At 35.3% G+C, this 72,089-nt stretch overlaps 1 protein-coding gene across 1 annotated transcript; it reads right to left on the bottom strand.

Moving 5' to 3' along the window:
- Positions 1-41,701: 41,701 nt before the first annotated feature.
- OTOL1 (otolin 1) lies at positions 41,702-53,168 on the bottom strand. The gene is made up of 4 exons (XM_051991031.1): positions 52,804-53,168; positions 50,336-50,425; positions 46,418-46,489; positions 41,702-43,148 (listed from the first exon to the last, which is right to left on the bottom strand). Exons 1-4 carry the CDS (start codon positions 53,162-53,164, stop codon positions 42,250-42,252), a joined length of 1,422 nt encoding a protein of 473 aa, XP_051846991.1. The 5' UTR covers positions 53,165-53,168; the 3' UTR covers positions 41,702-42,249.
- Positions 53,169-72,089: the final 18,921 nt, after the last annotated feature.

The raw sequence follows: 72,089 nt of genomic DNA, 5'->3' as shown, positions 1-72,089 counted from the left end.
CTGACTTAATGTAATTATACAATTATGGGCATTGAGAGATTTTTATTGCATTCGTATCCCTGTGTGACTGGGAAACTACATCATCTCTATGAGTTATTTAGAGACTCTTAACTAAGGAGCCATGTTATACTGACTAGAAACTCAGATCCAAAGATTGATACAAGGAATTTTCTCACAATTGTCAAACCACATGTCCTCTAAAAACCGGCAATCAATCATTGCTTCTAAAAGGTCCCTACTGGGTCTTTCTGACTACTCTCACAGCTGTCAAACGTGTGGGTGAGGATTCCTGGATCATTTGAATGAAGCCCCTGCTCCCTAGTTGATGGTAAAACCCTTCAGAGACCTCAAAGTTCACATAGTATGGACATCCAGTAGACATCCAGATGAGAGAGATTCCAGATTCCAGATCAGGGCTAAGTATAATGCCCTAGGTTTTGTTTTCTCTTCCTTTTTGTTGTGCCCAATTGCAAAATCCTTGATTCAAGTGTATATTGCCATTTTCTCCCTCTATATTTTTTGCTCGCCTCCCCCAATCTTTTCTGCTTGTAAGTAAATAATGTAATAAAATATTTGGGACATATCCCCTCAATAAGTCCTCTCAAGGAGCTTACTATGTGGATAACATCTCATCCTGGCCCAAATGGTCCCTTACGCCACCTTGGCTTCCACCTGCCTCTCCTGTATTGGCCAGAAATGTAGGGTTTCTTTCAAACCCTCTCCCTTTGGCCAAAAGGGGAAAATGTCAAGATTTTAGGAGACACCCTGCTCTTCAGAGTTAAGACACCACAAACAGGCTGGGCCCTGAGTTCGGCATAACAACAATCCTTTGCACTCACACTCTGGATGATCTCAGCCACAGAAAAATTCTAGAATTGCTTCTGGTCATGAAGCCTTGTTGTGAATCAAACTTATCACATTTTTGCTGTTACCTCTCACTGTCAATGCTGCATTTCACTGCATAGTCATAGGTGTAAGTATTGAGATGATGGAGGTCCCCATTAGGGACAGGGCTCCGGCACATGTGTCCTTCCTTGCAGACCATCTCCCTCACTTCAAAATTAAACTTCCATTTGCTTCCCGACTCTCCTGCCTCTATCCTGCTTTGTCCAGCTCTGGCCCCCACAGGTTAGAGACTGGTCCCACTCTAGTTGACAGATTTTATAAGGAAAAAACTGGCCGACTCAAGTCTAGAAGTCAAATTTCATGGGAAGGGACTAAAAAATTCTAATTTCTAGCATGTTAGAATTAGAAGAAGATACCCAAATTAGTCCCAAAGTCAGAAAGAAGTGGCCAGAATAGGATAACTCATCCATCAATGCAGTATTCAGTATTTCAAACATCAGGGATCTGCCTGTCCTCCTAGATAGAAGTGGGAGGAAGGCATGTATCTTCCTAGCAGAGAAGTACAGGACAGTGACAATGACAACCTGGAATTGTTTCTATTTAGGTAAGAACCCATCTGGTGAACTATGTAATATTTCTCTTCAAAATAAAGTTTAGTTCCAAATCTGACATTCTTCTGCAATCCCCCTTTTTGTGTCTCTCTTCGTTGAGTGTTCCATATACAGCTTGATCTAGCCCTCTGGAGTCAATCTTTATCTCTCAGCTGTTTAGCCTTTCATTTCCCTTAGGCAGATAATCAGATACCTGTCAATCCCCTGGGCTGGAAATCATTCAGGAGAAAAACTGGAAACAGAGGCATCCTGCTCTCTGGAGAGATTCCTCAGTACAAGGGTTAAATAATGCCGCCCCTCTCCCCACCAAGTGACTATAATTCTCTAGTCTCTGCTCTGGTACAAGTATTTTAGTGGTGAATGACATTTGTGAGAGATTAAATTATAGAGTAGGCATCCTCCCGTGACACCAGAAACCTAAAGCCTTTATTATAACAGGAGGGATTTGTTTTGGTTTGGATTTTTTAAAGCCCTCCCCTTTAGAAGGTAGGTGGAAAGCTGGAGAGATTGAGGTTTCTTCGGAATAACTTCTAGCAAATGAATTTGCTGAATATGTCCACCTATGTCTACAGATGAATATATAGTTATAGATAAAGGGGTGATGTAGATAAAGAAAGGATCTTTTTAAAAAAACAGATAGAGATGATCTAGATAGAATGTAATATAGTGAGAGGAGCTGCTTTGAATTCCAACTCTGGTAACTATCAACTAGTATGGTCTTCAGCAGCTCCCTCAGTTGCCTCATCTGTAAAATGAGGGGTTGAGGAGGCAGCTAGGTGGTACAGTGGATAGAGCACCAGCCTGAAATCAAGAGGACCTGAGTTCTAATCTGGTCTCAGACACTTAAGAAACACTTCCTAGCTGTGTGACCCTGGGCAAGCCACTTAAGCCCAATTGCCTCAGGAAAAAAAATAATAAAAATAAAATAAAATAAAATGAAGGGTTGGATGAAATAGCCTCTCCCAAAAGAACTCTTCCAGCTCTAGATAATTGTGATCTTGTAATTAGGTGAATGCTGGGGTCCTTTCCAACCCTGTATGATTCTGTATGGACATAGATGATATCTCTTCCAGATTAGACTGTCAGCTCCTTCAGGGCAGGGTCTGTTTCATTTTTGTCTATGTTTCCAGCACCTGGTACACAGAGCTTAATTAAATGCTTGTTGATGGTTTATTAGTGTATCTAGTAAGGTGTTATATATTTATATTTCATTTGCTTTGTCAGTTTAATTCCCTTTTAAATAACTGAGTTTGGAACAAATGGGTATAGAAAAAATAGAAGAAACATTTAATGAAACATTTAGATGGTAATACCTTTCCTTGGGTAAATGAAATATGTTGGGTAAATAAGTATTTTCAAGCTGCTGATCAAAGGTTCAGCAACCCTGGTTTTTCTCCCCTGTAGTTTTATTAAGGAATCAAAGTAGGTCAGGCAAATCAGGAGTCACGATGCTAAGCTACCCTTCGATGCATGTTACTATCACATACTTTGTGTTTTCCGTACCTTGAGGGGGTAGAGAGGGCTGCAGGAGGGAGGTATGAGTACTGAGAGAAAACCAATCAGCTCCACATTGTCTTTTATTAAATCTCCCAACCGAAGGGCTAAGTATTCCCCCTAAACGTAACCATTTATCAGAAGGAACACTGCAAAGGAAGCAGCTGTGAAATGTCTTCAGCTAAGTAGAGAATCTGAGTTGGAGAATTCTACTGGGAACTTGCTGTGAACACTGCCAGGAGCTCTCTTGTGCTTATTATTTGGATAAGAACTGGAAAAAAGATTGAAGAAAAGAGAACCTGGGTCTCAGTTGTGCCTTCTCGGCAACCTGTCCTCTGCACATGTCTTTTACAGTCGGTTTGGGAGTGGATACCCATCAATTTGGGAATGGCTGAATAAGTGATGGCATATGAATGCTATGGAATACTATTGTTCTATGAGAAACGATCAGCAGGATGATTTCAGAAAAGCCTGGGAAGATTTACATGAACTGATGCTAAATGAAGTGAGCAAAACCGAGAGAACATTGTACATGGCAACAACAAAATTATGTGATGATCAACTCTGATGGACTTGATTCTTTTCAACAATGAGGTGATTCAGACCAATTCTAATGGACTTGTGATGAAGAGAGCCACCTGCACCCAGAAATACAGCTGTGGGGACTAAGTGTGGATCACAACAGAGTATTTACATCTTTTTGTTATTTTTTGCATGTTTTTTTTTCTTTCTTGTTCATTTTTTTTCCCTTTTTGATCTTATTTTTTTGTGCAGCATGATAAATGTAGAAATATATATATAGAACTGCACATGTTCAATATATATTGGATTGCTTGCTATCTAGGGAGGGAAGTAGGGAGAAGAGAGGGAGAAACACTTGGAACACAAGGTTTTGCAAGGGTGAATGTTGAAAACTATCTTTGCATGTTTTTTGAAAATTAAAAACTATTATTAAAAATAAAAAATCAAGCCAATTTGAGAGCAATACTTCTCTCTGGGCATTAGGAGCTTGGTTTTTTGAAAGAACTGGATTCCAGATCTCTGAGAACAAGATACTCAAGGACCATCTTTTGGAACAATGTTCATTTACTGAACTTATTTTAAGAATGCAAGAATTTTAATGAGAATATAAGTTACAGAGTTCAGAAAGCCCCTATTTTAATAATTAAGATTATTTCTTACAGACTATAAAGTGATTTAGAATCCTTTTCACATTGGAAGGGACCTCAGTTGAGCCAACTACAATCTGAAATTTAAATCTCTATAATCTCTCCTGAGGGATAACATTGTAATAAATAAGGTATAGGACCTAGAGTAAAAATGAACTGAGTTCACATCCTGCCTCAGATACTTATTAGCTGTGTGATTCTGAGTACCTCTTCGTGTCTCTTTCCCTTCTGAAAAGAAGGGCTAGGACTTGATGGCCTCTGGGATCCCTTCCAAAGGAAATAGTCATTTCCCATAATCTATGGTTGTCTACATTTGTCCTTGCCAGAAGGCCTCTGGGGTGGGAAACTCAAGGCTCATGGGGTATCTATTCCTTTGGGAAGTAGTTCTCACCTTTAGAAAGCTTTTATAATAAACAAGAATCTATCTCGCATCAATTTCTAGTCATTGATCCTAGATTTCTCTCTAGGTTCTTTAAAACAGAACAAGATTATCATCAGCTGGCCAAAGTCGGCCATGAGGAAGCATGAGTTTTCACCTGAAAAGATCTTTAAGGTCAGCTAGCCCAATCTCATTATTTACAGATAAGAAAATCAGACCTCAAGATATTTGAGATTTGTTCAGAGTTACCCAGGGACTAGTAAATAATGGATCCACATACTAAGCCCAGCTTTTTAGCTTCAAATGCAGTGGATTTCTTCCACCACACTTGGTTGCTTCTCAATTGAATTGTAACCACTTCTCTTAGAATGGAAAAATAAAAAATAAAAAGACATCAGTGTACGGTTCAGAACCTGGCGCACATTAGCACTTAATAAGTATTTGTTGAATTGTATTAAATTAGATTGTATCTCTAAGCTTTGTCCATTATCTACTCTGGGACATATGCAAAATCACCATCTGATTTCCCAGATTATGTTATTTTGTCAGAGAAAAAATGAATTAACACTCCTCAGGAAATATGAGAGAGAGAAGATGGCTTAATAAAGCACAACCGTGGAGTCAAAGACAGTTGATTTCAATCTCGCTTCTGGTACATGTTATTTTAGTGACAAGGGCCTTAACACCTCAAACAGTTCTCTAAGGCTATCTATTACCTATGAGCTGTTCTTCCACATTAGTAGAGGGAGCTTTCACGCTGGGAGTCCTTCCACCAATGAAATCGTGTCTGGACCAAGAAAAGAAAAGAAATGCCCATTGTGCCTTAGCAGGAATCAAGCTGCAAAACTGGCGCAGTTGAGAATGTCTACCACCCACTCACTATCTGTGAAGAAGCCCAAAGCCCAAGGAGAAACACCCAGTCTACGGCATTTTATTTTCTCCTCGCTATTGAAATTCCAGCGGAAGAGCAAAGAACTTATTGCAAACCGCCAACAGCAGACAGATTACACACAATTCAGCCCTAAGAGTCTGTCTAATCAATGTGCAGGCCCGTATTTTTCACATTTTATGGGACAGCAGGGAAAAAGGCTGAGAAGAGCCAATTTGCAGCTGTGTTTTTAATTATGCCTTCTATGTGAAAGGAACCAGTTTGGGCTTTTTTGTTGGGTTATTTTTTTTTTCCACCAAGAGGCTGCAGCTGCATCTCTAAGCCAGGAAGGCCTAGTGTTTACAGCCCATAATTGGATGCCATAAAGGTCCCGGATCCCAAGGTGGGCCAAGCAGCCATCGCTCCGGAGGCCCCGGTCAAGCCATTTGACTTGGTGCCTCAGTCGACCCAGCTGTCAAAGCGCATTCAAGCAGCAGGCAATGACTGAAGAGCAGATGCTAGATGTGGGGAGAACTGTCCCGCTTAATTACAAACACCCCCCAAGTCATTGTCACAGGAAAAAAACGAGTGAAAGAGTTCAAAAGTTCCCCTTTGCCTGCAGTTTCTACCGCCTCGGCGCTGTGAAAAGCATCTCACGGACAGTTTCCTTTTAGCCATGTAGTAAAACAGAAATGGACTATAAAGCCTTCAGATAATAGGAACTAATAATAATAATAACAATCAGCATTTTTTGTAATAATTTGAGGTTGTAAATGCTCTACAAATGGCATTACCTCAGTTGATCCTGACACCAATCCTGGGATGTAGATTTACAGCTAGCTCCATTTGACAGATGAAGGAAAGGAGACTGAGAGATTAAGTGACGCTCAGGGCCACAAAACTAGTACATGTCCAAGATAGGATTTGAAATAAGATCTTCCTGTTTCTGGGTCCAGTCTACCCTTCAGTTCACCTCCTTGTTACTCATAAATCATTTTAAAGATGGCAATGGATAGACATTATCTCTCTAATTTCTTTCTATCAATAAAATTAGAGGGGCAGTATCCTATATAAATCATATATATAAATTTTCCCTATTCCACATAAATCATGCATGTATACATGTAAATGTCTATATATAACCTATATTTGTATACATGTATATATATATGAAATACACATTTTTATGAAAACCCAGGGTCTTTTCCCACCATGACATGATAAAGCATTGAAGCCAGACTTTAATTACATATGTCTCAAGATACCTTCACCTCTCACAAAAGTTCTGCCAATGGAACACAAGCCCAAGAAAATTCTACCTACCTGGAAACACTTCAGGAATTAACCCAGAAATCATCATCATTATCATCATCATCATCATCATCATCATCATCATCATCATCTTCATTCTCCTCCTCCAAGTAAGGAGGGTTGATAAGGGCAGTCCTTTGATGAGTTTGTAGAAACTTTTGTCTTTTGTTTGACAGTTTCTGAGCACCATGGAGAATGGTGCTTGTGGAAAGAAGCCATATAACTCTTACTGATTGGTTGACTGGGACTGAAGAGGACAGCGTCTTATGGGAGGGATGACCATCTGTGAAGTAGATTTCTCAGATTAGCTCATTCTCTTGAGTTTCCTTCTTGCCTCAGAAGACAAGGAGCAGCTTAATTCTGTGGAGGAAAAAAAAACCCATCTCTTCCACCCAAGCACTAAAATATCTGCCTTGGGTCAAAAGCACATGTACCTGTCTGTGTTTGCCTGTAACCTGAGAAAGGATAGTAGCAACCAGGTCACTGAGAGATTCTATGCACGTGGACCATTAAGAGCTATACGTATCCTCTCAGTCTGAAAGAGAAGCATTTCCATTATAAGTATTCAAGGTAGCTCATGTTACCTTGAATCAAGAAAAGGACAGACTTTATTTCATTCCTCAGAAAATTAAAAAAAACAAAGTATTTACAGGAGCCCATGACGAGATAAATAAACTCATGAAATGCTCAAATCAAAAATAAAAACAGCTTGGAGCTGCTGGTAAAATTCTATTCATTTTCTTATTCTATCATAATCTCCTACATAATCCCTCCCAGATGCAAATGTTGTCCCCCAGAAAGCAAAAAACACTTGGAAGCTGCTAAGAAACTTTTCTCTTTTCCTCTTGAACTAGGTTCAAATTGTGTCCATATTTCTCAAATGCCTCCAAATAAAGGACCACGTTCTGCAATCTCATCAGTCTGATAAAGGAACTTATCATACTGACCTAGGGGTCCCTATTTAATCCTCATTGTATCGATGCCACTAACATCAAGTCTGGAGAAGCACTGAGACTCAGAAGACTGGATCGAAGCCCTGTCTCTGACATATGTAATTAGTCTGACAAATCACTTAATCGCTCTGGGTCCCCAAGGAACTCTCTAAGACCACAATCCAAAGGGGACTTGCTGATCAGTATATGTGGAGACACTTCCAGTTATAATTCCTTACTCCAAGAAGTCACACTGTACAAAATAATACCAACAAAAATAATCATCATATGTTAAGTGAAATGAGCAGAACCAGGAGCTCATTGTGCACGGCAGCAGCAAGATTATATGTTGATCAATTCTGATGGACGTGGCTCTTCTTCAACAATGAGATGATTTGGACCAATTCTGATGATCTTGTGATAAAGAGAGCCATCTACATTCACAGAGAAGACTGTGGGTACTGAATATGGATCACAAAATAGCATTTCTCTTGTTGTTGGCTTGAATTTTATTTTCTTTCTCATTTTTTTTCCTTTTTGATCTGATTTTTCTTGTGCAGTGAGATAATTGTATAAATATGTATTTCTATGTTGGACTTAACATATATTTTACTATGTTTAACATATATTGGACTACTTTCCATCTAGGGGAGGAGATGGAAGAAAAGGGGAGAAATTGGAACACAAGGTTTTGCAAGGGTCAATGGTGAAAAATTATCCTCGCATATGTTTTGAAAATAAAAAGCTTCAATAAAAATATTCATAATTATAAGATATAATTAAGAAGCAATAAACTGAAATGGTAGAGATGTCCACTGAGTTAGGAAGATGTGGGTTGAAGTTCCACCTTGGACATAATCAGGCTGTGTGATTAACATCGATTAACATCTCAGTCTTCCCCAGAAGCTCTCCAATTCCATTAGGTAAAAAACAGGTGCCAATTTGCATGGGTAGAGGAATCACCTCTACCTCTATAATCCCAGTCCAGTCTAAAAATGAACCTATCCTGTGTACTTTAAGGTTGACAAAGTAGCTTCCTTTCCCACTTACCTTCTTTCACTTGAACCCCATAACAGCCCTTTGACATAATGTGTATTTAGAATCTGAGGACTGACCTAGTTTCATTTGAGAGGCTTCTCAGTAGAAGGTTGGTCCCCAAGCCAATTTTAGTTCAAACACATTTTTGTTCCATTTTTCGTTCAATCACAGCCAGTCATGAAGACCATGGAGAATGAGCAAAGATGAAAAGCTGTTTATCAGAATATCTCATACAACTTGGCTAGAGCTACCCGTAGTGAGCAATGGGGGCATGGACAAAATAAGCTGGAGCATGGGACCTGTGGAACAAAAAAGAAACACTGGCTTTGTTAACTCTAGGGGTGATAATCACATCCTGACTGAGAAGCTGGGAAGGTGCCTTATATTTGTAGCTTACACAGTAAAGTGGTTAAAATAAATTAGAGACAAGAAAATATAAAGTGGCTCCATGTATCATTTCAGTATCTGCATCTCTGTTATTTAAAATAGGATCAGAGCCCTGGGCACCCAGGTGGCACAATGGATAGAGTGCCCGTCCTGGAGTCAGAAGGAGCTGCGTTCAAATCCAGCCTCAGCCACTTAGCTGGGCAACTCACTTCGCCCTGTTTGCCTCAGTTTATTCATTTATAAGAAACAACCTCACTCCAGTGTCTTTATCCAAGGAAACTTCAAATTCAGTGCAAAAACACGACTGAACAACAGCATGCTCATTAAGATGTATTAGGAAGTCGACGCACTTAAACATGGCAACAACCACGAAAATGTAAAAGATTGCTAAGTGATCCAAGAAGTAGTAAGATCACCCTTTGAGAACCAGTCAAAAGCTTCCGAATAAGAAGGTGAGCATCAGGTACCCGACAAAGGACTGAAAAACTGCAAAACCAGGGCTCAGATCTTGCAACAGACATTTGTTAAGTGTGTAGCCCTGTTAACCTCTCTGAGACTCAGTTTCCTCATCTGTAAAATAAGGACCTCTGAAGCCCTTTCCTGATCTAAATCTATGATCATGCTCATCAAAATAGAAACCACCAAAGTCGATAGATTTAATTATCTTTTGGGAGTGGAAGACCTGGAGATGAGCCTTCCCCTTGCTGCGAGGGGAGCAACGCCCATGAACCTCCTCATTTCTCCACCTCTCTCAGCATCCCTAATCACTACACAAAGTGCCTCAAATTACTTTTCTTAACTGAATAGAAAAACCGCCTGCGAAAATGCTGACCTGCAGCCTTATTTTCTCCCCTGCTAGGAAAGAACTGAACAAGCCTTAGAACAAGCCCAAGAGCTGCGTCAAGGTATTTTGGTTGAAACAAAAAAAAGACAAAGGTAATTTAACAACAGCCGCAGAGAATTTGGCCCTGTACTTTCCTGGAGGATGGTCTAACTGCTCCTTAGAGCTCTGCTCTCCAAACAACTGTCGTGTATTCAAAGCATCCTTCTTTTGAACTGAACAAAATGACTGCTTGGTATTCCAAAACCCCATTAATTTCTGAAAGAAAGGGAGACACCTAATTGAGAAAAAAAAATACCAACCATTATAGCAGCTTCACTTTCAGGCCCAGATAAATATAAGAATAATTTATACAGAGAATAATGGGAAAAGTAGGGCCTCCTCTCTCCACCTAGATCTCCAAAGAAATGTTCAAAAATGCATTTGATAGCTACATAAAAATAATAACTGTCACTAATATAGCATTGTAAGGTTTGAAAAGTGTTCCCTTTATATTGTGTCACTTCATATATAATGTGTAAGCTCCTAAACCCATTTCTGCATGATTGAATGTAAGCTGAGCTGATTTCTCATCAGAGACAGGATAATAATAATAATAATTCCTAATAATAGCTAGCATTTATGCCATGCCTTAAAGTTTCCAAAGTGCTGAACATGTGTTATTTCATTTGCTTCTCACAAACCAGTGCTATTTTTATCCCCACTTTACAGATATGAAAACTGAGGCTTGGACTGTTTAAATTATTGCCCAGAGTCGCATAGCTGGCAAGTATCTGAGATGACATTCGGTTTCAAGGCTTCCTGATTCCAAGTTAGCTAATTGTCTGTCATTCCCTTTGCAGATATACTGGTCCCAGGAGGGACCACAGAGACCACCTGGTCCAAATCCTTTATTATACATGGTTTAGAGTATTTGTTGTTATTCAGTTATTTCAATCATATATGACTCTTGAGATTTTATTTGGAGTCTTCTTGGCAGACACTGGAATACTTTGCCATTTTGTTCTCCAGCTCATTTTACAGTCGAAGAAACTGAGGCAACAGGGTTAAGTGCTTGTCCACATGGCTAATAAGAGTGTGACACAGATTTGAATTCAGGTCCTCCTGCCTCCAACCCTTGTTTTCCATCTACTGAGCTACCTACCAGTCCTGGAAGAGTTAGAAGGCAGTGTACTAAATTTCAAATATGGGAGAGCTTAATTTAAATCCTGTCTCAGATGGTTGCAAGCTGTGTGACCCAGAACAAGCAGTTTAACCTCTCTTCACCTCAGTTTCCTTATCTATAAAATGTGAATAATAATAGCATCTGCCTCATAGATTGGTTAGAAGGAGAAAATGAAATAATACCTGTTGGAAAGCTTATTTTTGTGATATAAACGTCAACTGTCATTACAGAACATAAGGTAAAATTCAAGCCAAGGGAAATTAGGGCTTTGCCCAAAACCACTGAGACAGTATGTCTCAGTGGTAGGATTTGAACTCAGACCTCTTCCTCTCTAGATTCAATTTCAGCAATTCAATATTTCAGCAATATTCCTTCCCAGTAGGCTATTTCAAATCCCTGAAAACTACCTCCTACAAAAATGGAAACTGGAATTATTCCTCAAAACCAAGTCTTTGAGGAAAGAGACTGTTTTATTTTTGTATTTATACCTTTGCCCTACGACTGAACATGGTACTTGGGATAGAATAGCTCCTTAATCAGTATTTCTTGATTAATTGATTGACTAGTAACTATGTCCATAGCTAGAGAACCTAGTGATCTCTGCCATGCCAGAAAGACTCATTTACCCACTTTCCAGAAGGTAGGTTTGCTTATTTATTATACGTTCCTTCTGAGCAAGCATTGCTTCAATTCTTTGTGTTTGTCCCAGCACCAAGTACAATGTCTAGCACACAGAAGTTCCTTAATGTTTATTGACTGATGGAATCAATTTTTGAAGCTGAATAAATATCTAAAGATAATGCAAGTCTGTGACCTTCTTCCTAGAACTCTGTGACTTCCAAGGTATATGGGTCAGGAATTGGGAACACCATCCTAACAGTTTGAATTTTGAGTCTTCCCAGCATCAACATTTAGAATGGCCCTGAATTACAAACCTATTCATATGAAATGAATGGATCTCCTCCATCTACATCACCTGAATTACATTTTGAAAGAGGATGAAAATAATGAAGAAAGCATTTTCTTCCATTAATTCACAAAAGATCTCAGATGAAAGAGGATGTTATGACTGATTTTTGAGATAGAAAAGACCCATCAAGTTAATGAGCTTTTTGCCATTCTACGTCCAAGCACATAATCCCAGAAGAGTTTTCATTCAGTTCCTTCCTTTGAAACAAAATGGAGTTTATGATGCAGACAATATCTGAGCCCTAAGGATTCTGGGCAAGTCAAATTTGCTTTGTTTTCTTTTCACATAAGAACAGGGAATTTTGCATGTCTACAGAACTTCCTCCAGCTTTAGAAGGTTTTCATATATACTCTTTTTCTTGCTCCATAAAATTGTGGACTCATGGAAAGATCCCTGCCACAGAAATGAGAAAACTTTGATCCTCGTGCATTTCTTTGCCTGACTCATTTTGGAACCTTAAAAAATATTTTGAAATTTTCTGAGTCTTGAGTTCCACAGATATAAAGAGTTGATAATATCACAGAGAGTTGGTTTGCACATGATCATCATTGTAAAAGTGTCTAAAGTCAGGAAGATTGGCTTTAAGTTTGACACATATTAAATGTGTGACCAAAGGAAAATCATTTAATTTTTCAGATAGTGCAGCATATAGAGTACTAGACTTGAGTCAGTAAGACCTGAATTGTAATTTGGCCTCAAATGCTTACTATCTGTATTACCCTGGACAAGTCACTAAATCTCTCTGCCTGAGTTTCCTCATCTATGAAATGAAGATGATAATAGCTAATTATGTCCCATGATTAGAAGGACAAAATGAGATATTTATAAGGTGCTTTTTAACCTTTTTGTTGTTTTTAGTTTTCTTTCTCATCTTTTTTTCCTTTTTAATCTGATTTTTCTTGTGCAGCATGATAAATGTGGAAATATGTGTAGAATTACACATGTTTAGCATATGTTGGATTTTTTGCTGTCAAGGGGAAGGGTTGGGAGAGGGGAGAGAGAAAAATTTGGTATGCAAAGTTTTGCAAGGGTGAATTGAAAACTATCTGCATATATTTTGAAATAAAGCACTTATTTTTTTAAAAAGTATTATGTAAATATTAGCTATTATACAAATTAATTGTCAATCTATCCGTAGCTGTCTCATAAGATTCCAATACTGTGACAAAGTCAGTGATCTCAGCACTATGGGTATTCCTTACAACAACAGCACAACTTGGAATTCATTCATGCTTTCCCATCTTGCACATCTCTTGTCCAGACCCTCTCAAAAACTTTGCTTTATGGGATTCTGACTTTCCTACAGATTTCCTGAGTTCGTGTGTATAACATCAGTCATATCTATCCATCAGTCATACCTTGTTTTCTATGAAACCAGCTCATCTTTTTTTTTTTCAAGCCATTAATTTCTCTGATGGAATCCTTTATACCATTTCTTTTTTTTTTTTTATTTTCTATTTATTTAAAAAAAATAGAAAAGGGAAAGAAAAGGAAAACAAAACAAAGCAGAACAGAACATTGTCATGTGCCCAGCAGATCACCATGGAGAATTCAAAATATATAATAATAAATTTCCAGTTTAAGAAAAGATATATAATAGTAGAAGAAATATATTCACAAATGTCCATCTTTTGTTCTCTGTTGTTCTTTAAATTACTTTATTCTTCCCCCCCTTTTCATGTCCCCCATATCTCCCAAGCAGGCTATAGTTAAGCACAAATATATTATATATACACACACACCTGCCCTCCCCACACTTACACTATTTCTTGTGCAAAAACACTTGATCATAAAATGTGCTAGCATGCTCATAATTGGAGAAGAAAATCAGATCTTGAGCTTGGTGACTAGGGAGAAACGTATTATGGCAGCCCCAGTCATAACTAAAGTCAGAAGGCCCAGATTCAAATCCTATCTCTGATGTTTACCCCATGTATGAGTGGATAAATTAATCTCCTTGGGTCAATTTTCTCAAATGGAAAATGATTGGGTCAGACTAGATGACTAGAAGAAGTTTCTTCCAGCTCTTTAGATAGGAACTGTGTTTTCCCTCTTTTACCACAATGGAAACTGAGGGCAGATACCATTTTCCCTCTTGTTTTCATGTCCTCACAGTGGTTGGCATTTAGTGAATATTTAATACTTTTTCTCCTTCCTTCACTCATTCATAATCCCTTTCTTACAAGAGAGAAAATGGAGACAGAAATGGTAAATGATTTCCCTATGGTCACACGGATCTAGGGCATGTCTCCTGGTTGCTGGTTCAAAAATTTCCGCCATTTTGCTTTAGGAAATCCTGTCATCCATGTTTCTTTCATATCTCTTAAAAGCTCAGCTGGAGCATTGTATCAAGAGGTGTAGTCTTCATCTATGGCATTCACTCACCAATCACATTTCCTGTGGGAGCCATCAGAATTGAATTCTCTACCCACCAGAACATCATCCCCTCCCCACAGTCACAAGAAGTGGGAATAAAGATCAGAGAATTGAAAATGGCACCTCATGTCACTGTTCTATAATTCATGACCTCTAGGAGAAAGAAAGTGGATGAAGGAATAAATAAAAGCAGACAGGGAGATAATGTAATGCACATTGTGAATAAGTGGGCAAAAATTTATTTCTTACAGTATTAAATGAAAACCTAGGCTGGCATGTGATAAAGAGACCCAACTGCTTTCTCATTTATCCCTCCTGCTGCAAGGAATAAATATAACCTTAGGATCATACCAATCTTTCAGAACAGGCTCACAAAAAGAAAAGCAAAAGACCAAGGCTCAGAAGTGGAGCATGAGGGAAAACTAGGGAGGAAAAAAATCAAGAGAAGTGGACAATGTTGGGAATCTTGAATTTTTAAATGTATTGTTCTTTACATTGGAAGTTTCCACTAAAGGTTCTGGTTACTAATGGTTTCATTGGAAAGAGAGATCAAAGAGATGATAAAATTTCAAAAACTTGAACAATTTATTTTTAAAAAACCCAAAACTTTTCATTACTTGGTTCAGGTACCTAAGGTTTTCACTTCCAATTTCAAAGAGCTAGGAAACTCAAAGTGCTTTCAGTTGTCATTGGTATTTTTATGGACAAGAATAGAAATGGAAATGCTTTAAATAAACCCCACAGTACAGCAAGGAGTAACCAATAAAAGTTGTGGATTGTCAGGACCTACTCTTTTCACAGACAAAATTTGACCTATTTTCTTTGGCCTTGATTTTCCTCCTAGGTGATCTTCTAATACAGGGTCAAAAAGTATTGTTGAAAAAGTCCAGGCTTTGGAGTCAAAGGACCTGGGTCCAAATTCTAGCCTTTCCACGTGTTAGAGTTATGATGTTGAACTAGTCACTTAACTTGACTGGATTTCAGTTTTCTTATGTGTGAAAAGAGACGTTTCAACTAAGTTATCAGTCAAAAAGGGAAATTTGCCAAGGTATCCATCAATGCAAATTCATCAAGAGTTTCAAAAGAAAACACCATGCAAATGATTGTTTATAAAAAAAATGGTACTGTCAGATGAAATATTTCTCAAATACAGGGATTCTTAATCTCTTTTGGGCCATGGACTCCTTCTACAATCTGGCAAATCCTATGGACCCCTTCTCAAAACTAGTTTTTATATGCATAAAATGCAATTCATAACATTATAAAGGAAATTAATTATATTGTGTCAAAGACCAGTTCACCAAAGTTTTATATTGTGTCTGCTTGAAACACAGAAATTCTAAAAATAAAAAAAGAGGCACATAAAACAAGGGGAATGAGCCAAAGTTTTATTGGGTAATTTACATACAGAAGATTCCTATAATTAAAACCTTGTTACAGACAGCAAAAGGATATGGTATATCCATGATATAGGTTCATGAAGGAATTTTGTCCTTAAACTATTTATGTGTTCTAAACTAGTTAAGAAATGAGTAGAGTCAAAGTAAGCAAGATTTGTAAATATTCAACCAAGTTGCCTTATACAAAAGCTTTCTGTTTGTACAAAAACTTTTCAATTTAAACCATCCATTCTGCATTTTCTAATGTTCTCTAGTTTTTCTTTGTCCATAAATCCCTTCCTTCTCCACAGGTATGAGAGGTAGACTACCCTTTGTTCTCCTAATTTGTTTATAGTGTCCCTATTTATGTCTAAATCATGAACTCATTCCTACCTTATCTTGGTGTAGAGTGTTAGATGCTGGTCAATGCCTAGTTTCTGCCACACCATTTTTCAGTTTTCCCAGCAATTTTTTTTTTGTCAAATAATGAGTTCTTATTCCAAAATCTGGATTTCTTTGGTTTATCAAACACTAAGTTACTATAGTCATTGTCTATTGTGTCTTGTGAACCTAATCTATTCCACTGCTCAACTACTCTATTTCTTATAGAGTACCAAATGGTCTTCATGATCCCTGCCAAAATATTTTTTAAAAACAAATTCACAACTATCTGCATTTTTGTTTTTCTTCCTGGGTTATTTATACCTTCTGAATCCAATTCTCCCTATGCAACAAGAGAACTGTTCAGTTCTGCAAACATATATTGTATCTAGGATATACTGCAACATATCCAACATATAAAGGACTGCTTGCCATCTAGGGGAGGGGGCGGAGGGAGAGAGGGAGGGAAAAAAAATCGGAACAGAAACGAGTGTCAATATAAAGTAATTATTAAATAAAAATTAAATTTTAAAAAAAAAACAAATTCACAGGTTGAAAGTTAAGAAATCTTGATCTAAAAAATAAGTTTTTTCGAAGTAACATTCTTTTAAAATATTGAAAAGCAGATAAAGAGATGTTATCATTAAATGATAAGTATATAATTTGTTCTCATATATATCATAAAATAGGAGTCCAACTTTTCAAGATCATTTTAAGACCATTAGACTTAGAAGGAGTTTTAGGGATCATCTTGTCAATAGATACATCCACTTTCTCTACCTTATTGAGCTGAAATCATATAACAGATTAACATATGGTGGCATTTTTAATTAAGTAATAGCAATTACAAACATTCATGGAGAAAAATCTAAGAATTAATTGCTAGATGATGGCATGGTTGGATGAATTCAGAAATGGCGGGGCCAAAAAATCCATTGATAGTGATTCAATGCATATATTGTATTACTTGCCATCTAGGAAAGGAGGTGGAGAGAAGGGAGGGGAAAAATTGGAACACAAGGTTTTTCAATGGTGAATGCTGAAAATTATCTATGCATGTGTTTTGAAAATAAAAAGCTTTACTAAAAAAAAAAAAGATAATGGTTCAATGTTCACATATAAAAAAGTCTCTAGTGGATTTCTGTAGGGACCTATCTTAGACCTGCTACTCTTTAACATTCTTCTCAATGATTTAACTAAATACTTATATATAATGGTTATTATATTTGTAGATAAGACCAAGATAAGAAGAATAGCAAGCCCACTGATGACATCTCAAAATTTTAACAAGTTAGAATATTGAGGGATAGTGCTAAGTAATTGTCATATGACAAAAAAAAAAAAAAAAATCAACATGTCCCCTGCCCTGTAGGAATTTATATTATAATTATCTAATATGAAGTTCGTCACAGACTTGTAAAGTTATGGATGTTATATGACTATCTTGCAGATAAGGAAACGAATAAAGGAAGGTGATGGAACTTTCTCAAGACCACACAACTAGAAAGCACTAAAGTTCATATTCAAACCCAAGTCCTGTTGATGTAAGTCCAGCTCTCTACTCATTACGCCTTCTTCTTGTCTTTCATGGACAATTAGAGCGAGAAGGAACCTTAGAGTTAATCGAATCCACCCACATGTCCCCCACTTTGTCTCAAAGATGAACATCTGAGGCCGAGAGAGGTCACAGAGGTAATTAATAGAGTGGCAAAGTCAAGACTAGCTCTCAAATGCCCTGTCTTCCAGCCAATAATCTTCTCATCACATCAGCCTAGGTTTCTTTATAGTAAATGGAAAACTTTGGGCAAACAATTACTCAAAAAAGCCCAGCATACATTTGAACATAATGTTAAAATAAAGTTGAAAAAGATAATTAATCTTCAAAAATAATAATGATGATGAAATTGGCCTTCATTTTTAAAAAATTTTCCCATGATAACCTTTTCTTCAATGGAGCTAAGAGAACTGCACCATACTTAGCTTCAACATTACATTTTCAAATGTATGTCTGTGTTTATTGATTTACTTAAAAGCAGATTTATAACCATAAAATAAGGAGCATGTGTATTTCCCCACTGTCTCTGATATAGAAACTCCCTCTATCCATCCATCAGTGACTTAGTATCTGAAGTCCAAAGGAGTTGTCAAGGACCAGAGAACTCGAGGGAATTATCTGGGGTCACACCTAGTAGTTGGCAAGGGTGGGATTTGGTCAGACCTTCCTGAGTCTACACCCCATCCTCTACCCACAATGCTTCCATACTAAGAAGTGCTGGTAATCTTGGTTTGTTATTCCACTGTAAATGTAGAAATGCAGAGACCTGTTTAGAGGTTTCTGAACTGTAGCTAACCAGAGGAGATCAAGCCTAATGAAGAAACTAGCCATTTGATTTGTATAGATAATACGATTCTATTATTTTAACATTTTATAGTGAGACATTTAAATGAAATAAGCTTGGAGATTAAGCATGCCACAGACACTTCCACCAGCAGACATTTTTATTGACTAGGTCAGTGCCCTTTCAATAGCAAATTGATGGGCAATCATGGCAGACAATATTATTAGGCCAGTTTGCATATTTATGAAGACCCTGTAGCTTAATAAACTGTTACAGGGCAATGAAAGTTTATGGCGATCACTAGAAATGTCAAAATGGTGCTCCAAAGACACTATAAAATTCAGTGCTACTCATTTAAATCTCAACCCAGCTAAAATTTTAAAAAATGGTATTTGTTTTATTGGCCCTGTCCCACTCATAACAAAATCCAATTTTCTTATGTCCTATACTGTTTACCTAATACGTGGGTACCCAGATTGGCAGACAGTTATGGGTCAAGATGGGGACAATAAATATAAGGAACCTGGGTTTCATTTAATGAAAGTGGATCTGGGCTCTTTTAGGCTGCAAATATAGAGGTTTAATGGATAACAGAGAGTAAGGCAGAGTGGGGGGAAAAGGGAATGAAAGCTGAGAAAGTAAATAATGCATCACACCAATAAAACTCTTGGATTACATTACTCCTTAAACTAAAATACTCAACTACTAGTTGTAACTGAGACTTCTTTCATTCATTTCTCTTTCTTTCTGCCTTTCATTTTTTCTTTCTTCTTTTCTTTGTTTCTTTCTTTATCTTCCTTTACCTCTTTCTTTAGTTCTTTCCTTCCTTTCTCTTTGTCATTTTTCTTTCCTTCTTTTTTCTTTCTTTCCTTCTTTCTATAATAAAACTATTCATAGTTAATAATAGAACTTAAAAGACTATCAAAATCATCTTTTTTTTAATAAGAATCATGAGAGTTTATTAAGGAATGACATGATCAGACTTATACTCTTAAAAAATTATTTTGATAGCTCTTTGGAGATTGGATTGAAATGGGAAGAATTTTGAGCCAGGGAGACCTATTAGGAATCTATTATAATCATCTGCTCAATATTTATTTTCCAAGTTTTTTTTGTTTTTATTTGTTCATCATAAAGCTGATCTCTTTTGAGTAAACATAGAAAAGTTGCTCTAATGTTCTGGGTCTTAATATAATCAACATATTGGTAATTACACACAAGATCAATACAGAGCTTCTCTGATAATGGAGGAGTTTCTTCAATTTAGACTTCACCCAGGACAGCCTTCATGTAGGATATCCCTGACATTGGTGCACATTATTGATATTTGTTACAAAAGTCTTGCTAAGGCATGAGACTAATGACATCACTCCAATTCTCCAAAGCCTTCAGTTTCTCCCCATTGCATCTTGAATGAAATGTAAACTCCTCAGCCTGACATTTAAATGCCTTCACAAGCTGGTCCAACCAGTATTATTTCAATATTTTTCCAGCATTATTTCAGAATTTCAGAATATTTTTTCTTTCTGGGATCTATATTGCAGCAAAATATTGCTAGCTATTCCTGGAACTAAATATTTTCTCATCTGATTCCAAAATATCATATCCCATGCCCAGAATAGACTCTTCCTTCAATTCTTCTTCTCAAAATCCCTATTGTTTTTCAGGGTTCATTTCAGAACCTTATGAACCTTTATGAACCTTACCAACCTCACTTTCTTGCTAATGTTCTCTTTCTCCTCCAGTTATCTTTATTTACTTATTCATATCCATGCTATATGCCTGTCTCTTGTATTTAGTTACAGAAGTGTTTTTAGCAAAGGCATTTGTGGACCTCCTAATTACTTCATAAATGGAGAAATGACCCTTAGGAAAGTCCTGATAGACATCTAATGTCACTTTAACTATTTGTTCCCATTGGGTAAATTTTCATACTCAACTATTTCCCCCAAAAAAATGGCTTCTGTGTATAGACATTGCCAATGAATTCCATATTCACTAATGACACTTACAGCATAGCAAATCAATCACCATTTGGGGGATTGCAGTGGGATAAGTCATGCAGTTGGATAGCAAGAAAAAAAAAATAACCTCATTCAGAATCAAAGTATTCCATGAAGCTATCAGGTTAGCAGGGAGATGTTGTCATAGCTTCCATTTTATTGGCCAATAAAATAAAAGAAATGAGAAAAACTGTAGACACAGACACCAATATAAAACCAAGGGGAGGAACAAACTTACTCTTCTACTCTTAGATGTTCTTTCCAGACCATATTCCATCCCCAAATTAGCCTCCTACTAAGTTGGTGGCAAATGCCAATTTTATCCCAGTTAGATCCTAGCCATAACTACTTTATGTATTTTAATAAATAAATATCAGTTTCTCTTTTTCTCCCTAAAACAAATCATATGAAAAGGGTAATTTGATACATAAAATAAAATAAATTACATCAATGGAAGGAAGTGGAGAGTCAGGGAGATTATATTTTAAATATTAGTATTTTTCAATATTCCTCTATTCCTCTCTCTCTTTCTTTCTCTCTCTTTCTCTCTCTTTCTCTCTCTCTCTCTCTCTCTCTCTCTCTCTCTCTCTCTCTCTCTCTCTCTCTCTCTCTCTCTCTCTCTCTTTCTCTCTCTCTCCCCCTCTGTCTTTCAAATAATATATATATGCCTATATACACAAATAATATAAAGAACTTTCCTAAGCATCTAGTTTGTGAAGTGCTAGCACAGCACCATGCACTTGATGGGGGAGGAGGACACTTCCTAAATGTTGACTGATAATAATCATGATCTAGAATTATGGTTTCAATTATGTGGGGAACTGCTGGAGTGGAAACTCCCTCCATTGATGTAAACTAGCAACTTAGCTGTAACTTACAATTTTAGAAACTCGAGGGGAGACCAGGGAGATTATTTTAACAATAAGTGACTTTTATGTAAAGATTTTGTGTTCTCAAATATTTTGTATTCTTCCACTCATTTGAGACTTACAATAACCCTATGAGGGCTTTGGCAGAACAAGTTTTATTACTGCCATTTTACAATTGAGGAAATTGAGAAACAGAGGCACTGAGTGACTTATTTAAGAACAGAGAGCTGATAATTACAGCAGAGATCCAAAGCTGTAGGTTGCCATCTGTAGGCCTAAAAGTTAAGATCCATTTCTCTTTCTGTTCTCAAATCCAAATTTGAAGATTGTTTTGTTATTGATACTATCGCTATTAACCCACATTAACAACCTCTGTATGGCTTAGTACATGGTCCTCTCTGAGAATCACCCAAAAATTTCATCACCCTCTGGCCAGCCAAGATAATTAGTGATCCTTTTATAACAAGCATACAGTCCAACAGCCACCCTGAGCTCAAAAGCCCTCCAGCCTGTTAAAAGTCCTTCATATCTTACTTAGTCTTACCCTAGGGAACCTTCCTGAAGCTAGGACTGCTTGCATACACCAGCAGCATCAAAACAGTATTTTAATATGAGAAAACGAAAGAGAGATGCATGAAAAATCCCGTTTTGGAAAGTTTCTCCACCAATAGAGATGGCAACCTATCTCTAACAAGGTAGATAAGTCCTAAGGAGTTGTGAGAGAATGACAGAAACTGAATGTGGCTGGAAGCATATTATTTTTCACCTTGTTTTTTGTTTGTTTGCTTGCTTGCTTTTTCTTTCTCGTGTTTTTCCCTTTTATTCTGATTTTTCTTGCACAACATTACAAATATGGAAATAGGTTTAAAGTATTGTACATTATGAATTATACCAGATTGCTTGTTGTCTTGGGGAGGTGGGAGGTGAGAGAGAGAGAGGAAGAGAGAATACATTTGGAACACAAAATCTTATAAAAATAAATGTTTAAAACTATCTTTACATATATTTGGAAAAATAAAATACTGTTGAGGAAAAAAGAAAAACAATCTTATCAGTTACCAAAAAAAAAAAAAAAAAACTTTCCATTACAGCAAACATGATTTGGAAGCCACATCCTGAAGAGAAAAGCCTCTTGATTGGCTACCAATAGAAAGTATTCCTTACATCCAGCCCCCCACCTCAACTTCTTGTTAACTCCCATGCATTGCTCTTGATTCTAAAGTTAGATAGAATCATCCAATCCCTTCTCCAGAAGGCAGCCTTAAATAATTTGAATCCCATTGCCGTGCTTCCTTGAGCCTTCCTTGCTCCAAACTAACCATTCCCAGTATTTTGAATCAATCCTTATCAAGACCCACATACTTTCAAGATTCTGATTCTCTTTCTGTGTATTCTCTAAAGAATTAACCAAGTTCTTCCTGGGATAACATTTTTGCAAAGTATAAAATGTTATATAAATGCAAGTTATTAATATTATTATTATCTCTAAATATGATACCTAAAACTAGATTCAATATATGTATGGCTTAGCTTCTATTTTGCTTTTAGAAGGAAGCTTTTTATACACATAGTTATACAATGCATACATAATTTCTAATAACTTAGACTTCGGTGGGTGAGTTTCAAGCAACACATGCATTAGCTTTCTACATTGTGCATAGATGGAACCTTAGTTGTAGATAGAAATTCTGAGAATACAGAGAGGAAAACTCTGGCGAGAGTGCACTGATGGATGGCAAGTTCTCAGCTGCATTATACTGGCTTATCCAAGAACCAAGAAAATAAAAGTTATTCATGTAACTAAGGAAGCATCATGGTGGAGCAAAAAGAACACTACCTTTAAAATTAGAAGATGAGTTCAAATCCTGTCTGCCACTTATTATACTGTGACTTTGAGCTCTCTGTTTCTTTAGCTTCAAAATGAGTAGTGAATTAAATATCATTTTATGGTCCTATGTAGCTTTGAGGCTATGTTCCTGTTCATTTCATAAAGGGCTCACTTTTCTTTATTTAGAAGATGGGCAAAATCACACTGGAAGAAAATCTCTCCTAATTATAAATAATAACCTTAAATTGGAGCTGTCCCCAATTAAAACAATTTCATTTCATATTCTTAAAAACATGAATGTTAAAGCATGTGGTGAAAGCTTTAATTAAAAAGTCAAAAGTCTTATAACTGACTTGTTTTCACAGTGGGTAAAAGGAAATACAGGCGGTCGCTTTTAATCGGCTTGAAAGGATTGTTTATTCACCTTGCTTTGGCCTATCGCATTTTTTTAAACTTCTAGATCAAGGTCATTTTCATTCCTAGCTTCATCACCTACTGCTTCATCATCACTTAAAGGCAATTAAATTTTTGTTTAGAAGTGGAGTGTTAATGGTTTTAAGTGCTGGATTTCTCCAAATGATAGGAAAAAATGAGTTTTCAGAATGACTGGCAAAGCAGAAAAGTAGAGAGTTATAATCATTTATTTAAAACTCTAAAAAGCATAGAAGATATTTGTGGAAGAGTAACTAGATAGTCATAAAAGAGTGAAGATTTAATGTACTAATGAAGACTCTACCAAAAAGGCTATGATATGAATGGCAGGACTTATTTTCTCCTCCTCTAATCTTTCTTAGGAAGACAAACTCCACCACTGTTTCTGGTCTGAACTTCTAGATCATCAGAATATCCCACCAAATTCACAGAGATTTATGGAGACCTTACTTTTTATTAGATACTGAGCTTCTGCTATCCTAGCTCTGTTATAATCTGACCTTGACAACTTACTTAAGTTCTTTGTAACTCAGTTTCCTCATCTGTTAAATCAGGATAGCTAATATTTCACAACAATGGCACATTATGGCAGCTACATAGTAGAGTGGATGGAGTGCTGGACCTGAGATGAATTCTGATCCATTTTCAGAGCATTCTCTAGCCCACAATCATCTCAACTCTCCTTATTTACCTAGAGACAAGAAGGATATTTATGAAGAGTGTCTCATTTTCAAGTTAGCACTAGTACAATATAACCTCCTTGAGTGCAAACGTGGACTTGTTTTTGTCTTTGGATCCCAAGAAACCAGTACAGTACATGGCACACAGTAGGTGCTTAATAATAGATGGGTGTGGAGGGTAGTTGTCATTTATATTATTGTTTCCTCAAATCAAGATTTTGGTTTAAAAAAGTGTCATCTAAAATGAATGTGACTCAGCTGAATTTGCTCTCTGCAGCTAAATGAGGTGATAATTGTTTCTAAAAGCCCACAAACAAACTTTGTTTGAAATATTATTTATTTATTTATAGAAAGTCTGAAACTCAGAGATTAGGGCACAGCAGGATCAAATGTGGATGCCAGCCAGGGCTGCTGAAAGATGCCATTCTAGAGAAATGGGGTCCCTATATTTATGTGCTCTCATTCCCCTACTATATTTGTGCCAAAGGGAAGATAAAAGTTGAGTTGCTCATGAACTCTGGTTTCTATCTGCCATTAAAAGTGACATTTTTAACTCGTGTCCTTTTTATACACATTTCTCTGATTTTTCCTCTAGAGTCATCAACACTATATCTCCACATCCTTTCTCTGCCTTTTGAATCATTCAAGTTGAGTTGGAAGCTGAAGGGGAGGGAGTCTGAAGCCTGTGGTGCAATGCCATAAGATAACTTTGAAGAGCACAGTCAGAATGTACTCTAGGCAAAACTGTGAAGTAGGTCCAGTATATCTTTCCCATCCAGATTTGCACCTCTTGGGGACTTTTGAGTGCCTAGAAAGGATGAGAGGATAAGATGAAAGGAAAGGAAAGGAGAGAGGAGAGGGAATATAAAAAGGAAAGGAGAGAGGAGAAGAATAGAGGGAAGGATAAGTGTACCCTTCTCTATTGTTATGCCCAGGTGCAGAAACTGATAATTACAACTCTGAGTCTTCCAGATGTTCCAGGCTATACCTCTGTTAAGTTTAAGTATTCTGCTGCAATTAGTAGGGAGGAGAGCAAATGTCATTATTAATGTGTCATATTATTACATTACGATAATGAAGACTTTTCAAATTTTCAGAAAAGCCATCAATCCTATTATACTGCAAATCCAGATATTCTAGCCAATATTAGGACTTCAGACTTACATCATAAAATTGGCCCTTTTAAGTTTCCTCCCTCTTTATACGGAGCATAAAATTGACATTCTTTTCTCATTTTTGTGACTTCCCAGGTAATCACATCTGCCTAGCCTATGCATACTTTGCTGTATTTCCAAGTTGTACTTTCCCAGGCTTTCTGGCCTGCTCAATCTGCACTCACTTTGCAGTAATTTGTGTCATTCTGACCTGGCACAAACCCCCATTTCAGTCTGCTCATTGGCCGGTGGAAGCCGGGAAGCTTTGGGAGCAGAGATGTTATGGGAACGGATCTGCAGGATCATAAGCCACCTGCCCAGATAGGAGGAGAGACAGTTTGTCTGAGAATGCTAAAATTTCTCCTTGAACCCAACTTTCACATATACCCTTTATACACTGACTGATTTATCTACTTTTTATTTTTATTTTGTGTTTCTAGTAACATTGGGGTTAGAAAGCATTTAAGGGACAGTTAATGATAATAAACTATCTTCTTTTTATGAGTTCACTTTGGAAGAATACTGGTCTTTTTGTCTTTCTTTCTCTCACTTTTCATGATCTCTGTGAGAGCAGGAATAGCTAGTCTGATTTCTGGCATTTTCAGAGGTCGTGCATTCCACAATTCTTACTTCCATTCTCCAATAAATTGAGAGCAATCCCAGGAATTCAGGCAAGAGCTTACCTGCAGAGACATTACGTTCTTATTGTAGGCTTTCAATGGTAAACTTACAGAAGAATCCTGGAAGATGTTGTTTCAGTGTATGGGAAATGTCAGCCTATTTTTCAGCATTCACGTTTGAAAACAGAATTAGTCTGACATACTTAGTTCTGTTTCTATTCTAGTTTGACTAGTGTTTCTCATTGAAAGTGAGGATAAGAGACAAGCCAGCCATTCAACGTACCTAAAATGCTTCAATGAGCCTTGGAACTCCATGACTGGCTCAATTTTCAGGAGTGTTTATTTAGACCACAAAAAATGTGAGAATAGCTTATTAAAAAATCATCATCATAGACAAGGAAGACAAGATTATCAGCATAAAACATCAAAATGAAAATGGAAAGAGAAAAGAGAGAAGAGGGAAAAGGAAAAGAGGAAGAAAGAAGGGAGAAAGGAGGGAAAGAGGGAGAGAGGAGAGTAAGAGAGAAAATAGGGGAAAGGGAGAAGAAAGGTGGAAGGGGAAGAAGAAAAGAGAGAAGGAGGGAGAAAAAGAGGAAGAATAAGAGGGTGCAGAGAGAAAGACAGAAAAGGATAGCGAAAATCTTGGGGTGTGTTGGAGTCAACTCTAAGGGCACCTTTCCAAGGAATCAATTGTTTCACCTCTGAAATCAGCAAATCCTATGGATCAGAACTTAAAAGATTTTGTTGTTAGTTATCTAGACTTAAGAAAGTACAAATTAGATTTAAAAGTGTTTGCTACTTTTTTCAGAGATTTCAGAAACTAAACATTTACCAGCAAATCATGAGGAAATCTCATCCATTTCGATTCAATTGAATAAGAACTAATTATTCAACTATTATGAACAAGAAACTGTGCTAGATACTAAGGACAGAAGCAGGATGAGGGAAAACAAAACAAAACAATGAGAAGACCTATGGGTCCACACTCCAGCAACTTATGACCTCTAGCCCCATTCCAATACACAATAGCTCTATACTTCTAATATTGCCTTTTCATACTACTTGAAAACTGAATAAGGAAATCTGCCTGCATGAGATGCTTCTCACAGTGTCTTTAAAACACAACCACTTCTGGAAAATAATATTTCACTGTTTTCTTCTGATAATTTTAATGTAATCCTTCAGAGAGAAATGCATTTGGCTATAATCAATAACACATAAACGGTCCTTTGGAGTTTCCTCTTATAAGCAAGGATCAGACAACAGAAAAGTTATACATTAGAAGAGAAAAATAGCATTTTATTACAAGAGCTGGTTATGCGAGATAAATATTGTATGCTTCGTAGAGAGTGAATATAATATGTAATTCACTAAATATTTATTAAATATTTACTATGTACAAAAAAGTAAGTAGATAGTATAGTGGATGGAACACTGAGTTTGGAATTAAAAAGATTCATCTTCCTGAGTCCAAATCTAGTCACTTAATCTTGTTTGCCTCAGTTTCTTCATATGCAAAATAAACTGGAGAAGAAAATGGCAAATCTTTGCCAAATCCAGTCACAAAGAGTCTGACACAATTGAAACAACTCAAAAATATATAAAGTTATACGTAAAACCCAATTCTGTTTTCTAGAATACAACTGATTACTAATTAGTACCTTAATCTTATAACTCTAGTTTATAGACTACAACCTTAAAAGTTTTTCAACAATTGAAGGAAAATAAATACTATTGAATAAATTTAAAATGCAACATGGCTCCTAGTGTGCTTCACTTCAATTTCTATGGGTACCTCTCACTTTCTCAATCTTGCATTGACCCAGAAAGGCATCTAGACATGTTTTGTCTACATCAAAGATCCTTAAGCTAGCAATTTGTGAATTTCAAAGGACCCATGAACTTGGATAAGGAAAAATAACCATTTTTCTTTTCACCAACCTCTAATTAAAATTTAGCATTTGCTTCAATTATTTAAATATATTATTCTAAAAGGGTTCCAAAATATTCACCAGACTGCCAGAGGGATCTATGACACAATAAAAGGTTAAGAATTTCTGCCTTCCATTGTCCTCTCTGGGTAGTTAGTGGGTCATGGCTATCCTTGGCATCCAACACAACAGTAGAAGTTTTGATGGATTTTTTTCTAGTAAGGGTAAATTTGTGATGAAAAGGCTATTTAGGTATAGCACAGCCTGCATTTCTGATAAAAAGAAAAGATTGTCCTGAGAGGGTCAAATATAATGGAATAAATTAAAGCAGCAAGTAGTTCAGTGGCTTTCTGGCTGAATTTTGAATGACCTGGAAGAAAAGAGAAATTCAAATTGTTCTTTGAGTCATGACATAGTATACAGTACATAGAATTCTGTGCTAAAAGTAAGAATATTGATAATATTGAATATTATCTCTGTCCACTGAGCCTCTATTTCCTCATATATAAAATGAAGATAATTAGACCTGTAGCAACAATCTCATAGGATTATTTTCATGGTCAAATGATGTAATATAAGTAAAAGACTTTGTAAATTTTAAGATTTTATAAATTACTTCATTTGAGCATCAAAAAAGCTCTGTGAAGTAGGTAATTCAGGTTTGATTATACATACACACACATACATATATATATATTTTATATGTATATAGGGGTGACTGTTGTATATATGAATACATATGTATTATAATAGCATTATTTAGCCTTTACATACCTTTTTAAGATACTCAAAATGCTTTATGAACATGTTATTTTATCTTTACAACAACCCCGCAAGGTAGTTGCTATGAATAGTATCTTTTTTTTTTTTTTTTTACAGATGAAGAAACTGAGGGAGATAAAAAGTTAAATGACTTGCTCAAAGTCACACTATTAATAAGTGCTTAAAGCTGAATGTGTTCTCTGTATCTCCTGACTCCAGATCCTGCTCTCTTTATCCATTGTGCCACCTATATGCTTCAAAAAAGAGAAAGAGAAACATCTGTGTGTGTGTAAATGTATATGTGATATCCCAAAAGTCGCAATACAGTTTTGAGCTTTAATATTTATTAAATCTCAAAATTTCACCAAGACTTTAGAATATCTCATATACATTTCATTATTATGAAGCCTTGCCTGGAGGATAATGTGGGTTCAAGTTGTTCTCTGGTCATTTCACCATATTTTTTTTCCAAATCAGGAACAGAGTTGAGGCAGTCACCAGAATTGTTTGTTTTTTCCTATCACCGTTTTCTCTAGTACTCTTATCTAATAGAATTCAGAAGCAATTTGGAAAATTTTGAAATAATTTATTTTAAATTACCTTAAGTGTCAAGAAAATGAGAAAGATGTATAATTTCATAGCTCATAATGCCTGCCTGCAAAATATCAAACTAAACTAAACATATAAAATGTGCAGTGGTCTCCTTTACTAAACTCAAAAAGACAAATGATTTGTGCCTACTCAGTCTGTGAAAGGAATCAATGGTAAGGGACCACAGGAAAGGGACATGTTGTAGCAAGGTCAAGAAAAGGAAAATGAAGATTCCGACTTCTTGAGACACATTTTTCTGAGTTTCATGTCGAGTTTTAGTACGAGAACATAAAAATACTCAAACTCAGAGTTGTTAGAGATTTCAGAGTTGAAGGCAACAGAGATTCAATGAATCAACAAGTCCCTCCTCTGGAAGAATCTAATGTACTCTAGGGATATTCTCCAAATTCTGCAGTCTCTTGCCAACACATGCTCACTGCCAATATTCAAATGACTTTCAGCTTTCCCAGGCTTCCTAAAGAATCCAATCCAAACTACAGCTACCTCTTCTCATAGATTAATAAGGACCAAGACGTGCACCATTTCCACCTAAGGCAAAGATGAGTACCAAAATGACCTCAGTGGACATGACTTTGGATTCGTAACATTCTATTCACATGATCAGGACCTAGCACTGAGAAGGAAGCACATTTCTTAAGCCTCTGCTCTATGCAAGGAACTAGACTATGCAATGAGAATGAACCAGTCCTTATTCTCTGGGACCTGATATTCCTTTAGTTGCTGAGAGGAACACGACCATGAAGGGAAAATATGAAGAAAGTGACCATTCCAATGTAGAATTCATTATAGAGGAGAGAAAAACCAGAAACAATGTGCCATACCATGGAAGATTTTAAGGAGAACAGATTTTAAAGGGCTCAAATTAAAGATAAATAGGGTCCCATCATAAAAAATTCTACAGGAAAAGTCAACACCAGAAAGATGGGATCCTCTTTGGAATGATTCTCAATCACAAAGAGAAAATCAATGAGGAGGGAAAAGGGAAATTAAAGAAGAAGTCACTAATGGTTCAGCTTAAACAGATGTGGCCTATGAAGGGACCAGGAATCTTGGTTTGTCAAATGCTATTTAATATTTCTATTAATATCTTGGATAAAGATATACACACAAATACATACACATATAAGATATACATAAAACACATGCACATATATATACATATGTGTGTGTTTGTATATACACATATATACATCATATTTATATGTCTGTGTGTCTATATATTTTTTTCCTAATCCAATATTTCTATTGTTCCATGGACTTAACATGTAAATATTATTTTGTCAATGCAGAATCTAAGAAAATGAAATTTAATAGAGAATATTATAAAGTTTGGGGTAAATAGAATCAACTTTTTTGGGATAGTGAAGGCATGGCTAGGCAACAATTTGTCTAAAAATGTTCTGGAAGATTGAAAGACCTTCAGACTTTGGATGAGCCCAAAGCTAGTGTTATTTTAACCTTCATGGAAAACTAAACTAGAAAGTATTAGTTCCATTTTCTTCTGCCTGGTCAGATATATCTGGGATATTTTATTCAGTCTGAGGAGTCAAATTTTAAGAAGGAAACTGATAAACTGGAGACCATCCAGAGAAAAGCAATCAGGTAAGATGAAAGACTTGGGTTTATGATAAGCATCCATGGAAGTAAAAGGAGGAAACAAACACTTATGCAGCACTTACAGTATGCCAGAAAATGTAGTCAGAAATTTACAAATATCTCATTTGATCCTCCCAGTAACTCTTGGGGGAAAATATTTATTAGTCTTATTTTCTAGTTGAAGAAGGTGAAGCTGTCAAAAGAAACTTGCTCAGGGTTTTTTAAGGCTGGATTGGAACTCAGGTCTTCCTAACTCCAGGCCCAGAACACAATCCACTGCTCCACCCAGATGCTCCTTATAATCTAATGTATCAATCAAAATATAAAATTGTTAAAAATAATAATAATAATAATTGGCATGTACATAGCATTTTAAGGTTTACTCCAAAAAACCTTAAACATACTTGATCCTTATATTTGCTGTTTTATCCCCACTTCACAGATGAGGAAAATAGCACCTTGAAACTCCTCAAATTTTCATAGCTAATAAGTGCACTATCACAACCAGATTATTTTGTCTCTAATGCAGTTTCCTTATGTGCAAATGAAGAGATTGGTCTAAATAATCAAAGTTTCCTTCTAATCTCTTATTTCATGAGCTAATTATTCTAAGAATGGTGTTCCCTTTTGCCTGGAGCTGGCCCTGCTGGAATGAGTCTAGGCTGCTTCTTCCTTTCTTCTTCCCTTAGACCTTATCTTATATCTACTCCTCCCTCCAGACCCTGGCACTCGGATCCCGCAGTTCTTCCCACTGGAAGCAATCCCAGAACCTAAAACAGGGCATGTTCCTTCACTTTTCCCAAGATAGCTAAGAGTGCACTGCTGATGAAAACATGTCATCACTTTTTTTTTTAATTTTTTGTTGTCATTATTTTCTAATTGAACTGATATATTTTTTTTAAAAGCTGCTAATGAGGCCCAACTGGATTTCTTGTAGATAGATAAATCACAACATCCATCAACCAATTTGCTGAATTAACTTCTTCAATCTGTTGTGTAAGATTTATGTGCCTAGATCCTTCACTGTAGGACACTTACTATTTCTATGACCTTGAGCTTTGTAACTATGCATCTCCTCTATAAAATGAGGGGGATGAATTCAATGAGTTCTGAAGTCCTTCCTAGCTCTAAAATCCATGGACCCCTGGTTCAATGCTAAAAAATGAGAGAGAGAGAGAGAGAGAGAGAGAGAGAGAGAGAGAGAGAGAGAGAGAGAGAGAGAGAGAGAGAGAGAGAAGTATGGTCTGGCAATGCTTCTAATAATGAATGATTTGGTGCTACCAAATGTCTTGTTGCTCATTTATCCACAGTTCCTAGAGAGATAATTGTGTTTGTGGGCACTGCTGTTGACTTTTCAAACACTCATCAACCTGCTGTTCTGATCAGATGAAACATAGCAAGTCCACCTGCCCCCTGTTGCCTTAATTGATAGAATCTCCTGCCAGTCATGCTCACCACAACCCATTGGAAGGGATCCATTTGTCATTGCCATTAGCTTGGAAATCTGCAAAACATCCATCTTCAGAGGGCCTCCTTTACTCTAGCTCAGGGAGAATGTGTCTGAGGAGCAAATGTATAACTGAGACTTAAGATGAATGTATTGTCCTGGCATAATTGGAATGAAAAGGAAGATATTTCAATAAATGTAAAGTCCCTTTTTTGATTTTGAGATATAGGCTAAGATTCAATTTTCCTTTAACAAATGCAGTTGTTTTTATATATACATGGATATAGCCATTCATAATACATACTATTTCATTTTGATGATTCAGTGTAGAGAATTTTCATGAGCAATATCTGGTTCAAGTCTAGCTGAACTTCTAAGTATAATACACAGATAAAATTATTCTCTAGTAATACCATGAAATCTCCCCCCAAAAAATAAATGCTGATCTTTTTTATTCACAACTCATCAACTAAAATGCTGCTCCAGACTAACTCAGTAGAGAAGTATTGGGCAAACATGTGCCCTGATAGCAGAATCATGGGATCTCAAAGCTAAAGGGGACCGCAGCATGTCTATAGTCCAATGTACATTGAACAGAAATCCCCACTTCAACATATTTCGCAAGTGATCCTACAGCTTTTGCCCTCAGCCCCTAAGGCAGCTTCTTCCTCTTTGTAATCCCTCTAGTCATCAGGAAGCTTTTCTTTTCAGCTATTGAGTCTAAATCTCTTTCTTTTCAGTTCTGATCCAATGTTCCCAATCCATTTATTGGGGTAAAAGAGAACAAATCTAACTTCTTTTCCATATGGGAGTCTTTTAAATACTTGATAACAACTATTATGTCCCCACAGTTACTTTAAACCCTATCCCCCTTTCTGGAATATGAAATTCCAAGTCCATTTATCATGAAAATAGATTTGCCACACTTTACTCTTCTGTTGGTCCACCTTTGATAGGACAAACTTCCAGGATTTTAAGAAAATGGAAACTTGTAAGTGATACTAGACTTAGGCTTCAATCTAAAGAAAAATTCCAAGGACTCCAAGAAAAATTTTCAAGGTCTAATTGAGGAACCTTTTTTGTTCTAGAAAATCATGTGATTATATAATCAGGGATGTAAAGCTAAAAAGGACCTTACAGGACACTTATTCCAGTCCTTCCCCCCTCCAAAACTATTTTGTTGCTTAGGAAATTGAGGCCTAAACTCATATGAGAAATAAGCAACAAATTTTAACCTAAAGCTTATGATTCTAATTCCAGGACTCTTTCATGCAGAGGTAAGATGGCAGAGGAGAGGCAGGAACTCAACTGAACTCTCCCAACATTTACTTGCAAATAAAATTTTAAATTATTTAAATCTAATTCTCAAATCGAGTTCTAGAGCAGTAGAGCCAACAAAGAATCAGATGAAATAATTTTCGAGCCCAAGACCATTAAGCAAGAAAGGTCTGTCACAACAGGATCAGGCTTATAGTATATCTTAGCTCACATCACAGCAAGACTAACAACAGGTCTTGGAAGTAGCTGCAACAGAGGCAGCAGCAGTTTGAAGAGCTCTCAGGCCACAGATGACAAAGAGTCAGACAGTTGTCAAGAAGATATTATAGGGAAGGCTTTGCTAGCACTGGGTTCAGAATCCTAGGACAGAGAGGAGCACTTGGGGCCATAGTAAAATAAGGGCCTGAGCAATAACACTTGTTGTCAGAGGGAACATGGGCCCTGCTCTGTTCCAGAAAGGAATAGTAGCCGTTGAGACTATAGTAAAACAAGATTTCTCCCTGGGTAAAAATCAAAGCATAATCCAGAACTGTGGCCTGTCTTTAGGTTATATCTCCTTGGAAATATAGTGGAAAAACCAGGAGAAAATCCCAACTTTAACATAAAATTCAAAGCCAAGAAATAGGCTGAAAAATGAGCAAACAACAACCAAAAAAAGAACCTGACCATAAAAAGTTATTATGGTAACAGGGAGAATCAAGACACAAATTCAGGGGAAAAAAAACCATAATGTCAAATAGCTATATGTTCACTGTCACTAATATTACTCAATATTGTATTGGAAATCCTAGCAATAGCAGTAAAAGAAGAAGGAAACATAGAACGAATCAGAAAGGGAAAAGAAGTGAGAAAACCCTCTTCTTGCAGGCAATATGAAGCTATACTTGGAAAATCCCTAAAGATTCAACTAAAAAGTTAGTTGAAACAATTTTAGCAAAGTAGCAGAATGTAAAATAATAAATCATTAGTATTCCTTACAATTACAAAGAAAACCCTGTAAAAGAGATAGCAAAATTATTCTATTTAAAAATAACTCTAGAAAGATAAAACTATAGACATTCTAAAATACGCGAGGGATACACCTGCCAAAACAAACCCAGGAACTATATGAACAAAATTATTTAAAAAAAAAACTTTTTATTCCAATAAAATCAGATTTAAAGATTGAAGAAAAATTAATTATTTATGGGTAGTCAGGATCAATATGATAAAAAAAATCATAATTTTACCTAAATTAATTTATACATTTAATGCTATGTCAATTAAACTACCAAACACATACACACACACACACACACATACACACACAGAGAGATAAATTAATGAGTTAGAAAAAAAGAATAACAAAATTCATTTGGAAGAACAAAAGGTCACTATAAAAGCTCTTTTTTTCATACCTCTTTTATGTGAGACACACCCATACCTTCTGTCTTTTAAGTCAATTGTGGGTTTTTTTTCCTCTATTCTATTATATTATAGAAATGCTTATTTTATTTCTCATGTGGAGAAAAAAATAATCTTTTTTTAAAAATTTAAAACAGCTATATGCAAAGCCTTAAAGGAAAAAATGTGAATCAGACACAATATAAACATGAATTCCTTGGGGAACTTAAAGAAAACTGCAAAAATTCAAATAAGAGAGGAAAATCAGAGAGGGGGAATTAGTGTTGATAGAAGAAAATGATCAAAAGAGAGTCAACATTTTAGTAAAGAAGATACAAAAACACTGAAGAAAAGAACTTCCAAAACAGAATTGGGCAAGTGGATGCTAATGATTTCATGAGACATCAAGAAACAATAAAACAAAGTCAAAACAATGAAAAAAAATTTTTTAATTATGAAATATACTACTAAAAAAAAAGTAACCTGGAAAATAGATCAAGGAGAGATAATTTAAGAATTATTGAGCTACCTGAAATCCATGATAAAAAAATTATATTTCTAGATATCATGTTTCTTTTTTCACTTTAAAAATATATTTTACTTGATAGTATCCAACTGCATGCATAATTTTCAGTATTTAGCTTTGCAAAATCTTGCGTTCCAAATTTTTCTTCCTCTCTTCCCCTAGACAGCAAGCTATTAGATATAGGTTAAACACAAACAATTCTTCTACATGTATTCCATATTCATCCATATGCTGCACAAGAAAAATCAGATCAAAAGAAAAAAACATGAAAAAGAAAACAACAGCAACAACAACAAAGAGTGAAAATATTATGCTTTGATCCACATTCAATCTCTATACCACTCTCTACATTTGGATGGCTGTTTTTATCACAAGTATCTTGGAACTGTCTTGAATCATCTCATTATTGAAAAGAGCCACATTCATCACAGTTGATCAACAAGTAATCTAGTCGTTGCTGTGTACAATGTTGTCTTGGTTCTATTCATTTCACTTAGCATCCATTCATGTAAGCCTAGACATCATAATTCAAAAAACTATACAGGAGAACTGCCTTTATATCCATAACTAAAAGATAAAATAAAAACTGAAAGACTCCATCGATCACCTCTTACAAGAGACTTGAGAGAAGAATTAAATGGTAAACATGAAAGAGGAACCATAAGGGATTCAATAAAGTTGAGTTTTTTACATTCCTTAGTTCAAATCTGGTCTCAGACACTCTCTGTGTGATCCTAGGCAAGTGACTTGACCCTCTTTGTTTCAGTTTCTCATGTGGAGGGGAGGGAGGAAAGGAAATTGTAAACCACTCCAGTATCTTAAGCAAGAAAATATCAGATAGAGCTACAAAAAGTTAACATGACTGAAAATGGCTGAACAACAGCAAAAATTGTTTCCATTAGTATAGTGGAAGATGATACTTGTAACTCCTAAAAACTTTATCATTATTAGGGAAGCTAGAAGGAGTATACATAGACAAAGGGTATATGTATGTGTTTATTATAATGAGATGATTTCAAAAAAATAAAAATTAAGGGGTAAGAAAGAAGGATGTACTGGGAGGAAAGAGAGTGGGAAAATGGGAAACATTATCTCATACAAAAGAAGAACGAAAGAAAGAGTTTTTAGAATGGAAAGAAAAATGAGGGAAGTGTCAAGAAACACTTGAACCTTACTCATTGTCTCAGAAAGTGAATCGCATATACACTCAGTGGGGTAAAGAAATCTGACTTACTCCACGGGAAGTAGGAGGGGGAAGGGTAAAGAAAAAGGTGAGGAGACTGATAGAAGAGGGCAGATTAATGAAGAAAATAGTCCAAAGCAAAATAGACTTTTGAGGAAGGACAAAGTTAAAATAGAAAAAGATAAACAGGGATATAGGATGGAGAGAGATACACAATTAATAATCATAACTGTGAATGTGAATGTATGAATTAGTTGATAAAGCAGAAGTGAATAGTAGAATGGATTCGAAACCAGAAGTTATGCTGCCCATTAAATTTAAAGACTCCCATGGTAAATTTCCTTCCCAGTCTAAACTCTTTCAGGTAGAACTAATGAGGAAGACCCAAGACTATAGTTCTCAAAGTGTATAAAACATACAAATTTATTTACTCCAGCACTTTTGTTTTAGATGTTAGAAAATAATAGCAAGGGCTTAAGTGACAAGCCCAAGGCAATTGCACCATTCAATATCAAAAATGAGATTCCAATTTAAATCCTCTGATTTCAAATCAATTCTCTTTCCTCTGTAGTATACAGATTATACTATAATGCACTACTATTTTAAAAAAAGAAAGAAAGACTACATGAAGGAAGTGGGAAAGGTACTATGCTGGTACAACTCACCCCTCTCAGAATAAACCAAGCTCTTGTCAGCTGGACTGCAGGCATTCCTCCCCTTTCTCATTCCCAAGTCCTGACAACAGCTTAACCATTTAGTACTCATCAGTCATATAGTCTCTTCTGACTCCAGTTTCTAAATATAAATCATTTCACAGTCTGCCCACTGTGGTGAAGGAAAAGGGAAGAAATATGGCTGTTTGTTCCTGCATGTGCTCAATTGACTCCATCTTGGCTTTCTTTGATTATTCAGGTCTAACATCTGCTCACCTGAACGACATTAGCCCAGATGCCACCTCCATCCAACTACCCACTCAGTTTTCTCATCAACTTCTGCCCACCTTTCTAAAACATCCAGAATTCACATCTGCCTCTCTATACTATTTTTATCACAAACTGAGGCTGAGTGAGGGCACTAATATTCCCTGATCTCTGAAGATGAGAGTATAAGGAAATCCAGCTTGGGAAAAGCCAAAGTCAAGATGAGTTCTGGAACTGAGAGGTTAACAGAGTTATAGAATCTCAGAGCTAGAACCGCATAGGCCAACTAAGTCAACCTGCACCTGAAAGTGAAACCCATCTATAAGTGGTCATACAGTTTCTGCTTAAAGACCTCTTCTGAAGGGAAACCCACCATCTCCTGATGTCACCTGCTCCACTTTCAGACAACCATAATGGATAGAAATATTTTCTTCATATCTAGTCTAACCTAGTGCTCTCAAATCCACCCTTCGGGTCCTTCTTCCATAAGAGAATTCCTCATATTCTTCAAGACAGCAATCATGTTCATTACCAAAGTTTTCTTCTATCTTTCTTTCTTTCTTGGGGGGAGGGAAGAAGAAGAAAAGGGAAGAAAAAGAAAAAAATTATATATCACATAAAATACTCTATAGAACAGGGCTACTTAAACTTTTTTATGCAATCATTTTTTTATTTCTTATTATAAGAATTTTTTATGTAATCCCAAGTATATATGTGTGTGTGTGTATGTGTGTGTGTATAAAAGAGGTATGCAAATCAAACATTTATTTTGATCAAACATAAATGCAAACATAAATCACAAAGAAATTTATTTTGAAACAATTCTTTGGTATAGATAGGATTTTACCATTTATTAAAGCCAAAAGTAAATTTGCATAGTAATAAAATAGATTGCTTATTTTTTTTTTACAGAAAGAATTAAATCTTGATGGAATGTTTGATACCTTTTGCTGTTGCCAAATTTGTCATGACCTCCACCTTCAGTTATACAATCCCACATGGGATGGTGACTCACAGTCTAAGAAGTTTTGCTGTAGAAAACCATGTCACACAAGTGACTAAATACAAGAATACAAGCTCCCACTGTACTCATTTTTTTGGTTATAGTAAAAAAAAATATTTGATTAAGCAAGATATTTCCCATGAAAAGGAATAAATTCCCATTTGTTTCAAATGATCTCTTATAGCACAACCTCTCACCATTTTATTAGCCTCTTAGAGACCATGCATCAAATTGCTATTTTTAAAAAAAATGTAATGGCAAGAATTAAATAGCAAACTCCAGATTTGGTGACTAGGAAAGAGTAAAATAGGGCTATCTTTTTCCTTATTATAGACATTTTGCTGCTTTTGATATAGACTAGGATGGTATTTACCTTTTCTGATCATCATGGTATATTCAACCATAATAAATTTGCAAACCACTAAATCCCATAATAAAAAAAAAAAAAAACAATAACAGCTTGCAACTTTCAAAGTGCTTGAAAAAATTTTAAGCACTTTACACATATTATATCTCTTTTGATCCTTGTAACAACTCTCTGATGTGAGTACTATTATTATCCTTATTTTATAGATGAGGAGATAGAGAATGAGAGAGAAATTAAATAATTCATCAAGGATCATACAACTTGTATCAGAGGCAACATTCAAACTCAAGTCTGCCCTTCTCTAGATCTAGCACCCTTATCCACCAGCTGCCTCTTCAGTTTAACAGAACTGGTGATCTATGTTTTATCCATGTTCTCCTTGAGACTTTACATTAATTCTTACTGAATTCCATCTTAGTAGAAGATCTTAGAACAGAGTCTGGGTCAAAACTAGAATAGCAATCAGGTCTGAGAGAAGGTTGATGGGGGACAGAATCCTGATAGTTCAGTGCTGCACAAGTAATAAAGAAATGAACTAGACAATTAGAATTTGCTGCACTAAGTCTTCATTTTACTTTACCAGGCTGTCTCCCAACAGTACCTATGTTCCACGGGTTAGGGAAAGGTGGATGATGGCTTCCAAGATTCTTTTCAACTCTAAATCTATATTCTATTCCTATCAATCTCTTATCATTATTAGAACCTATTTTACCAGAACATCTGTACCCTCACCCTCCAATGAAAAGAGTTGGATCCCTTTAGAAATGTGAATGCTGCTCTTTTGTAATCTAATCTTTTTTTTCTAATGGTGTTTAAAAAAAAAATCTTTCCTTTTGACACTAGCTTATTTGTAACTATGAAGTAAGAAAGAGTTAGAAAGAAGCTTCCTACCAGAAAAGAATGCTGTCTTAGAAAACATTATATAGAGGCAGTTAGGTGGCATAGTGGATAGAGCACCAGTCCTGAAGTCAGGAGGATCTGAGTTCAAATCTGACCTCAGACACTTAACACTTTCCTGGCTGTGGGACCCTGGGCAAGTCACTTAGCCCCAATTGCCTCAGTCCAAATATATATACTATTTATATATTATAAAACAAATTCTCATCTTGTTGATGCTTATTTCTAACCCTCAATGGGAGCTCTCTTTGACTCAGTGTTAACGGCTCCAAATTTGGACTGCTGCTGGGATCTTTTTGTGCCTTTTGTCTAACTTTTGAATTATATTACCCATTGAGTCCTACTTTGATTTCCATGACATAGTTTTTCCTTTCTCAGAATTCTAATTCACCATCAATTTCTTCTGCAATAGGTTTATTTGTAGACCCCAACTGACCTTTTTGATCACTAATATATATAATTAACTCCATTCCTTCCCTAAAGGAAAGGAATTTAATACTTATATTCATCCAGCTTGTTGATAGGGGAAGAACAGCTTACTGAAATAGAGAATCAAAACTGTGGCAAATAATGAATTACTATGATAGAGACTACAGAGACTGAGAAGAGAAAGGTGATGATTTCAGAGAGTGTGTTCCTCTTACTTATGGGTTTTAGTTCCCTATCCTTTCCTTCCCTTTTTTTTACCTCAAACTCCTGAACTTTCACCTTTTTAATGATCCTGGATTCATTTCATAATGCTAAAATTACATTTAAAATGTTGAAAAATCGTATATTTTTTATTGAGTAGCTACAGTTTTTAATAACAATCTCAGAAAGCTTAGGATATTTTAGATAGTAAATGGGATTCAGAGAAAGGAAAGTCCTGCATTCAGAACAAGTTCCAAGCATGAAAATTCAATAAAACATTCATCAGGTAGACCAGCAAGCTCTCTCTTTCTTCATATAGTTTTTTTAGTCAATTCCAAAATGAATATGGGGAAAATAAAATAGTCATAAATCCTTCTTTGACTTTCTCAGTCAACCCTAGTTGGGCAAAATTAAAATATACATATCTTTCCCTTAGAAAAGCTAAAAAAAATCTCTCTATTTGCACATCCCCTCCCTTCTGCATTGATTGCCAGTTTTTTGTACTTGAAACTTGACTCATGATGTCAATATCTGTTTTCCTTAGTTTTGTCAGTATGAGGAAAGATTGCCTGCATTTCAAAATCTAGTTGACCTTCAGTAAATCACTTGATCACCATTAGCTTCAGCCTCCTCATCAGTCATATGAGAGTGAACAAGGTGATCTCTAAGGTCTCCTTGCTCTAAAATTCTGTTTTAAAAATATATTGAATTTGGAGTCATGAGTCCTGGATTCAAATCATTTAGAAGTTACAGGACCTTGACAAAGTTCTTGATCTGTGGGGTCTCAAATTTCTATAAAATGGGGGCATTAGTTAAACTATAAATCTGATTTCATAATTTGCCATTTCCCTAAACTTAATTTAGAATCAATACATGTCCCTTTTAGAAAAATGTCTCTGTCCAATTACCAAGTATTCACAAGGTTATTAAACATTCACATTTTAAGTGGTTCCCCAAACTACCACCTGCCTCAGCATTATTCTCTTTGAATGATGGCAATTAATTATTCTCAACACTGTAAAAAGAAAGCCAAAAGATATATTTCTCTACAATGAAGGAAGAAAAAGAGAAACAAAAAGTCTTCTGATGCAATATTCTCTTTATTTTACTCTTGCTTCTTTCATGGAAATTTATTTTTTAATGTGACAGCTTAATAAATGCATAAATTTTTGCTGTGATTGAGCCCAATCTAGGAAATTTTAGTTCACATTTCTTCCCAAAAGGAAGCCAGATAATACATGTTTGCTCAAGCGAGCACTTCCACAACCATTAAGCACCATTAAAAATTTTTTCAGAGATGGTTTAGCTAGTCCTGGCAATCATAGCTAGTTAATTGCTCTCCAAATTAAACTAATGTGACATTACATTTCACTTTTTTATGTTTAATTATATGGCAAATCTTTCCAGCGGTAAGACTCAGAAGCCTCTTTCAAATACATTTCTCCCCCTAGATATGAGTGTTCACTGCTCCTGGGTACATAGAAAGAAATTACACATATTTAGAAAGGCCTAGGAGAGATTTATTCAGCATCAACCTATTTCTTACACATCTCATAAATACAGTCTTATAAAAATATTGTGAATCCATGTAGCCTTGCTTTATCACTAAATTCATTTTATATTGATATTGTTGAAAGCATATCTATGGTGAAAAAGCAGTGATGTCTTCTGGGTACAATAGGAACCCTGTAAAAACACTGTCATCCTCACTACTGACATACACGCCATTCCCATCTCGTCCAACTTCCAGCCAGACTTGGTCTCCCGCATTTAGCTTGAGAAGGGTTAGGAAAGATGCCTGATCGATTTCTTGGCCGTAAAGTGTTTCCCGAGACTTGACCTGCTTCTTGTTTTGTGCTACGAGACTGATCCGAGCAGGCCTGCCTCTCACAGTGAAATGATAAGCAAAGACATAAACTCCTGGGACGCTACAGTTGAATTTCCCACTGGTTGGGTTGTAATCCCCTTGATCATTATAGAGAATCTTGTCAAACTTGATAGGCGTGTTAGGAGCAGGGAAAGGCTTAGACAGACCTGCACTGAATGCCGATCTCTTAACACTTGCACATTCCCCCTTTGCTCCCTTGAGCCCCCGAGAACCCTTTTTTCCAACAGTCCCTCGGATCCCTTTGCTTCCAAGATCTCCCTTTGGTCCAGCAGGCCCAATAAGACCTGGAGATCCTAGATCACCCTTTTCCCCTTTAACACCTGGTTCACCCGGCATTCCGTGTTGGCCATCTAAGCCCCTGGACCCTTCTCCTCCGACTTCTCCTTTGCTGCCTTTTTCTCCCTTCATTCCTGCTTCGCCCTTTTGCCCTTTTCCTCCTCTTTCTCCAGAATCTCTACAGAATCCCTTATTACCTATCTCCCCCTTTTCACCCTTGGCTCCGGTTTCTCCATTTAAGCCTGGTAGCCCCATGTCCCCACTATCTCCTTTATCTCCCTTGGTGCCATTTTCACAGGTGTCCCCTTTGGACCCTTTTTGCCCTTTTACTCCAGCCTGTCCAATATTCCCTTTATCGCCTTTAGGACCAAGTCCACCTGAAATAACAGAGAAAAAAAATTTTGATCATGAGTAAAACTAGAAGCATTATGCTTCCTATCTGAAGCATAGATATATATATATATAAATTTCAATGTGTTGAGGAAACCTAAGTCTTATGTCAGGAACTGTTTTACCTGAGGCTAGGAATACTTGTAAAGAGAATATTTTTTAAAAAATGAAAATAGGGGCAGCTAGTTGGTACAATGTTTAGAGCACCAGCCCTGTTTAGAGGAGGACCTGAGTTCAAATCTGACCTCAGACACTTAACACTTCCTAGCTGTATGATCCTGGGCAAGTCACTTAACCTCAATTGCCTCAGCAAAAAAGAAAGAAAGAAAGAAAGAAAGAAAGAAAGAAAGAAAGAAAGAAAGAAAGAAAGAAAGAAAGAAAGAAAGAAAGAAAGAAAGAGAAACTAGATATAAAAATGGAAACTGATATTGACAGCTCCATAGATGTGGGCGTAACCATATACATAGAAACGGAGACAGACATGGTGCATGTTTCTATTTTTGATTAATTTTCATTCTGAAATGAATGAAAATGGTAGCTTAAGTCCTATTATCGGATATAGTTCAATATTCAGAGGCAATATTGCATAACAGATAGAGAATGGACCTCAGGACCAGGAAGACCTGACCATGATATATACCAGCCATCTGAACCTAACCAAGTCACTTCACTTCTCAGTGCTCTGAGCAATTTTATAAGACTGCAAGTTGCAGATAAGGTACTGATTTGCTTTAATAAAATGTGTTTTCTAGTTCCCTGTACCAGTGAATTAATATGATAGGAATCTATTGCTGTTTAACAGAACTCTACTTCCCCATATGACATATGCATGGTTTTTAGTTGTTTTCCCTTGTGTCTAACTGTTCATGAACCCATTTGGAGTGTTTTCTTGGCAAAGATACTAAAATGGTTTTTCATTTCCTTCTCCATCTCATTTTCCAGATGAGAAAACTAAAATGAACAGAATTGAGTGACTTCCCCAAAGTCACACAAGCTAGGAAGTGTTTGGGTCCTGATTTGAACTCTGGTCTTTCTAAATCCATACTTAGCAGTCTATCCACTGAGTCATCTACCTGACCATTGACATTCATGTATAAATCTATGGTCATTTAACCTCTACCTGGGAGGGGGTGGCAGATAAGGAAGGGAGGGAGAAAAATCTGGAACAAGTCTTACAAAAATAAGTATTGAAAACTATCTTTATATATATTTGGAAAATAAAATACTATTGAAAATAAAAATAAATAAATAAATGAACCCAAAGTCTGTGGTCTACATTCATAACAAATGTGACAACTACAACTACAAAATAATCTTGGCACAAATAAAACAGACCCAAATAATTGGAGAAATATTAGGAACTCATGGATAGATAAAACCCACTCAATGGGCTTAATAAATTTATTTTCTTCTGTGCCAGAGGAATCAAACTACTAGAAAAGTATGTTATAGAACTAGAAAACAATAAAAAAATAAAATTTATCTGAAGGAATGAAAGGTCAAGCATCTCAAGGAAAATGATGAAAAAAGGGTCTAAGAGGATCAAATCTCAAACAATATTACAAAACAATAACAAAACAATTTGGTACTTGATAAAAAAAATAGAGATTGATCATTAGAACAGAATGGGTATACAATATGAAGAAGCAAATGAAAACAGTAGTCTACTTTTAATCAATCAAATTATCAAAGCTGTTGAAATAAGAATTCACCATTCAATAAAAATTTCTGGGATAACTGGAAAGCAATCTGGAAGAACCCAAGTAAAGACCAACAACTTAAACCACATAACATGATAAACTCTAAATGGCTTAGATATAAACAGTAAAATTACAAGCAAATTTAAAAAGCAAGGTGGGAAAATGACTATGGATGAGGGGAAAGCGCATGACAAAACAAAGGATATAGAAGAACACAGAAGATAAAATGAACAATTTTTATTACATAAAATTAAGAAGTCTTTGCACAAACAAAATCAATCTAGCTAATATGAAAAGTAAAGCATGACTGTAGGAAAAAGTTTTGCAGTCAATTTCTATAATAAGGGTCTCATTTCCATAAATAAAAAATTCATTCTCTCAATAGCCATGTGGAAAAAATGCTCCCAAATCACTAATAATTAGAGAAATTCAAATGAAAACCACTCCAAGATTCTATTACGCACCTCTCAGAGAGTTAGTGGAAAACAAAAATTACAAAGAGTGGATAGGCTATGAGAAAATTGGTTCATAAAGGAATTGCTGGTGGAGCTAAAATTATTGCTCATTCTTGGAAAGCAATTCCAAGGGTATATAAACTATGAATTCACCACTACGATTGTCTTTGATTTTTCAAGAATGGCACTAACCCTTTTATTAAAATGCAAACATTATTAATAACAGAACGAATTACTCAGAAATTATATCTCAAACCTTTTAAACACTACAGTTACAAAAGTTACTAAATTGCATATATCCTTTGACTAATACCATTAGTAGGTTTATACCCTAACGGGATTAAAGGAAAAGAATCCATATGTACAAAGATATTTTCAGGACTCTTTTTGTAATGACAAAAACCAGAAACTAAAATATCCACTAAATTAGGAATGGCTGAAAAAAACTATGGCATCATACTATAATGGGTACTATTAAGTATTATAAATGATGAAGGAAAAGGAATGGTTTCAAAGAAAAATAGGAAGACCTGTATGAGCTAATGTAAAATGAAGAGAACTGGACCAGGAGAAAAATGTATATAATAATATGATTATAAAAGCAATTTTGAAAAACTTAAGGAATTTTATGAACCAGTGATGAACCACAATTCCAAAAGATCCATAATAAAACATCAACACTTCCTTAGAGTCAGACTGAGACATTTTTTTTGGATATTGGCATTGCAGAAATTAGTTTTGCTTAAATTATGCATTGTTATAAAGGTTTTGTTTTTTTCTTTATTCACAGAAGAGTGGGAAGTGTTGGGAAGAAAAATAAATTTTACAGAAAAAAATATTTAATTTAAAAAATAAAAATCATTATATAATTTCCTTGAGAATAGGAGCTATTTCTTTTCTGTCTTTGGATCCCTAATGTTTAACACAGTGCCTGACACATAATAAGAAATAATTAGTTATCATTGCATTGAATTGAACTATCAATAATTTATGCAGTGGAATAAGAAGATATAAATATTTGCAAAGTACATTTTCATGTATGTTATTATGCTAAATATAAATTTTATAGCAAATCACTGTTTAGAGTGAGATCTAACATACCTTGTTCTCCAGGTTTCCCAGGATATCCTGGAGCTCCATTTACTCCTTGATCACCATGCTCTCCTTTGTCTCCTAAAATGTTTTTTACATATTTTACAAAAGGCCTTATTCAGAAAACAATCAATATTCATTCAAAAACTATATTCAATTCCAAGTTATTCATGGTTAGAATCATTTTAAAAGAAATCAGCTTGGAAATCTACTTGTTCAAAATATCCCTGTCCATTACATTTGAATTGTTATGGTTCTGTGTAATTGTCCATTTTAAAAATGGTTATTTTCCCCATGTAAAATGATTCCATTAAAAATATTTTTGTTAGGAGTTTTTTTTTTTAAGTTGTTGGTAAGGTTTGCTTACTTTATATTGTTTTATCCTGGTCCTAGGGTTCTTGGATTAGAGAACTCTTATCTTAAGTAGTTGCCTAGTTCATTGAGATATTAAATGATTTCCCTATGACATACCTATAGAACATATCAATGGTGAGGCATGAATTTCAACCTTTGTGGCTCTTAGACTAGCTCTTTATTCACTATAAATGTCTATGCTATTTCAAATAATTTTTCTTTCTATATCCATGAACATACTACCAATTGAAGCCCTCATAAGCACTTGCTTAGGCAAATAAAATAGTCTAGTAGTTGGTGCAGTGGATAGAACCCTTGGAGTCTGGAAGACCTAACTTCAAACCCGGCCTTGGGTACTTACTAGCTCTGTGACCTTGTACAAGTCATTTAACTTCTGCTTGCCTCAGTGTCCCCAGATGTAAATGGGGGAGCAACTCCATGGTGTAGTGGATAGAAAGTCAAGCTTGTAATCAGGAGGTGGCTTCTTCCTGAGTTCAAATCTGGCCTCTCCTACTTTCTAGTTGTGTGATCCTAGGCAAGTGGCTTAACTCTGCTTCAGTTTCCTCATCTGTAAAATGAGCTGGAGAAAGAAATGGCAAAGAACTCCAGCATCCTCACCAAAAAAAAAAAAAAAATCTAAATGGGATCATAGAGAATGAGATGTGACTGAAAAATTACTAAACAGCCACAAAATGGGGGTAATAATTATCTACCATATATATATATATGTATCATATATATATCATATATATATATATGGTAGATAATTATTACCCCCATTTTGTGGCTGTTTATACATATATATACACATATATACATATATAGCTGCTATTGCTGTTTATTGTTATCTGTTCTTCTTCCTTCCATATTTGCTGTCCTCCAAACTATCCTTCACTATTCATCTTCATAATGCATCATTTACATCATCACTTCCTTGATCAAAGCCCTCCAATGACTCCCCAAACTCATACATGACCAAGTAGAAACACTTAGGGTATCATTCAAGACCCTCTGCAATGTTTCCAACCTACCTTTCCAGCCTTTGCTCACACTAGGCCCTTTGTGTTCTAGATGAACCAATTAAATTATACTACTCGTCATTTTCCAATCTCATCCTGTCACCTGAATTGTTGTCTCTGTGCCTTTACTTACACAGTTCCCAACTGTATAAGCCCTCAGCGATGTAATCATCCCTTCCATCTTCCCATCTTAATCTATGAAAATCCTTCCATTAAGTCACAGCTCAGCTCTTACCAAATGCATCACACATTAGTACGAGCTCCTCTGCTGCAGATGTCACATAGCCCTTTCTTTGGACCTTTTCTTCATACTTATATTCAATTTTGCATTGCACCTATTTGTGTGTGAAGTAGTCAATAAACCATTGTTCATGAATTGAGCTGCACTGTAGTCAAACTGAAGTATAATGAGCTCCGTTATCCATTTTAACTTGCTTTCAGGTGTGTGTTAGAGCCAGCTCAAACTGGATTGAGAGGCCATCATCAACTTTCCAATGTGAGCATTTCTATCTTAGAATCTACAAATCAGAGCTTAATTTATCTTTTCTTGATTATCTACTCTTTAAGAAAACAGTGAAGAAAATATTAATAATGGAGATTAGGTTTAAAATGTGTTGGGTATATTTTTTTCCAGAGAGCTGGTTATTAAACATTTATCATCACTCCTCTGCTTGCATGCCTTATAACTCTTCCAAAGTCTTTGGAGTCTTTGGAGCAGAATCCAGTCACTTATACTAAACTAAGTCAAAGCAAGAAGTGGTTTCATGATAGGAAACTATAGCACAGTCATCTAACTCATTTCTCTACTTGAAATATATAACCAACAGCCTGCTAACACTTCCAGGCAAAAAGCTGGAATACTCATACCTTTAAAAATAGATATTGGCTGAAAAGAAATCTACTTTTGATTCTCCATCAAAGCATGCTCTTCATATCCTTTTAACAGCCACTTTCCCTATTCTTTTTTTTCTCTGTTACTTCCAAAAGTCTAGTTTCCAAACTGCATGAATCACAGAGGGAGTTCATCTCTCATCTTTATTTCAAGGAGTTCCACTAACATAATTCAACCCTCAAAGAACTCAAAGTTTCTGAAGCTGAAAATCCCACAATTGACAAGTGTGAAATAGCTGTGTTACCTTCGCATCTTTTTACAGTAATTACTTTGCTGAATGTTCTACCACAAATGATTCAGGCTGCTCCTGAGACACAGCAAGGGTGATATATTGCTGATATTCCATCTCCTGACGGGTGACATTATTGCAAAAAACATTTAATTTGATGGATACATGGTATTTCTACAGAGTGCCAATGTTTGCCAGGAAATGTCTTAATATAACTGTGAATGTGTATAGCTTCTATCTACATCCATAAGTAACAATAGCACAAGCCAGAATTTCCTAGGGTCAAAAAACTCTATTGCAAGCTCTTTTCATTGGGTGGTCTAATTAGAATCATAGAATGTTAGAGGCAACATATGCTGCCCACCCATGAAGGCTTGAGTCAGGGAAGATCATAAAAAGAAAAGACCAGAGAAAGAGCTAAAAAGGAATTTCAAAAATCATCAAACCCAACCATCCAAAGATTTTTACAGTTGAAGAAATCAAGATCTAAGTGTATGAAATTATTTGCACAAGGTCCAGTGGGTAATGAGCATCATAGAGAAGATTTGAACCCAATCTTCTGATTTCAGAGATATACTCTGAATGTTGCTTTGGGGAAGAAGTTTACCATCTAATAAGTTGCCATTTTAAGTAATTCTTCTTGCTAAATGCCATAAATGGCTTTGTAATTTCTTCTACTGATGGACAGCAAATGCTTTCAGAGCGCTCTAAATTCAGGACCCTAAGGGCAATTCCTTTATCATTTCTCCCTATTTACAGATCTGAACAACAGAGTTGTATGAAGCTTGAATGAAATAATCTATATAAAGTACTTTGGAAATGCTAAAGCATTCTATAAATGTCAGCTATTGTTATCATTAGAGCTAAAAAGTACTTTAGTTGTCTTCTAGCCAAGCCCTTCATTTACAAAATGCGGAAATTAAATCCGAAAGGCAAAGTCATTTCATCTGAAATGAAAGCCCAAGTTCACACAGCTACCTAAAGTCAAATCCATGATCAAAACTCATACAATCTGACTCCCACTCAGAGACTAGAGCTTTCTACTTTGCATGCTTTTGGTCAAAATTTCCTAACATGAATTTCTTTAGGATCCTTTGCTATATTTATGTATCATTAATGAGAAAATTATGTTCTTGGTAGGGAAGTTCCTATTGGATCTTCCAACTGGGAAAATACTCTGTAAGGTAAATTAAGTGGGTCAGTCAGGTAACAATCCATCTGGGTTTTTTCAACCAGTAAACCAGTCATTTGTTAAGGTCTTAATTAACTGCTCAAAGGCAGTATTTTTTACTGTGAATAAATTAGTCCCTTTTTTAAAAAATGGACAGTGTGTTCATATACATTCATTTCTTTTAACAAAGCCAAAATACCAAGTGGTATACTCCAAATTTTAATTAGAAATCCCCTGCTATAAGAATATATTATACACTTACCCTTTTCACCTTTGTGGCCCTTTGCACCTGGTGGCCCAATGATTCCTGGAAGACCTGGACTCCCTAAGTCACCAGTCTCTCCCTTGGGACCTGAAAATATGATTTAGAACTCATTTGCACACCCAAAAAAATCTTTATGAAATATTTATCACAGGGAAAGACATTTGTTTAATTGAAGTCACAGCTATCGATTTCCCAACTATAGGCAGTACTGAGGAGCCACACTTTGATTTGAACTATTAAACAAATTCTCTAGACAAGATTTTTACCCAATTTAATCTTTTGCTTCCTAAAAATGCTAATAATGCCTGCCAATGGGATTAATGAGATTGATCAAATTTTTTAAAGAAACATTTCATCATTTAAGAAGCTCCATTATACTTTAGGAAAGACAATTAGGTAAGTCCATTCGGCCTGGCTCTCCTAGCGGTTTGGGCAATGGAAAATAGCAAGGAAGGATGAAACTGAAAAATTTAGGACAATTTTCTGAGATCTGAATAAACTTGGACCTCCACCTTGAAATAAGAAATAGTAATATGTCAAGTCATTATCTTCTTAGCTCCAGAACCATAATAAGAATTTTTTTACTTAGGACAAATCACACCTAAATCAAATGTATCTTCCATTGAGTAGAAAACAATAGACACTTTATTATGAGAAAGAGACAGAGATTTCAGAACATAAATTTAAGGCTACTGCTGGGAAGACAGTCATAGTGGATGAAGTATAAAGAAGTTCATCCCACTATACCATCTGATAACTTCCTATTTTACCAATTTATTTTTGCTAGCTAGGTCTCATGTTCAACTATTTCTACATTGCTCATTGGCTAAAAGTGGCTTCAGAATCCTCAACCTTGTCACCTTTTAAATACAGGATCCTGTGGCAAAGTCCCAGTTCTACCACCCTAGTTATAGCATTCTCTTATTATACCATATCATCTCGTAAGTGAGGAAATCTCATGAGGGATTTAGTTTCTAAACTATTAGTCTGGTCAAAGACTATAGAACTTCATTCTTCTATCTATCTATCTATATCTATATATGTATGTATATATATTTCATAAGGTAAATAATCTCTGCACAAATAATAGGACATAGATTATGTAAGTAAGTTCATTCATTTGTGGTTGTTCAGTTGTGACCCACTCTTGATGATCCCATTTGGTGTTTTCTTTGCAAAGATGCTGGAGTGACTTACCATTTCCTTTGCAGATGAGGAAACTGAGGCAAACAGAATTAAGTAACTAGTTAAGTGTCTGAGATTGAATTTGAATTCAGGAAGTTGAGTGTTCTTGATTCCAAGCCCTGTACTCTATCCATTATGCAATCTAGCAGATCTAAAGGGGATTCTACTAGACCATGAATTTTTGTTACAAAAGAACTAAATACTTTAGCATTAACATGTGAAAGAGGCACAGAAGATAAAATAGTAAATGAGAAAGTTTCTAGATAATCCTGTATTGGAAACAGATAAATGATAAAACTATTGAAACTAATTTATTATCATAACCTTTAAAAATAAATAATTTGTGCACTGCATAAATAAGGCATATTCCTCCCTCAAAAAAATTAATCCAGTTTTCAAAAGATTCACATATTTCAAAGAGAAATTCTGATTTTGCCTCTCTGTGCTATAATCATGTAAAAGCTGAAGTGGAAACCCAGGTATCAATCGCTGTAGAAGAGCCATTTGAACTTTTAAATGTATTCCCTGGAATTCTATGAAGAAATGTTCCAGACAAGGATAGAGGACCTGCCTCAGGATTTCAACAAGTAGAAAGAACTAAATCTGCTTTATTTTCATAACTTGGCTTTCCATGTCTAATCCTATCTAACCACAAATAATGTTCCAAAAATCTATTAGTCAATAGACACTCATCCCACCTTTTTCACTGAACGAACACTAGAGGGATAATGCACCAAAAAACTGTTAATCTCAGTTGGCTAAAGAGGTTGAGCACTAATAATGAGCGTTGATGTTATCAGATATTGCTCAAATGCTCACTTATCCATAGTAATTTTCCTTTAAGCCCTACCTAGTTGTTGCCCTTATGCTCTAGACTTATGAGCCCAAAACAATTTATATGATAATTTAGAAAATGGTGTTCTCATCTAGTCCTCAAGTTCCTTTCAAAGACCAAGTTTTACCAAAAACAGAACTAAAACAGGGTGACTAGGACTCTGCTTCTGAATACTGAATTTAGAGAGCATTGGCTACCTTTGCAGTTTTTAGCAGTATAGAAACAATTAAATTTAGTACCAACTTATAAAAAAATAAATAAAATAGGAAGCTTTTTAAAAGAAAAAATAGGTTTGTCTCTGGCTTTGAGGACATATTTCATCCTAATCTCCATGGATAAATTTAATATTATTTCACCCTGAGCACAAAAAAAAAAAAATTCTTCACCATGTCTCTGAGCTCTGCCTAGGCCTGAATGGATAATATTCCTGAATATTTGTCAATACCTGGCCTTCCAGGCTCCCCTGGTTCTCCTTTTGGCCCAGGGGCAGGCAAGCAGCAATCACAGCAATTAAAAAAGAAATCTTCTGTATCCAGAGTGAAGTTATCAAAAGGAAAGATGGTGGCCACTGGAGGGAAGGCGGAGGTCATCATTGGAGGCTCTGTGGTCATCTCCTCCCTCTCAGCTGCTTCTGTGACTTTTTCTTCTTTGGTAGGAGGGGGAGTGGATGGCTTAAAACCCTTTGGGACATCTTTTCCAGGAGGTTTCTTGGTAAACTTTGTCGATGGTGTGGTCTTGGCCAATAAGCCTATCACAGCAACAACTAAAATCATCAGGTTGGCCCAAGGCCAAGAAAACATCCACATAGTTAAATCTGGAAGGGAAAAAGAATGAAATGATATAGCTTGCTTTCTACAGTTAGATTGATATATGCATTCACACAGAGAGACACACACACAAATCTTTAGAACTATTCAATGGAGTTCTTGAGTGGGTGAATATTTTTATCAAAGGAAACCATTTGTTTTCATTTTTTTCCACTATTACCTCTTCCAAGATATTGTTTTGACTGGGTCAAAATGTCTTGCCAAACAGCAAACACAATCTATAAAAAAAAGAAACACAACTTAATAACTCACATGCCCTGGGGAAACAAATTCTTATAACTCCCTGACTTATCTCCTTTAGATTTATTGGAATCAAATACATTCATATTATAGGAAGATGAAAAGTATTGAACAGAATAGTTTATACTGGTAAACTCAATTATCTCAAGGAAAAAAATAGAGCACTAGAGTCTTTAAATCTCCTTGTTATAATGTGTCCTGATGTGAGAATACTCTTTTAAACTCACCAAAATAAAAAAAAATTAAATTAAAAATACCAATATAAAGGAAAATATAAATTCTCCTCCTCAGAGTCTTTTTGAGAGGTGCGATGGGATGGGTGGTAAATCATTAAACATGGGTTCATATCCTGCCTCTGACACATACTGGTTTGGCGACCCTAGGCAGAGAACCAAACTTCTCAGTGCACCCAGAAAATTATCTGAAACTATATTACAGATCAGCTGCCAGTTTGCAACAATTGGCCTGAGCTCATGCCTTCACCACCATGAATTCTGATTTAATCCTCTATAAAATGAAGACATTGGATGTGGTGACTTCACTTAATAATACATTCAAGTTTACAAAGCACATTCCTCACAAAAACCTCGAGTGTCGATACTATTATATATCCATTTTACAGAGGAGAAAACTTAGGCTACGAGTGGTTCGACTTTCCTAGGGTCACATAGCTACTAAGTGTCTAAAATAAGAATGAACTCCTAGTCCGGCACTATCCACTACACCATTTAAGTGCCTAGATGGCTGGCATCCCCAGATTGGGGATCTAAGTAGAGGTCCAAAGCTAGTGGGATAGAAATTCATGCTTGTATGACCACAAGTCAACAGGATTCTTTCTCTGCCCCTGTAAAGTCTCTTCCAGATCTGAGTTGTGACCCTGTGAAATTAAATCACTTCTGGGTGAGAGAAGAGTTTCTAGCAAGAGAAAGAGATATCAGGAAGAAAGGAAGAAAAAAAGCTCAAAGGTTGGGATCTTGAGCTAAATGAGACGGGAGAGATAAAAAGATGGCATCCTTTTCAATCCATTGACAACATAAACTTTCATTTTACTTTCTCCCGATTCCATATGACAATATCCCAAGGCTTCTATTCCCATGAGGCTTTCTTCGCTAAGATCTAATTTTTTTGTCTCCCTCTCCCACACTTAATATATAATCTAAGAAATGAAATTACCTTTCATGCAACTTATAGTTTGGTGTTTGGGACTATTGTTGTTGTTTAGGTTGGGGAAAAGGAGTCTGTTTTGGGTTTTCCTTTGTATGTTTGTTTTTGGTGCTTGCCTCAGGTAGCAAGTCTGTTCAAAGTATTATTCTTTCCATTCTCTTCAATCCCCTCTATTTTTTTATTAAAGCTTTTTATTTACAAAACATATGCATGTTTTGCATGCAACATTGACCCCTGAAAAAACTTCTATTCCAACTTTTCCCTTCTTTCCCCCCATCTCCTCCCCCAGGTGGCAGGTAATCCCATACATGTTAAATATGTTAAAATACATATTAAATACAATATATGTATACATATTTATACAGTTATTTTACTGCACAAGAAAAATCTTCCCTTTATTTTTTGTTTATCTTTTTTTTGATTAAGGTATTGACCACCAAAGACATTTCAGCACACTAAAAAAAAAAAAAGGACTATATAATGTCTCATCAGCAAATATCAGGGACCCAGCAGTTTGGATGGAAAATCTGAGACACAGACCAATGAGCCAAAACCTCTGTTGGGTATCCCTCAAATACAAATGGGATAATAGTATCATAGGTTTGAGGTATTAAGGATGTCACAGTTCATCTCATTCAATCTCCTCATTTTATAATGGAAGCCCAAAGCTTCTATTCCTAATCCTTGGCCATGGGCCATGGGCTCAAACTGAAGCCCTCTGACTCCAAATCAAGTGTGCTTTCAGAGGCTTAAAGACCATAAGAGTTTGAGGTCTGGATAAATATAACTTCTCAGGTTTGACACTGATCAAGCAAGTCAAATCTTTGGCCCAACTCTGTCAGGATCTTCCTGTTAGGGCTCCCTCTTAAAGAACACTAGGTAGCTAAATAGTACAATGGAGCATTGGGTCTGGAGTCAGGGAGTACCAAGTTCAAATCTGGCATCAGATGCTTCCTAGTAGTGTGATCCTGAGTAAGTCTTTTACCCACTCTCTGTTCATTCCCTCAACTTTAAAGGAGGATACTAATAGCACTTTCCTCCAAGATTTGTGGCAAGAATCAAATGAGCTAGCCCAGTTCCTGGCATGAAAAGGTGCCTGATAAAAACCTTGTTCTCTCTCTCTCCCTCACATTGCTTCTTGCTTTCAAAAATCTGCCAAAGGATAAGCACTAGCCAACATCTACCCCCTTGCTCTATCATACTCCAGCTTTTATTCATTATCATAGTTTTGTTTCCTGAAAAGTCTTTCAGGTTCCAATCAACTGTTCCTGATATTACTCCTGTTGAGTTAGTATCATGCAGTAAAAGGCATGTTGACTCAGGAGTCAGAGAACATGGCTTGAAGTTCCAACATTGAGATAACCTGTGTCATCCTGGGTAAGTCATTTAATCCCTTTGGTCTTAGTTTCTTCAGTTACAAAATGATGGAGGTTAGACTAAATGCTCTCTGGGATAATAGATTCAGTGATCACCAAGATTTCTCCCAATTCTAAATTTTTAACATTTTATGACTCTACTTCCCTTGAATTGAGCATTTTCTGTTTTATTATAACCTTGTCTGGTTTCCGGGCTGCCATTTTCCCTATTCTTAGGTTTTGGATCTGGGGCCAATTGTTAGATTTTCTGGCCTGTTATTTGGCCTCTGGGATAGTTTAGGGCTCAGAAACCTTCCCCCTCCCTCACCCTAACTTCCCAGATGTCAAGAAGTTCAGAATAACAAAGGTACCTGACAAGCATCAGATTGAGACCAGCCAAGAGTGAAACAGAAGAAAGCCTGTTTCTAAAAGCTACCAACAGGCTAATGCATCCCAGGAAACAAGGACACAGTAACTTCCTCCCATCTCAGGGCTGCCATGCTATTTAATACCCCCACAATCCAAGGACAATGAATAGCATTGTTGCAGTGCTGTAACTGAAGCAATTAGCCAGGTAATGGTCTGTGGGGCTCATTATAACAGAATGTCAATTAAAACATTTGCAAGGAGATTGTGCAAAGCCCTTTATTTTTAGATCTTATAAGTTACGAAGACTGAACCATGGAAAATTTAGATCTCTACTGTACAAGGCAAAGGAAAATAGAGTTTATGCATATATGTAGACACGTATATATTTGATGATTTGCTTTATATCTCACTGAAGATGAGAAATCAACAATAACCATAAATTTTATTTTTTTTAATTTATCCTAAAATGCAGAAAATGAAATACAGATTTCAGACCTGCTGCAAACTTATTCTTTGGATGCGATCTAGGAAACAGAGACACCTTGAATAATTCTTGTTTATGTAATAGATTTTTCATTTGATTCAAGTACTAGTTGTTGGTTTAGCTTCAGGTTTTTGTTCGGGAATTTAGGAGGGGAGAGAACAATACAAGTAGAAAGAATATAAATCTCAAAGATAGAACATTTGGATTTCCAGGAAGATCCAAAAATGTACTCTACCAGGAAAAAAATTGAGGATCAATTCTAGTGTTTGCAAAATGATTGTTTTTCAAAAAGGAAAAAACAAGCAAATGTACTCTACCAGGAAAAAAAAATGAGGATCAATTCTAGTGTTTGCAAAATGATTGTTTTTCAAAAAGGAAAAAACAAGCAAATGTACTCTACCAGAAAAAAAATTGAGGATCAATTCTAGTGTTTGCAAAATGATTGTTTTTCAAAAAGGAAAAAAGAAGCAAATGTACTCTACCAGGGAAAAAATTGAGGATCAATTCTAGTGTTTGCAAAATGATTGTTTTTTAAAAAGGAAAAAACAAGCAAATGTACTCTACCAGGAAAAAAATTGAGGTTCAATTCTAGTGTTTGCAAAATGATTGTTTTTCAAAAAGGAAAAAAACAAGTTGCAAAGTTGTCCTGAGAACTCTATCATTCTGGGGGAGTATGTTGCTTATCTTAAAATGTTCCAATGGATAATCACAGTGCTATTCATTAAATAATACCAGAAGAGCCAGGTTACAATAAGCAATTATTAAATAAACATTTTGATCCAATGATTTAAACATACATTTTAAAAATTGAATGATAAGCACTTTAGAAAAGGATTTGATAAAACCAAGCAATACAATGCCCCCCTCTCTCTCATTTCTAGCATAAGAAATTGGACTTTGGTTCAAGTGATAACATCAGTTCTAATAATTTAATAAAGAATTACAGGCAGGTTATAGTTTAAGAAAAAATAAAATGTCCATTTTTTCATTCATTCAATTGTCATTCTGATTACTTTTACTCCAAGTAGATTTCAGGACAATCACTATTCATGTAAACATATAATGGCATCAAGAGAAAATCTAATTTGTAAGACTAATATTTGATTATATCACTCAAAAATGATTTTATCTATCTTTGTAGCCAAAAAAAAAAGCCAAATTAAGTATATCCTCTAAACTACTCTTTAGCTTCGATATTTAAGTGCCTGTTTCTGATGATTATATTTCCTGGTTAAACTGAATATCTTCACAAATTCAAAAGTTATAAAATAAAGCTTTAAATATTGATTCCTCACCATCACCCACCATCTCTGAAGACCATTCAGTAAAGGAAAGGAGAGAATTTAGAATACGACGTCTATCAGTAACCTATGCTTATATTAATTAGATGCCTTTTTTTTTTTTGAGAAGTTGAATGCTATCACAAGTTCCTTTAAACCCCATGGTCTTACTGCAAAATCTCTCATGGAATAATAAGTCAAGCAATATCTGTTACCATATCCTACCTTATGAATGTTTGCTTTATGTGCAATCCCTCATCTGACTGGCACATTGGATAAGCCCAACTTCATTATTAATCAGTCAGGAATCTGGTTTACTTTGATAATTCTCTTACCCATAACCAAAAGGAGAGGAGTGCCCTATAGAGGAGAGGTAAGGGGATTGGTGAATGTTTTCTGAAAGTTAAGTAAAAGGGTCATTGAAATCTGAGGAAATGCAAATACCTTGGGACAGGTGAAGACTTAGTTCTTCACTTCGACTGGGACTGGCTGCTTTCCAAAAAGCTCCTTTGTGGCCTAAGGTACAGACAGAATTATCCTTCACTATCATGCTCTGAGGTCATAGAAAGAAACTGTTCAACAACACGATCTATTTTTAAAATGGTTTTAATCCATATTTGTTTCTAATGTTGTTACTTATATATTAATATTGCTATTGACCTATGAACCAAGAATAAGTCCTCATTATAATGGACCCATTGCTGGAGTCCTTGGAAATAAGAAAGAAATCAGTTTTCAATCCTTAAAACTCAAGAGCCCTCAATGTGGAATATTAGCTTCCTTAATCGTAATTCAATCCTTCAATGAATCTCATCAATGTGAACATTCTATTTCATAGAATTATTGACCTTGGGAGGGAGGCAAAATTAAAAATCATATAGTCCAACACCTTCATTTCAAAATGAGGAAGTGACAGTCATGGATAGGATTATAGATTTAGATCAGGAGTCTCGGAAATTATTTCATACAGCTGCCTTATTTTACAGAGGAGGAAACTAAGATACAAGGCAGCTCTGCAGTTTCTCCAAGATCCCAGAATTAATGAACATCAAAAAAAATTTAAATTAGATGCCCCAGGGAGGGAGGGAGCTAGATATGGCAGTGGATAGACTACTGGTCCAGGAATGAAGAGGATCTGAATTCAAATTTGGCCTTAGACACATAACACTTCCTACCTATGTGACACTGGACAGACAAGTCATTTAATACCAATTGCTCCTCAAAAACAAATAAAATTAGCCTCTGATTCCAGAGCCAAGTTTTCACCCATGTTTATTTTATGCAATTCTTGTCCATGGTTTTTTTTTTCTATTAATCTTGCAAAGTAGGTTTACTCAACACATTGAACTTGTTTCTCTAGGTCTTTTTTTAATATTTTGGAAGCATCGTTGGAGTACTTGAGCTGTCATTGATTCCACATGACAGTCCACATTTGTTATATTTTTTTTAAAAATCACTTTTTTCATCCTTATTAGTCAGCTCTATTGTTCACTATAAGAAAGGGAAAGGATTGCATCTTATATAATAACTAAGCTCATTTTGAGGAATATTTAATGGTTCAATTCAGTGTTTAACATTTATTGGGTACTTGCTTTTTTCTAAGACCTTTACCAATGACCTCCCTCAGGGCTTGATCCTGGCATATCAGTAACCCTAGATTACAAAAAGGGCAGGCCAGCAAAGCATATTGTTGTTTTTATTGTTGTTGTTCAGCCATTTCAGTCATGTCCAACTTTATGTGTCAACATTGGGGTTTTCTAGGCAAAGATATTGGAGTGGTTTGCCATTTCCTTCTCCAGCTCATTTTATGAATGAGAAAACTGAAACAAGAAGGATTAAGTACTTGTCCAGGATCACACAATAAATATCTGAGCCTGAGTGTGGGTAATGAAAATGAGTTTTCCTGATACTAAAACCATTGTGCAACCTAACTTTCCCAACAAAGCATATCCTCCCAAAATGTCAGTCTCAGAAATGAGATATGTGACTATCAAGGGAGCACTAGTTGACACTGAGACATCACCAGAAAGTTGACCACTAGAGGAGGATTTTTTTTCAGCCACAATATTTTAGGAAGTCTATTAAATAATGAGTGATGGGTATGTGATATGGACAGAGGAGAAAGGACCCAACCAATAGAATCTTAGCTCCTTGAAATATTGAAGTAAAAATTGTGCAAAATTTTGAAGTAATCTAGAAAAGAGGTTTGACACATTCATAAATTCCCATATAATTTAATTCATATATAACTTAAAATAATATATGATACATACATAAGAGAAGCATAAGCAAAGTTTTGAATAAGTTCTAAGAGGAAAGGACTGCTGCTGACTGATGCATTAAAAAATAGCATTAAAAAGAATGATTTAGATTTGAACGAGTAAGGAGGAGGAGAAAGACCATTACAAGCAGAGGAAATAGTATGTACAGGGATATAGAAACAGGAAAGTATGGACCACATATGTGACAAATTGTCTTTGGGGGTGGGCAGGAAAGAATAAGCATTTATTAAGAAGCTATTATATACCAGGCACTGTGCTAAGTGCTGTATAAATAAAAATAATAACAATAACAACAACAATAATAATAACTAATATCTGTATAATGCTTACTATGTGTCAAGCACTTTACAATTATTATCTCTTTTGATTCTCACAACCCTGAGAGTATTATTGTTTTTATTATTTATTATTATCCCTATCTTATAATTAAAGAAATAAGTATTTTTGATCACGTTTGAACTCGTGTTTCTGACTCCAGGCCCAGAACTTTACATATCACACTGCCCCTGGTGGAAGTATAGCAAAAAATCAAGAAGTAATAATTCATATAATTGTCCTTCATTCTTGAAGAAGATGATGAGATCAGGAAAGCCCATGTCCGTGACATGAAAGTAAATTGTATTTAAATGAGGGAGGACTGGGCAAGATTCCCTGCCTCACTTTTCCCTCCAGAATCATCTGGGTCCAATGGGCAGATATAGATCAGGACTACTGGAGATAGTATGAAAGACTTTGAAGAACAAATAATAAATGTGAAATTTACATGATAAGTAATAAGAAACTACTGAATATTTTTGAACAAAATTTTGAACTACTGATATTTTAAGACAGGTTCATAAGAAAATTATTCTAGAAAAAAAATTTTAAAACATGATGGAGTGAACTGAGAGTAGAAGGAAAATATGTTAAAAATAATTATGATGGTGCAGGAGAGAGAATGGGTTTGGGGGGATTTGTTCATGCTTTGGGGGATTTTATGTAGAATAATTTCTTGCACATAGTATATGACTTAAAATATTTATTAAATTGAATTTAAAAGAGTAGTTAAATTCAAATTATGAAATAATATGATATTTATTATAGACTTTGTCAAAAGTGTTATTATTCAGTATATTTGGTGATGTAGGCAAAATAGAATAAAAATAGTGAGTTCCTCTGCTTTGAAATTTTTCAAGCAGAGGTTGGATAAACACTTGTCAGAAATGTCTTAGATGAAATCTTGTTTTTTATATTTATAATTTTATATATACATATTATATATGATATAACTTTATAATTATAGTGGACTCTAGAGCACTAAAATTTTGAAATTTAATGATTTTGTGATTCTGTAACACATGTTGCCCTGGCTTATTAAAAAACACCTTTATATTTCTGAGGGGAAAAAACAATTTTATGAAATTTCAATCATTACTATGCTCAAAAAGTTATCAAACTGTGCATACCCTTTGATCCAGCAGTGTTTCTACTGGGCTTATACCCCAAAGAGATACTAAAGAAGGGAAAGGGACTTATATGTGCCAAAATGTTTGTGGCAGCCCTGTTTGTAGTGGCTAGAAGCTGGAAAATGAATGGATGCCCATCAATTGGAGAATGGCTGGGTAAATTGTGGTATATGAATGTTATGGAATATTATTGTTCTATAAGAAATGACCAGCAGGAAGAATACAGAGAGGACTGGCGAGACTTACATGAACTGATGCTAAGTGAAATGAGCAGAACCAGGAGATCATTATATACCTCAACAACGATACTGTATGAGGATGTATTCTGATGGAAGTGGATCTCTTCGATAAAGAAAGCTAACTCAGTCTCAATTGATCAAGGATGGGCAGAAGCAGCTATACCCCAAGAAAGAACAATGGAAAATGAATGTAAACTATTTGCATTTTTTGTTTTTTTTCCGGGTTATTTCTACCTTCTGAATCCAATTCTCCCTGTGCAACAAGAAAACTGTTCGGTTCTGCACACATATATTGTATCTAGGATATACTGTAACCTATTTAACATGTAAAGGACTGCTTGCCATCTGGGGGAGGGGGTGGAGGGAGGGAGGGAAAAAATTGGAACAGAAGTGAGTTCAGGGGATAGTGTTGTAAAAAATTACCCTGGCATGGGTTCTATCAATAAAAAGTTATTTAAATTTTTTTTTAAAAAAATTTTAAAAAAAAAAAATTTCAATCATTTTACTCTTTGTTCTTCATGTTTGTCTCTAACACAAACTGATTCAAATAATGGCAAAGATTTGGCATCAGAGCTTTCTAAGTCATCTGAGGATCTTGGAGATATGAAAACAGTTTTTGCTGCTTAAGAAAAAAGCAGCATTAGTACTGAAATTTGAGCAACAGAATGGAGAAATTAGTCCAGTAAGGGGATAAAGGAAAGGAAATGATCAGTAAAGTAATCAGGACCATGGATAGCATTTGTGGCAGGGGAGCTCCAGCAGTGAAGCTATTTCTTTGTTTTATTAATATATTTTATAGCCTTTTCATTTCCCAAAATATTCTTCCAAGATATTCATCCTTTATAATAAACTTTAAAAGAAGGGAGTAAATTCAATTCAGCAAAATTATCCTACATGCCAATTAATCAATAGTATTTATGCAATATTCCATACCATATTCGTCTTCTTCAAAGAGGAGAGGAAGACATATTATCACATCTCTTCTTCGGGCCATGCTTGACCATTGAAAGAATGCAGCTTTCCATTTCATTTTTGTTGTAATTGCTTTTTTACATTTAAATTATTGTAGCCATTGTGTATGTCATTTTTCTGACTCAGCTTGCTTTTTTTGCATCAGTTCATAAAGGTTTTTTCCATGCTTCTCTGTTTTCTTCACATTAATTTTTTGTAATACAATAACATTCTACTACATTTGTGTGCCACAACTTGTTTATTCATTTTCTAATCAATGGATATGGGGGGGGGAGTTCCCTTTTTTCTATTCTGGAAAAAAAATGCTGCTATTAATAGTTTGGAACACAGTACCTTTGATGTCCTTGGGCTATATGCCTATCAATGAGATCTATAGATCAAAAATTATAAACATTATAGCCAATTATTTAGGCAAATTATTTTCCAAAATGGTTGAATTAACTCACAACTCCACCAAAAGTATTTTGCTATATTTCCATAGCATCTCCACTATAAATTATTTTTTACCTTCTGCCATTTTTGATGGAGCTGTGTATTTCATAGTGACTTCAGCAATGTTCAAGGTCAGTTATTGGGGAAATATATGGAGGAGGAAGGAAAGTTACTAATGAACATAGAGCATGTAGATGGCAGGGTGATAGGTGTAAAGAAAATCCAAGTTGGAATCAGGAAGGACCCTTAATTCAAATCCTACATCCAATATTTACTAGTTATATCACTTAGAATGAGTCATCATCTCTTTCTGCTAGTTTCCCTATGTCTAAAAAGAAGATAATAATCTCTGTCCTACCTCCCCCACAGAGCTGCTATTATGAAATATAAAACTGCCCATAAAGGATTTTGCACATCTTCTAAAAATCATTTATATTTATTTATTTCATTAAAAATGCTTTCAATTATGCATTAAAAAGTTAATAATTTTTAAAGTTTTGAATTCCAAATTTTCTTCCTCCTTCCTACCCTTACGTCATTCTTGAGAAGGCAAAAATGTTATATCAATTATACATGTGAAGTCATGCAAAATATATTTTAATATTAGTCAAGTTGCAAAAACACATAAAATAAAACAATAAAAATAAAAAAAATGATAAAGATGTTTTATTCTGCTTTCAGAGTTTCTCTTTTTGGAAACAGACAGCATTTTTCATCATGGTCCTTTGGTTCTTGAGCCATTTTCCTAATCAGACTAGTTAAGTCTTTTACAGTTGATGATGCTTATGATATTTTTGTTATTGTATACAATATTTTCCCAGTTCTGCTCTCTTCAATTTGCATGAGTTCATATAATTTTTTCTGCTCATTCTTTCCATTCTTTTTGCACCATTGTATTCCATCACAATAATATACTACAATTCATTTAGCCATTCCCTAATTTATAAGCATCCCCACAATTTCCAGTTCTTTGCCACCATGAAAAAAAATTCTATGAAAATTCTTATAAAGATAGGTCCTTTCCCTTTTATTTGGTCTCTTTGCGATATATACTTAGTATTGCTATTGCTAGGTCAATGTATGCATTATAACCCTGCAGATATCATTGTATATTGCTCATCAGAATGGTAGATCAGTTTATAATTCCACCCATAGTGCATTAGTGTCCCATTTTTTTCCATATCCTCTCCAGCATTTGAAATTTTCCTTTTCTATCATATTAGCCAATCTAATAGGTGTGAAGTGGTAGCTCAGAATTGTTTTAATTTATGTTTCTGTAATCAGTAATAATTTAAAGCATTTTTTCTTGTGACTATTGATAGTCAAAGGGTATATACTATCAGCTGGGAAATGGCTCTTATTTTTTATAATTTTGTCTCAGTTCTATTTATATTTGAGAAATAAGGCTTTTATCAGAGAAAAAAAAGCTTTCCCTAGTTTGCTTTTTCTCCTAATTTTGGAGGCAATAGTTTTGTTTGTGCAAAACCATTTTAATTTCATGTAATTAAAATCAATTATTTTTCTTCTGATAATATTCTCTATTTCTTGTTTAATCATAATTTCTTCACTTATCTATAAATCTGATAGGTACATTTTGCCATGATCCCCTAATTTACTTATGATAGCACCCTTTATGTCTAAATCATTTATTCATTTTGACTTTTTCTTGGTATACATTGAAATATTAATTTATCTAGTTTCTACCAAACTGCTTTCCAGTTTACTCAGCAATTTTTATCAAATTTTGTGATCTTACCCCAAAAGTTTGGATCTTTGGACTTCTCAAACCCTAGATTTCTATGGTCATTTGCTACTATGTATTATGTGCCTAGTCTATTGCACTATCTACTACTTTATTTCTTAATCAGCAACAGGTTGTTTTGGTGATTACTCTTCTGTAAACTTAGAGAATCCTAGAGAAACAACTAGTTTGTTTGAAAATTGGTACTGGTAGGCAATCTCAACTAACTTTTTTCCACTGATTTCTTTGATAGTCTTTTTTTTTTTTTCTGAATCAATTGGGGTTAAGTGACTTGCCCAGGGTCACACAGGCAGGAAGTGTTAAGTGTCTAAGATCAGATTTGAACTCAGGTCCTCTTGACTTCAGAGGTGGTGCTCTAAACACTGTGCCACCTGGCTGCCCCATTTCTTTGATATTTTTAAAAACCTTTTGTTCTTCCAGATGAATTTTGTTACTATTTTTTCTAGCTTTAAAAAATAACTCTGATAGTTTGAATTGATATGGCACTGAACTAATAAAATAACTTGGGTAGAATTGTCATTTTTATTATGCTGACTCAACCTACTCATGAGTAGCTAATATTTTCCAATTGTGAGGGTTTTTTTAAATTTGTTTAAAAGATTTGTCATTGTGTTCATATAATCCCTGGGTTTGTCTTGCCAGGTAGATTCCCAAGTATTTTATATTGTCTGTAGCTATTTTAAATAGCTCTTTCCACTTTTCTTTCCACTTAGTTTTGTTGGTAACATAGAGAAATGTTGTTGATTTATGTGATTTTATTTTATATCCTGCAACTTTACTAAGTTTAGTAGTTGTTTCTCTAGAGTTCTTTAAGTATACTATTATATCATCTGCAAAGAGTGATAGCTTTGTTTACTCATTGTCTATTTTTATTCTTGCAATTTCTTTTGTGTTTGTTTTATTACTGTAACTAGAATTTCTAGTACAAAATTGAATAATAGTGGTGATAAAAGACATCCTCACTTCATTCCTGATGCTATTGGAAAGGTTTCAAGTTTATTCTTGTTACAGATAATGCTTACTTTTGATTTTAGATAGATGCTACTTAGCATTTTAAGAAAGGTTCTATTGATCCCTGTGCTTTCTAGCATATTTAATAGGAATGGATCTTGTATTTTGTCAAAGGATTTTCTCCATCTATGGAGATAATTGCTTGATTTTTGCTGTTTTCATTATTGATCTGACCAATTATGCTGATAGTTTCCCTAATATTGAAATAGTCCTGCATTTCTGACATGAATCTCACATGGTCATAATGTATGATCTTTGTGTATGATATTGCTGTAATATCCTTGCTAGCATTTTATTTAAAATTTTGGCATTGATATTCATTAAGGAAGTTTTTCTGTAGTATTTTTTTCCTGGTTTTGCTCTCCCTGATTTAAGTATCAAAACCATAACAATGTCATAAAAGGTATGTTGAAGGATTCCTTGTTTACCTGTTTTTCTCCCAATAGTTTATATAGTATTGGGATTAATTGTTCCTTGAATGTTTGGTAGAATTCACTTACAAACTCATATGGTCCTAAAGATTTTTCTTAGGGAACTTAATGATGGCGTATTCAATTTCTTTTTATAAAAAAAGGGTTATTTTACTATTCTGTTTCCTCTTTTGTTAATCTATGTAGTCTATATATGCATTCATTTCATTTATATTGTCAATTTTACTAAGGTCTGTGAATTTTATTTTGTTAATATTTTGATAGTTACATTTCAAGATAATTGGTTTATTTTATTATTTATTTTATTTTCTTAATTTAATTTTTTTTTTCCTGAGAAATAGTCCAAAGGCTTCATCACACCCACAAAGTGTCTTTAAAAAGCTGGACCTCTGCTCTAAACTTAAATATTAGAAACACCTCATTACTCTAGCCCCAAGTCTTTTCTTTTTTGTTTTTTTATTTTATTTTAATCTTAAATTAAAAAAAAGGAAAAGAAAAGGAAAAAATGGCATGTACACAGCATAACATAAGAAGATTCAAAATATAAAGCAATAAATTTCCATTTCAAGAAAGCTATATTTATTATGTAAAGCTGTGTTTATTGTGTAAGCACAACATATTGTGTTCAAAGCTGTTTATCTTTTCTTTGCTTCCTTGTAGGTATTTTTTTAGTTCTCTGCTTTGCCCTTTTTCTTTGTTCTTTTTCATCTTTTCTCCCCCAAGAAGGCTACAAAAGTGCAGATAGATATAGATACACGTACATGTGTTATGTAGATAGATAGATAGATATTTGTATCTATATATAGATACAATATACATATAAACCCATATATACATATACATACATAAACAGATAGATAATTATATAATTACACACACAAATACATTCATATGCATCTATGTGAGGTAATACTGTACTGGTTGTCCTCAGTTTCTCTGAAGGTGAAAAACATCTTCCTTCATAAGTCCAAGTTTTTCCAATTTTTCTAACTCATTTCCAGGAACTCATCACCAGGACCATTCCAACTTTATGTTGTCTAATTATTTTAAATAGTCTAAAACAATATTGATTACCAAATCTTTCTTTCTAATAAAACATATGTGCCCTGAGAGAGTTTTACTTAGCATTTTATATTCATGAGAATCTCCTCCCAGGAAATTGGTAGATAGTTTTAATACAGCACAAATTGGCTGGAATGTTTTTGTTTTAATTTTCCTAAGCTCTTTACTATTCTTATCACATTTATCACTTATGTTACTATAATTTCCCATGAATCTATTTTGAGTCATTTCTCAAGAATTAAAATAATTGGAAATGCTTTCCCATTGATGATTTAATTTTTTTTTTTGCTCAAACATGAATGAGGATGAACAAAAATATAAGAGTTTTAGAATATAACACACTGCGCCAACACACATCCACATATATGCACATGCACATGAAAAGTTCAGTCATACAGGCAGAAATTAGGCAAGGACCCACACTTAACACCATATACCAAGATAAGATCAAAATGGGTCTATGACCTAGGCATAAAGAACGAGATTATAAATAAATTAGAGGAACATAGAATAGTTTATCTCTCAGACTTGTGGAGGAGAAAGAAATTTGTGACCAAAGATGAACTAGAGACCATTACTGATCACAGAATAGAAAATTTCGATTACATCAAATTAAAAAGCCTTTGTACAAATAAAACTAATGCAAACAAGATTAGAAGGGAAGCAACAAACTGGGAAAACATTTTCACAGTTAAAGGTTCTGATAAAGGCCTCATTTCCAAAATATATAGAGAACTGACTCAAATTTATAAGAAATCAAGCCATTCTCCAATTGATAAATGGTCAAAGGATATGAACAGACAATTTTCAGAGGATGAGATTGAAACTATTACCACTCATATGAAAGAGTGTTCCAAATCATTATTGATCAGAGAAATGCAAATTAAGACAACTCTGAGATACCACTACACACCTGTCAGATTGGCTAAGATGACAGGAAAAAATAATGATGAATGTTGGAGGGGATGCGGGAAAACTGGGACACTAATGCATTGTTGGTGGAGTTGTGAACGAATCCAACCATTCTGGAGAGCAATCTGGAATTATGCCCAAAAAATTATCAAATTGTGCATACCCTTTGATCCAGCAGTGTTTCTATTGGGCTTATATCCCAAAGAAATACTAAAGAAGGGAAAGGGACCTGTATGTGCCAAAATGTTTGTAGCAGCCCTGTTTGTAGTGGCTAGAAACTGGAAAATGAATGGATGCCCATCAATTGGAGAATGGCTGGGTAAATTGTGGTATATGAATGTTATGGAATATTATTGTTCTGTAAGAAATGACCAGCAGGATGAATACAGAGAGGACTGGCGAGACTTACATGAACTGATGCTAAGTGAAATGAGCAGAACCAGGAGATCATTATACACTTCGACAACGATATTGTATGAGGACATATTTTGATGGAAGTGGATTTCTTTGACAAAGAGACCTGAGTTTCAATTGATAAATGACGGACAAAAGCAGCTACACCCAAAGAAAGAACACTGGGAAACGAATGTAAACTATCTGCATTTTTGTTTTTCTTCCCGGGTTATTTATACCTTCTGAATCCAATTCTCCCTACGCAACAAGAGAACTGTTCGGTTCTGCAAACATATATTGTATCTAGGATATACTGCAACATATCCAACATATAAAGGACTGCTTGCCATCTAGGGGAGGGGGTGGAGGGAGGGAGGGGAAAAAAAATCGGAACAGAAACGAGTGTCAATATAAAGTAATTATTAAATAAAAAATTTAAAAAAAAAAAAAAGTTCAGTCATACAGTGAGCCTTTTTGGCCCTTGATTTTGGTTTTTGTTTGTTTTGTTTTGTTTAATTTTCTCAACAGGTTAAATAAAATGACCAAATGACCTGACATTGTGAACTGATAAGTATATAAAAGCAATTATACCAGTATTGTATACACATAATCTCTAATAGAACTAGCTAAGAAATAGGCATTGTAATGATTTATTGGTTCAGGCCAAGTTATTATTAGGAAGTTCAAGACCTGAGGTTAATCCCATATCACACTCCCTCTCCAAACAAAACCAGAGAACATGTTCACACAGAAGAAATCAGGGTAAAATGGAATTGGAGAAAGATCATAGAATCGTAAAATTTAGAATAAAAAGGACTTCACACAATCCCTTCATTTTTTTAAATAGCACAACTGGCCTCCAAAGAGGTGAAATGGGTATGTGTGGGTAGGTGTGTGGCTGGTGAATTTCTCTACCTAAAAGTTTTCTTTTCTTATTTTTCATCTTTGCATAGATCTCACTTTTGCTCTTGCTCCATTTTAGCTTGCTTCATATTTATTTGTGTACGTCTCATTAATTCTCATCCCTACTCTTAAATTATGTCTTTATGTCTCCACGTAAGTTTTATATACATGTCACATTATCACCTTTATTACCTGCTATTAGATTGTAAGATCCTCAAGGGTAACAACTGTTGATTTTCTTTCCATTTTTTGTATCCCTGGGCCTAACTCAGTGACATGTATATAAAAGATGCTTAATACATTTTTGTAGAATCAAATTAAGAGAATTTCACCCTACTGTTCTACCTTGATATTAGAAAATATTGGAATGACAAAGTTAATTATATGTATGAAAGCCTTTTTTTTTCCTTTAAAATACCAGCTAATAAAGCTTTCTCTTCTTCAACTGACTGCATCTTTAAGTTTCTATTTAACTTCCAGCAATGTCAGGTCTTCAAAGCAGAGAGTCTACAGCAATCATCCCAAGTCTCTATACCAGTGGTTCTCAAAATATGGTCTAGAGAATCCTGGGAATCTCTGAAACCCTTTTAGAGGGTCTACAAATTCAAAAACAGTTTTTATTTCCAATATAGTAAATGTCTATAAATATAATCCAGATAAACAAAAACGCTTTGGAGAGATCCTCAATCATTTTTAATAGGATAAAGATGCTAAAAACAAAAGTTTGAGAACCACTACTCTATACCCTAGGTTCAGTAATGCACCAGAATTCTTTCACTTTGCCTTCCATATTGTGACTTTATTGTTATAAGGAGCTATTAGTAAGGAACTTTTACCAATTCAAGTCAGCCATGTCTGTAACTGCCAGTCGTAGAAAGTTATTTGGTCACTGAGAGGTTACATGATTTACCAAGAGCAGGATACAAATCATTTTTCTTGGGTTCCAAAGCCATACAGCCTCTCACACCTTGTTTCCAGTAAAACAGACCCTGGCTTCCTTACGCATTATAATGCTAGAACTATAACTAGGGTGAGGTGACTAGGTTTTTGAGATAATTGAGAGATCATTGAAGATACTTATGCTTTCTCAGTAACATAGAAACAACTGATCTCAAAACCTAATTAGCAGCAGTCACTAATTAAAAGAGAAACTCCTCTAGGTATACATACTTCTCTTGTATCAAAATAGCACTATTCGAATTACTTTTCTTCTCTGAATTTGTCTTAAAACATTGCTTTGAAAGTGTGTGTTATTTTGTAGGGACAGTTGCATTCAGAACCTTGTCCTGGACACATTTTGCAGTCTTTGTCCCAAATATTAAAAAAAAAAAAAAGCCTTTATCTATCCAGAATGAACACATACCATCCATCCAAACTCTCAGGTTTGGTCAGATGCCTGACTACCTTAATCAAAGACATCTTTCTAGTTACAGAATTTAAAAACAAAGAGGTTCAAACTCTTATCCTGATGATGTTTGAATGGGAAAGAAGGCACCCCACTAAAAGCAACCTCAAGGAGACTTACAATATACTTTTTATAAGCATTTGGCCTCTAAATAATTTACTAGAAAGAAAATACCAGTGACATGAATGAAAGGCCCCTTTCTGACAGCTGTATCAGCTCACTTTCCCAGTCTTGAATTTGAGGTGCACTGACTTCCATTCTCTTTAAATGAATCAGGACAATTGGCCTGGGGCCAAGTAAGTGTCTTTCTTTTGATTCACATTATCTTCCACTGCCCTTTCCCCTCAGATATGTATCTCGTGTAACAGAAATGTACACTTGACCCTTCTACTTGGCTAAGAAACAAAAGAGAATGAGTAAAAGGAGAAAGCTTTCCTTGTTAAATGCTTACTACCAAATCCTCAGATTTTGAATCTCCTACTCCTTTTAAAAGTACCTGTAACAATTCAGGCTTTTGAACTGTGTTTTTAATATCTAGTTTATTTTTCCTGTTTTGTATAAAACTGATCTTTCTTGTTGTTGCAACCTTCTTTCTCTTATAGATGTTCTATAGACAAAATCTACATGCAACATCAGATGAAGTCAATTGTTAATTTCAGCTCTGAACAAGCCACTCATGAAGAATATGGGAATGACAGAGACTTTCATATCATTTCATAATTTTATGTGTAAATAAAATCAGAATTTAACAACTGAGAAATTC

Source organism: Antechinus flavipes, chromosome 3 (assembly GCF_016432865.1).
Source record: "Antechinus flavipes isolate AdamAnt ecotype Samford, QLD, Australia chromosome 3, AdamAnt_v2, whole genome shotgun sequence".
Lineage (NCBI taxonomy): Eukaryota > Metazoa > Chordata > Mammalia > Dasyuromorphia > Dasyuridae > Antechinus > Antechinus flavipes.
This window is presented reverse-complemented; position numbering and strand designations above follow the sequence as displayed.

What these genes read in the sequence shown, in the direction of transcription:
- OTOL1 (XM_051991031.1), bottom strand. Translation starts at nt 53,164, where the DNA reads ATGTGGATGTTTTCTTGGCCTTGGGCCAACCTGATGATTTTAGTTGTT. An exon ending in GGGCCACAAAGGTGAAAAGG is followed by an intron (nt 46,490 to 50,335) that starts GTAAGTGTATAA and finishes AAAACATTTTAG; the next exon opens with GAGACAAAGGAGAGCATGGT. An exon ending in TGGGAAACCTGGAGAACAAG is followed by an intron (nt 43,149 to 46,417) that starts GTATGTTAGATC and finishes CTGTTATTTCAG; the next exon opens with GTGGACTTGGTCCTAAAGGC.